Below are 70,641 nucleotides of genomic sequence, written 5' to 3'. Positions count from 1 at the left end.
GTGAAACCAGGACCCCCAGCTAATCAAGAGTTTCAGGAGTTCCTGTGTTCCCTGAGCAGTCTGTCTGCCTCCCCTTCCCCCGCAGGCAACGGTGATCGGTCTAAATGTGGGAGTGCAGACATTTGATAACGTTTTTTTCAGAGAAGCAAGCAACCCAGCAACACCAGCCGTTGGCTGGGGAGGAAACTTTACTTCCCCCAAGGGCCTGCTCTTGGATGATGGATGGGGAGAAGGAGGAGGAGGGCTTCGGGGACAACCAGTCCCGTGGGTCTGAAGGCTTGAAGATGTCCCTCATGGAAACCGTACCTCCTAGGCCGGAGAAAACTCATCCCAGACCACCTCAATGAGTCCCATGATGACCACTTCTTCCAAAGCTAAGAATAAAACCTGTTAAATATTTACCTGACCTTACCTTCTGAGTCGTTTCTCTCGTTGCCACTGCGATTTGTTATGCTGTTCTGCTCGCTGCATAACCCAGCCTGGCCTCAGACTCCTTAACAATCAGGGCCTCGGCACCTGCGTTCTGGGGCTAAGCGTGTGCAGCATCATGTCCGGGTGTTATTTTTGCGTTTGATTCAAAAAAACAGTTGCTTTTTAAAAGAAAACACAATATCCCCTGTTTAAATAATCTGGGACACGCACGGGTCATAATTAAAGAAGAGGTTAATCATGATACTAAAAGTATAAAGTTAATCTTGTAGCTGATGGGGTGGCTCAGTGGACAAAGGACCTGCCACCAAGCCAAAACAGACTCCTGAAAGTCTGCTCCCTCACCTAACATGTGTGCCACAACACACACACACACACACACACACACACACACACACACTTTTTTAAATGTTAATAGTCTGGCTGAAGAGATGGTTAATAGTAAATGCTACTCTTATACAGGCCCGAGTTTAGCTCCCTGTACTTTTGTTGAACAATTCACAACCTCCCAGGTTCCTATACTCTCTTCTGACCTGTGAGGACACACACACACACACACACACACACACACACACACACACACACACACACACACACACACACACGATTAAAAAATAAATATTTTAAAGTTAATCTCAGGGCTGGAGAGATGGCTCAGTGGTTAAGAGCACTGGACACAACTGAGAACGGGACCCCCGTTGAAGGAATCAGAGAAAGAACTGGAAGAGCTTGAAGGGGCTCGATACCCCATATGAACAGCAATGCCAACCAACCAGAGTTTCCAGGGACTAAGCCACTACCCAAAGACTATACATGGACTGACTCAGGGCTCCAACCTCATAGGTAGCAATGAATATCCTAGTAAGAGCACCAGTGGAAGGGGAAGCCCTGGGTCCTGCCAAGACTGAACCCCCAGTGAACGTGATTGTTGGGGGGAGGGCGGCAATGGGGGGAGGATGGGGAGGGGAACACCCATAAAGAAGGGGAGGGGGGGTTAGGGGGATGTTGGCCCGAAACCGGGAAAGGGAATAACACTCGAAATGTAAATAAGAAATACTAAAGTTAATAAAAAAAAAAAAATTAAAAAAAAAAAAAGCACTGGACACTTTTCCAGAGGACCTGGTTTCGATTCCCAGGACCCACATGGTGACTAACAATCATCCATAACTCCAGTTCCTGGGGACCTGATGCCCTCCTCTGATCTCTGTGGGCAATAGGCACTCCTGTGGTGCACAGACAAAACATCTCCACAGATCAGATAATATTAACATTTTTAAGTTAATCTTGTGAGTGACTCGATGCTCTGCCCTGGGCGAGGGAAGTGGGCAGGCAAAGATGAGTGTGGAAATTGCAGGTGGAAGCTGGGAGCTAAGGAGCAGGAGAGGGGCTATAGGGGCAGGCCTGCCTCGTGGGTCTGGAGTCCCAAGGGCTTCTTTTGTGGCTAAACTGGGGAGTTAGGAGGATCAGAATTGAGTCCCCACACCTCCTCCCTTTGAAGCCAGGGAGAAAGAGCTGGAAAACATCTCCCTAACGTCTGCCATCAAAGTAAAGGGAAGGAATTTGAGAGGCCTCAAGGGGAAAACACCACTTGACCTGGTGACACACATATATATGTCATCCCAGGACACAAGAGGGGGAGGCGGTGGGACCGGAAGCTTAAGATCGGCCTTAGAAACACAGAAGGTTTGAGGTTACATGAGAATGAGACTCTACCACAAAGCAGGGAGGGGGAACTTCGGGATGAGACTGGCTAGGAACCATTTCCACTTGGTTGTGTGACCCTAGAGAAGGGGACCAACCCTCTGGGGCTTAGCTCCTTCACTTGGGCAAAGTGCACAGTGACAATGCCTGTGTGTGTGGACTGAGAGACAGGCAGGTTTATCAGGCACACTTCCTGGTCTCCCATGGGCCTTCTAGATGGACAAACCATTGCCTTTCATTTCCCACAGGATCTTGAGGTATACAAACCCATTGACATCAGCCTTCTCTGAGTGGTTAATAAGATTAGTCCCACTAGAAATGAGTGATTCTAGCAGTCACCACCTACTAATTAATTGCTCATCAAAGTCTTCGTGTTTTACTAATAAAGCAATGACCTACCTATAGCCTGGGAGCCCTAAGTAACTAATTTGGCCCTCGGTCTGGAGGCAGAGTAGGATCTGGGTCTATACAAGAGGCTCCTGCCCTGGGCTGCAGAGGTGGCTCAGCGGTTCTTCCAGAGGTCCTGAGTTCAATTCCCAGCAACCACATGGTGGCTCACAACCGTCTGTAACAGGATCTGATGCCCCTTCTGGTGAGTCTGAAGACAGCTACAGTGTACTCATATACATAAAATAAATAAATCTAAAAAAAAAAAACAAAAAAACAAAAAACAAAACAAAACAAAAAAAACCCTCCTGCCCCGAAGACAAGGCCCTCTAGTTCCATGAACGGCTCTAGCCATGAGTCTGTTAGAGGGATGGACTAGGCTACTTTCGCCTTGCTAAGCACAGATCGTGGGTAAACGACCTTCAGGAGCCCCATGGCAACCAGGGGTGGGAAGGGACGGGATACTGACAATGCGAGACCCAGGTAGCTGGAAGACCACTGTTCCAAATACCGACACTCAATACGTCTTCCTTTCCATCTCCGGATGGGGAATGGAGACCGGGGCCAGACTCACAGGAGGTTACACTTTTGTCTGGAGGGACTCTTGAGAATTATCCACGCTTCCGCAGTGACATTTCACTGAGCAGAAACTGAGCCTAGAAAGGGCAGAGGCTAGTGAGGCCCTGTCAGAAGCCAGATCCCAGAGAGGTGGCTGTGCCTGCCAGAGACGTCCCAGTTTCCACGGGGCACCAAGTCCCAAGGTGCCAGGTCCACACCCTGGGAAAAGCTCCAACCAACTGGCAACATCTATAAAACGTGCGGTGGGTGTGGCAGAGCTGAGACCGGATCTCTTCAAGCCTGTGTTCGGGGACAGCAGCTCCACATTGTCCACTGCCCATGCCGCGGCATCTGTAAGGTTCTAGGGTCACCCGGGCAGCCACGATCCCACTAACCTCCCCGAACAGACCCTGGACTTGGTCCCTAGGGGTCAGACGGAGTGTACAGCTCTGCTCCAGTAGGGGGAGGTTTCCCTAAGGAAAAGTGTTACAGCTCTACGCCGAGAAGTATCCTGGCAATTGGGAGCCAGGGAAAACCACAAAGTCACACTGCACAGCAAACCTCACACAAGAGACTTATTGGGAGGAAAATACTCAGGAGGGTGGCAGCCTCCGGTGGGGTGAGAAGCAGCATGGAGCTGAGTAAACCAGCAGGCCTTATAGAGGATCTCTTGGGGGCGGGGCTTTCTAGGGTGGCCTGATCTTAGGGCAAGCTTAGGGATTGGTGGGATTTCCTGCTCAAGGATTGGTGGGATTCTGTGGCTTCTTGGGGCAAGTTCAAGGATTGGTGGAATTTCATACTACAGGATTGGTAGAATTCTGTTTCTTAGCCCTGGTCTTGGGCTTCATGTCAAGTTAGGGTCAGGGGTATCACTGGTCCTTTTACCCTACAGAAGCCTTTCCTCTTGGTTGATCAGTGGGGAAACAGAGGCCCTAGACAGCACAGTTTAGGCCACAGCTGCACAGCATCGACGGAAGCGGAATTGAAAACTTGAACTCTTGCTTCCCTGGATGTCTGGTGGGTGGCCTTAGCTTATCCACGGCCCCTCTCTGGATCTCAGCTTCTGATCTTTCAGAGGATGCTTGCAAGATGAAAATGGCCCTAGTGATGGTAACGGCCCCTGGCTCCAGCTGACCTCAAAGGCACAAAGACATCTACTACTGTTTTTAATTCGCTGATGGATGAGTGCTCTGTCTGCCTGTACACCTGTGTGCCAGAAGAGGGCGTCAGATCCCATTACAGATGGTTGTGAGCCACCATGTGGTTGCTGGGAATTGACCTCAGGACCTCTGGAAGAGCAGACAGTAAGTACCTTTACCCGCTGACCCTTCTGTCCAGCTCCCATAACATCTTTTAAAAGCAGGTTTTGTAACACTAAGCCCACAGCAGCACCCCCTTAACGACGAACCACTTCATGAATTCTCTTGTTTTCTGAGCCAGTTCCTGCTATGATGGTTACTGGGAATTGAACTCAGGACCTCTGGAAGAGCAGTCAGTGCTCTCAACCACTGAGCCATCTCTCCAGCCCTCCAGTTTATGTATTTACATTTCAAATGTTATCCCCTTTCCCAGTTCCCTGGTTTCCCATATCCCCTCCCCTTGCTTCTATGAGGATGCTCCCCCAACTCACTACTCTTAATTGCTAAACCATGGGAGAGGAGGGGTCTCAGAGCAATTGACTGAAGAAGTAAACAGGAGTGGTCACCGAGCTGTGTGATCCACCGTCCTGCCTCCCCGGGATCCTCCTCCTTCACACCAGCCATGCACACTCGTGCCCACGCTAACTCACTTCTAGGCACACCACCCCAGAAGGCACAGCATGCTTGCGGCCCATGGATGGGTGGCTCAGTGTAGGTAGACAACAGCGTTACAGCAACATGATTTATGGGATGCAACCCAAGATGACAACATAATGAATATATCCTTTTGGAGTCTCAAGCTCCAGGAATGTAAAACTAAGTGTAAGATTTCCATTTCTGGACATGGAGGGCCTCCTCCTTCTGCTGGACTTAGAACTGAGGAGCTCGAAGGGGGTTGTTGGAACTCAACAAAGCCACTGAAGCCACCTCAGTGCCAAGGACACCCGTGGATACACACATGTTCTTAGGTCCCAGCACTTTCTATTTGAGCAAGACAGAAGTCAAGCCCAGGGCCAGCAAGGGAGGGAAGTCATTAAACAGACCCTCAACGTGAGGGCACTCTAAGAGCCACAAAGGCCAAAATGTCTATCATCTGGGACTTTAGACAGAAAAGGTTGCAGTAAAAAACTAGAAACCAAGCTGACATTTCAAATTCGAAAGGCAAATGAAATGACAAAACCCACACAAACAACTTTTAGAGGCTGAGAGGAAGGAAAGAATGACTAAGATTCATAACATGGTGTAAGGTTAATTTCAAATATTTATGTCAGGCGTGTATTATATTTATGTCTATATGAAATATAAGTGGACCAAATGCTCCAGTTGAAGAAAACTTATTTCTGTTTGGACGGAGACAATTACAAAAAGAGAATGTTCTAAAATGCAAAAGGAGACAAAGGTTTACAGCCAGAAGATAAAAATACTAGTAAAAAAAAAAAAAAAAGAAAGAAAGAAAGAAAGCCGGACTGGAGAAATGGCGCAGTGTTTAAGAGCACTTGAAGCCCTTCCAGAGAGCTTGTGTTGGGTTCCCAGCACCCATATGGGAAGGTTCATAACCACCCATAACTCCAGCTCCAGGGGATGAATGCCTTCCTCTGGCTTCTGTGACCACACACACACACACACACACACACACACACACACAGACACACACACACACACAGACACAGACACACACACACACACAGACACACACACATACACACACCCACCACACTCACACACATACACACACACACACCACACCACACACACACACACACATACACACACATACAGACACATACACACAGACACACACACAGATAAAAAGTAAATAAATCAATCTTTAGAATGATATAGTTATTTCTATTAGGAGGTAGAGATAACAATAAAAACTTTACTAAATATTAGATTTCTACTCCTATCATGAGGATGAAAGGTATAAAGCAAAAGTTAATAATATGGCAAAATCAATACATACGATAGATTTTAAGACACCTTTTCAATTCGTTAGAAAGAATACAGAACGTGGTATAGAAGAACTGAAGGACTAAATTAAATCGATGACCTAAATCAATGAGCTGGATTGAATGAACAACACAATCAGGAGATGGGATTTGAACACACATATTTTCAAGCACTCCCCACACACTTATAAACACGGCTCATAAGCCATGGTTATAAGTCAATCTCAATAGATTTCCAAGGACTTCCGTTGTCCATACTGTTCCTCTGGCATGACGTCATCAAGGTAGAACTCAGTTAGAAATAATCAGGGGCCCGGTGAGATGGTTCAGCAGGAAAAGGTGCTGGCTGCTAAGTGTGGCTCGACCAGAGTCAGGTCCCTGAAACCCACACGGTGGGAAAGAGAACCCAATTCTCAGAAGTTGTCCCCGGCCTCCACACAGATTGCGGTACAAGTTCCCACGTCCATTCACAAACACACGTGCACACAAAGTCATTAAATGAAATGCCATTAAAAACTTTGGAAGAGGACCTGAGAGGTCCTGCACACTGAAGAACTTGTGACCGGATTCACAGACTTTCCCACAATGCAAAGTCAAGTGCAGGCAATTTCACTGGCAGGTCCCGCACAACATTCCCAGGAGAACTGACAGCTCCAAGTTGCTCCAAACCCTGTGGAGACTCTAAATCTTTTTCTGGGGTAAATATAGCCTACACCCGGCAACAAACAAGGAAAAAATACCGTGTACCTTTTCTCGAGTGCTTTATGTCTCTGTCTCCCCCACCCCTTGTTCTTAACAAAATATTAGCAAACTAACTCTAGTTCCAATGAAAAGACAACGTCTAACTGAGTTCCATTCAACCAAGGCAAGATAGGAGAATGATGGGCGGTGGCAGAACAAATCCTTCAGCGATCCACTTTGAAGTGGAAAGCTTAAGTAATCACTACAATATAGCCAAAGAGCGTGGGTCGAATGACATTTATTCATGCCTTTTCCTTTTGAGGCTTTGTTGAGCCTGGATCTTACTATGCAGTTCAGGCTGGTCTTGAACCCATAATTCCAACTTAGCTTAATTAGAAATATCCACTATCACCACCTTTAATCCCTCAGGAGGCAGGGGCAGTTCAATCTCTGAGTTCAAGGCCGGCCTAGTCTGTAGATCAAGGTCCAGGGCAGCCGGAGCTACACAGAGAAACCCTGTCTCAAAAAGCAAAACAAGGGGTTGGGGATTTAGCTCAGTGGTCCCCAGCTCCGAAAAAAAAAGAACCAAAAAAAAAAAAAAAAAGCAAAACAAAACAAAATTATTCACTGTCATACCCAACCCATTCAAGATTTTTAACAAATTAGGAAATCAGAAACAGAAGGGAACTTCCTAAATCTGATACATTAAATGAAAGAAGAAGAAGAAAACCCCCAAAATACCTCATCAAACATACCTTCAGGTGAAACCGGCAAGAACTTTCCCTTGAGATCGGCAGTGAGATAAGGAAGCTGCTGTCACTACAGCGGCAGGGGTCCTAGGAGCAGAGCTGTGGCTGGGAGGTAAAGTGCACTGCTCAGCATGGGCAAGGCCCAGGGTTTGACACTCGGCACTAACACCAACACACATGCACACGTGCACACATGCATACATACACACACATGCACACATGCACATACACATACATACACACACATGCACACATGCACATACACATACATACACACATATGCACACATATATACACACACATTTATGCACACATACACACATGTACAAACACATGCACGCATACACACATGGTGCTGTTCTGAGGTCTAAGCTGTACAGTAAGGAAAGGAAAACAAAACAATAAAAAAACTGAGAAGATTTAAAAAAAGAAAGAAAGAAAAAGAAAAAAAAACCCCGAAAAGATAAAATCAGCTTCATCACTCATCAGGATATTCTGAGTACACAAAAAACCCCAAAAGAACCCACATGTAGAGCATTGGTCAGGTTTTTTAGTGTGGCGTGTGTGTGTGTGTGTGTGTCTGTGTCTGTATTTACACACGTACGCATATACATATGTATGTGTGTGTGTGTGTGTGTGTGTGTGTGTGTGTGTGTGTATGCATGTATAGTGGCTACTCTTGGTTATGAACTTGATAAAGCTGGCAAGAGAGGACCTCAAAAGAAGAAACTCTCTAAACAGGGCTGGGGTTTTAGCCAAATAGTAGGACTCAAAGCCCTGAGTTCAATCCCCAGTATAGTAGGGAGAAAGGGATGGGGGGAGAGAGGGAAGAAAGGAGGGAGGAAGGGAAGGTGGGAGGGAGAGAGGGAAGGAGGGAAGGAGGGAAGGAGGGAGGATTCTTTTTTTTTTTTTTTTTCCGGAACTGGGGACCAAACCCAGGGCCTTGAGCTTGCTAGGCAAGTGCTCTACCACTGAGCTAAATCCCCAGCCCCAGGAGGGAGAATTCTTAAGCAAACAAAGCCATACTTCATGGTTTAGGAATGTAGACACAGGTAGGAAAGTTAATATAAAACCAAGGGGATTTTTCTAAAGTCTGGAACAACGTTCCACTCTGCTGCAGGAGCATTGTGGAAAGAGCACAGAGCTTGCGGGGCAGTACCTCTTTCTTCACAAGGGTGCTGACCTGTGGATGGCTGATCATTTTTGTTAAACAATATACATACCCTGCACATTCCCTACAAACTTCCAGCACTCCAGAGACAAAGGCAGGCGGATCTCTGTGAGTTCGAGGCTAGCCCGATCTACATAGTGAGCTCCAGGACAGCCAAGTCTACCTACTGAGATCCTGTCTCAAAATAAACAAACAAATAAAGAAGCAAATAAATAAATGAAAACAAATAAATAGAGGGTGGTAGGGCATGCCTTTCATTTAATATATCATGTAGTCCTAACATTTGGGAGGATGAGTTCAAAGCCGGCCTCAGCTACATAGCAAGTTTCAAGCGGTCTGTGCTGGCACGTGGGGACCATAAACCCAACCTTCCACTGAAGCCCAGACAGTGAGGAACCCCGATGGCATCTTTTAAGCACGGAGGTCACAGGACACTTGGACTGCTTTGTGACAGCATGGCATGAGAGGCAAGCCAAGGTCAGAGGCTGTCTGGATAGAGAGAGCTCTCAACCCAGTCATTTCCACCCGAGGACAAGTCACACAAGGAACTTAGGAAACAAAGGTTGACCAAAGGTGTATCTTTTTAACATCCCTACAGATCCACTTTTTATTTTTTATTTCTCTTTTTAAGCTTTTAATTTAAAATAATATGTGCATGTATGTCTAATGAAGAACTCATATGCCACATGAATGCAGGATCCCACAGAAGCCAGAAGAGGGCGCCAGAGGCCCTGGAGCGGCCCAATGAGGCTATGAGGAACTATATGAGGAACTAAAACTCTCAGATCTTCTGGGAGAACAGCAAGTGGCTTTAACCACAGAGCCATCTCTCCATCTCCTAGAGAGTCCCTTTCTAAATGATTCATTACTGATTGCTGTGTTTAAACAAGATATTTGCTCACACTCAAAGTTTTGTTCCTACAAAAGAGGCGGAAACTGCGGGCCATTTAGGGTTCTTTACCTCCTGTTTCCTCCCTCCCTGTCCTATCAGCCAAGCCCTTCCATTCTAGCTGTAATGGGTCCTGTGATGGGAGTGGCTGTCACACCAGAGAGGTGTTGACATTCACCCTGACAAAAATGGCTCTCCAGGGAGCAAGCAGAGCCCAGACTGAGGCAGCTCTGGTCACCAGTCTTAATTTAAACCTTTTTTTGCAAGTTTCGAGAGATTCAGTTACGCATCTATGTTTTCCCATAGACTGCCTGATCTTGGCTGTCTGGAAGGCGCCCAGCAGAAGCATCCACAGAAGCAGTCTTTCTCCCTGTGGCTGATGTCAGGGGGTGGGGTGGGGGGTGGGGGGTGGGTGTCTGTATTTTGCCATTACTTTAAATTTTTCTCTATTAATGGTGCACGTGATCAGAGCTTCCAGGGACTAAGCCACTACTCAAAGACTATACATGGACTGACCCTGGACTCCAACCGAGTAGGTAGCAATGAATGGCCTAGTAAGGGTACCAGTGAAAGGGGGAGACCTTGGTCCGGCCAATACTGAACCCCCAGTGAACGTGATTGTTGGGGGGAGGGCGGTAATGGGGGGAGGAATGGGAGGGGAACACCCATATAGAAGGGGAGGGTGAGGGGCTAGGGGGATGTTGGCCCAGGAACAGGGAAAGGGAATAACAATTGAAATGTAAATAAAAAATACCCAAGTTAATAAAGATGGAGGGAAAAAATAGTGTGGGTGTTGCATGCATTATGTGTGTGCAAGTGGAGGTTGAGTCAGTCCCTACCTTCTCCCTTATGCCCATTCCAAGGGCCAGACCTCCACAGCAACCATTCTTACCTGCTGAGCTGTCCCAACAGCCCCATATCCATCTGAACTGCTAAAGAAGTCCAAGGGAGAATCCGGCAGCCTGGGACAAGGGGAGAATTGGGGACCTTTTGTGTCTGAAAGGCCAGGCTTTATGGCTCCTTGTAGAGCAGGTCCTTGTTGCTACCGTTTGCCAACGAGAGTCACAAGTGCACCCACAGTCCTCCAGGGCCAGTTCTCCACCTAACCTGACATGGGTTGCTGCTTGAGCATCTCCGTGCCTGGCCCGGTGCTTGAGCATCTCCGTGCCTGGCCCGGTGCTCGTCTGTGGTATTTGTTTGGCTCCGGCTTCGAGTAGTTGGGATTCCTGATGTAGCCCTGGCAGGTCTGTGCAGTGCCGTGACTGCCATGCAGCGCGTGGCCAAGCGTCCTCTGCCAGAGCCTGTGCCCACAAGGACTGTGGCCGAGTTCCAGGGTGCCGCTCCCACATCCGTCCTCGCCGGACCCCACAAGGCACAGCTTGGGCTGGGGTTCTCAGTGTCCGTAGTTCAGCGATGCTTGTAGGAGGGTTGTGGCATCACAGGGCTTACGTGTGAGGCTGAGTAAGAGGCAAACGCGGGCTCTGCTCCTCGCCCTCTGGTTTCGTGTTGGCGGTTGTGCCTGCTTGTCATTGCCTCCGTGTTAAAGTGCCAGAAATGATCTCTCTTCCCCCGACCCCCCAACCCATCACTTAGCACGGCGACTTCAACTTTTATGTCTGTCTCGGCCAGCAGCACAGCCTCACGGGAGCTAAATCTGAGTTCAAGTCCGCTTCCCACCCTGTGTTCGGCTGTAGCGAGCCCAGGGAGCAAGGATCAGTGGTTGCGACTGTGCACCACTAACCTGCTTTGTCCAAGTCGCCCCACACTCCCGGACGCAGGGCCTAAGCCTTTGCCTAGCCTCCCTCTTTCGGGAGTGTGGCTCAGCGACCTATCATGGAGGTGTCAGAGTGGTGTGGTGACAAAGAGGGTTGAGGACACAGTGTGTCGGGGCGAGTCAGGCTCTGTAGGGGGACAAACCTAAAACCAGGTGAACCACCTCACTGGCGTCCCAGGGACTGGGTGAAGAGGGACTTTCCACTGGAGGCTAACCCTGTGCCTGTCACATGTCCTCCTTTGGGCAGAAAAATCATCGTGAAGTTCTCTGAGGGGAAACCGCTCTGGAGCAAGAGACGGGACTAAAGCTTGCTCTGGGTGGAGACCGTTCTGGCTGGCCAGTGGGCTCCTGAAGTTCTCTGGATGGGAAGAAAGGATCTCAAGAGAAGAGAGTAGGATGAAGTGAGCAAAGGAGAATTAATATATAGATGAGAGAGAGGGGAGGGAGAGGGGGGGGGGGGGGAGGGGAGGGGAGGGGGAAGGACCGGGAGGGGGAAGGGGAGGGAGAGGAGGGGAAGGGAGGGGAGGGGAAGGGAGAGAAGAACGAGTGCATCTTAGGGTAAGATCATTGTTTACCCTGAAGAAAAAGAACATCATGCACGACACCTGTTCTCCCCTCTCTCCTGGGACCCTGTTTTAGTCAGGGTTTCTACTGCACCACGACCAAAAAAGCAAGTTTGGAAGGAAAGGGTCCATTTACCTTACACTTCCACATCACTGTTTACAACCATTCTTGGAAGGAGGTCAGGACAGGAACTCAAACAGAGCAGGATCCTGGAAGCAGGAGTTGATGCAGAGGCCATGGAGGGTGCTGCTACTGGCTTGTTTCCATAGCTTGCTCAGCCTGCTTTCTTATAGAACCCAGGCCCACAAGCCCACGACTGGCACCACCCACAATGGACTTGGCCCTCCCCATCGATCACTAAGAAAATGCCTTTCAGCCGGACCCTATGAAGGCATCTTCTCAATTGAGGTTCCTTCCTATCAGATAGCTCCAGTTCGTGCCAGGCTGGCAGAGACCAGCCTGACCCCTCTTCAACTTGACACACAAACGCATCACTATTAGGCCACACCTTCCCTTTCTTATTCATCCCCAAGATCTCATATTTAAACTTAAATAGCATTAAAAGTTCCAGTCTTTACAAATTCAAACACATTAAAATTTTAGTCTACTTAAAATATCCAATCTCTCTAAAAATCCAAAATCTCTTTTAAAAGCTCAAAATCTTTCAGCTATGGAATTTTTTTTAATTTATATTTCAAATGTTATCCCCTTTCCCAGTTTCCAGTCCATAAATTCCCTATCCCATCCCCCCTTCTTTTATGAGGGTGTTCCCCCACCTATTCACACACCCCTTCCCACCTCCCCACTCTGACATTCCCTTACACAGGGAGGTTGAGCCTTGGACCAAGGGCTTCTCCTCCCATTGATAGTGGGATCCTTTAAAAATCAAAATTAAATTAAATACCTTCTTCAAGGGGGAAGAACCAGGGCACAGTCGCATCTGAACCAAGAAAAACCAAACTCCAACAATATAAATGACTCAGTGTCCAGTTATCTGGGATTCACTCACGACCTCTTGGGCTCCTCCAAGGGCTTGGGTCATTTCTCCAGCTTCACCCTCTACAGACACACAGCTCGTCTTCTAGGCTCCAGCTGGTTCCACTCCACTGCCGCTGCTGTTCTTGGCACTGTCATTCCATCTCCAAAAAGCTGGGGTCTTCTGCTGCAACCGGACTGCACTTTTACCAAGAGCCTGTTAGGCTCTCTTCATGGTGCCAGGCCTCAACTTCTCTGCACAATCCCTTCATTCCTGGCCCATCAACTGCCACTGAGGCTGTACCTTCACCAGTGGTGGCTTCTGGTCTCTCACAGGGCCAAGCCTTGGCTGCTCTCCATGACCCCTTTAAGCCTTCAAAACCAGTACCACCCGGGTGACTCTTACACTATCTCTGTCAGTGTCAGAGTAGTGTACCTCAGCTGTCAACTTGAGGTACAACTTTCTGGGACACAGCTTCTGTGTGCTGACCCTGAGGAAACACTTCCCAGATTTCACCTCAATGGTGCTGGTCTCTTCTTAATCGCAGCTGACTCTTCAGCCCCAGCGAATCACAATGACAGAATCTCAATTCGAAATAGCAAATGACCCTGACTGAGCCTTTATCTTCCCTCTGAAACTTCACAAGCCAGGCCTCCGTTCTTCACATTGCCCCCAGTACTCTTTTTTTTTTTTTTAAAACGATTTATTTATTTATTTTATGTATGTGTGAGTACACTGTCACTGTCTTCAGACACACCAGAAGAGGGCATCAGATCCCATTACAGATGGTTGTGAGCCACCATGTGGTTGGTGGGGAATTGAACTCAGGACCTCTGGAAGAGCAGTCAGTGCTCTTAACCGCTGAGCCATCTCTCCAGCCCGCCCCCAGTACTCTTATCTCCCAAGCTCCCACAGAACATCCCACTGAGCTCTCGACAATCAACAATGGCTTTTCTAGCCCAAAGTTACAACGTCTTACTCCCCCAAACATGGTCAGGTCTGTCACAGCGATGCCCCCACTGTATTGCTCTCAGCTTGTGTTAGGGGTTTCTGTTGCTGTGATGAAACACCATGACCGAAAGGCAAGCTGGGGAGGAAAGGGTTTATTTGACTTATATCTCTTCATCATTGAAGAAGTCAGGACAGGAACTCAAACAGGACAGGATCCTGCAGGTTTGACCTGATGCAGAGGCCACGAAGGGTGCTGCTTATTGGCCTGCTTTCTTATAAAACCCAGGACCACCAGTCACAAAGGACTGGGTCCTCCCCCAATCAGCAGTAGTTAAGAAAATGCCTGCCTGACAGGGTGGTGGCAGCAGCACTCGGATCTCTGTGAGTTCGAGGCCAGTCTGATCTACAGAGCAAGTTCCAGGAGAGCCAGGGCTACACAGAGAAACCCTGTCTCAAAAAAAACCAACCAACTAACCAAAAAGGAAAATGCCGTACAGCTGGATCTTACGGAGGCATTTTCTCAGTTGAGCTTCCCCCTTTTAGATAACTCTCGTGTGTGGGTCAAGTTGACTGACATAGCATCGGCCAGCACAGACCCCATCAGTTTCACGGGCCAACCTACACACCTCGAGGCACTCAAAACCTTGGTCCTGCCTGCCATCTCCCCTCAAAGTCAGCCTGGTGGGGGATGGGAGGCACTTAGCATCTTCTGACCGCTTACAGTCAGTCAGGGTCTATTACTCCTCCCCGGAAGCCCTCTACTGGTTCCACTCACGGCTGGGATTCGCTCCCGGACACGGAAAAAGGATGACCTTAGACGAAGACCTTCAGTTTCTCCCACTGCCCAGGTTGTGCCATCTGACCTCTCCTCATTCTGATTTCCAGGTCTCCTTCTACCATGGGTCCCCTATGGCCTAGCAGAGGTCCCCTCTGTATGAGAGACGGCAGTTAGACAGGCGTGTGATGGATCAGTGAATGAGTACAAAACTCCACACGACGGACAGAAAGATGACACACATCAGGGTGGACAGACAGACGGAGGGGAGGGAGAGAGGACAGATGATAATAAGTGGGAGACAATGGATGGGTAGACAAATGGGCAACTGAACAAAGTGGTAGATAGCAGTCATGGCTGGATAGACAGATAAGTGAATGGACAAGTGTCAGAACAAATGGAGAGACACTGCTCTTTTTTAAACAGAGATTAGGTCAAGTCAGAACCCCAGGGGCAACCTGGTTAGAGATCCCCTACCAGGCAGACAGCAGTGCTGTGCCATGCGGCTTTTGCCCTAAGCGGCGCCTGGTACACAAAGGTAGAGATGTCCAATACTGACCCCTGGTGGTCAGTGTGGGAATGACCACTCCAGAACCCGGCTTGGCAGCCCTGGTCGGTAGCCCAGGAGCTGCAGAGCAGATGCTCCACCCAAGGGCAGGCAGGTTCTGAGACTGTGCTGCAGCTGCAGGGTACCCCTGTTCCCTCACACCCCAAAGGACACGCGCTAAGAGCTGTCATAGGACGCCTGAAGAGCTGCCAGGGATGTCAGAGACCAGTGCCCAGCAGTCTAGATGACAAATCCAACATCTTTCTCTCTCTGGTCTTTCACACCATCCCAACACATCAACCAGGATGCAGATATGAAGGCAGATCCCGGAGAGGTAACAGAGGCTTGCCGAACCAAGGCAAGCCCAGATTTGAGTCCAGCCTGCCTGTACCTTTCTGAACCCTGCCGTGTTATTGAGAAGAATCTTCCGGTTATCCTGGTGTGAGCACGCGTCAGCAAACCCCGTGGAAATCACTGTCCTGGGGGCTCACTCACACACTCCCTGTTCCGATAGGGAAGCAGAGTCTGGCTTGGATCTCAGCTTCGACAAGAAACTGTGTGACCTCGGGTAAGCCGCTGTACCTCTCTGTGAGCTTCGGTTTCCGCCTGTGAGTTACTTGATATCTCACACATCTATCTTGAAAGAGCAAATGAGCTGATAAAATATTTATAGGCAATCTGATACATAAAATGATTTTCTTTGAGGGGAGAGCGTGGAGCACAAAGGAAGAAGATGTTGAATTCTCAAAAGCAGAGATGTCTGGGGCTGGAAAAAATGACTCGGCAGTTAAGAGTAATGGCTGCTCTTCCAGGGGACCTGAGTTGATTCCCATTGCGCATGTCAGACAGTGCGTGGCGCCTGTAACTCCAGCTGCGAAGGATCTGATGCCCTCTTCTGGCCGCCACAGGCAACTGCACCCACACGCACATGCCCACACATACTCACAAAATGTAAAATAATCCTTAAAAAACAAAAAACAAACAAACAAAAAAAAAACCAGCATTTCTGTATTCCATACTATTTTTTTTATCATTTTTTAAAATCTCAGCGAAGATCTGGGGGTCCTAGTATTTACACACCATACACAAGGATCCTGAGCACCGTGAGGACCAAAGAAAAGAGGGAGTAGAAGGGTGGGGCAGGAAGGAAGAAAAAGCAGCAGCCTCCACCTCCACCAGCAATTAGACCACAAATTCCCAGGATTCCCTCCGCCACCCAGAATGCTGTGCTGCCGCCTTACTTTGCTTGGATAGCTCACTTTGCATAAACTTATTTCTTCTTGGTTTAAAGGGTATTGTATTGGGCTGTGTTGATCTTAGACTGCAGTTAAGTGGACCCGTGCTGATCAGCATTCACATGTCTAATACTTCACTGTATGGCAGGCGCTGCTTGTCTAGCCACGCCCACGTTCATGGGCAGGTGGGCTGTGTTTGACTTTCTGCAATCATAAACTGCTCTTAGGGTCAGTCTTGGGTAGCTGGGGTGAGCTAATGAGGGCTAATTTTTTTTCTCTTTCTTTTTTTCAGAGCTGAGGACCGAACCCAGAGCCTTGCGCTTTCTAGGCAAGCGCTCTACCACTGAGCTAAATCCCCAACCCCAATGAGGGCAAATTTGCTTCTCCCACCGCAAGCCCTCTGGGTTTTGTTTTGTTCTTTGTTTGTTTGTTTTGCCCCTTTGTTCGTTTGAGGAGTTTTGAAACAGGACCTTACCTAGATGTAGCCCTGGCTATCCTGGAGCTCACTCTGTAGACCAGGCTGGCCTAGAGCTCAAAGAGATACACCTGCCACTGCCTCCCAAGTGCTGGGATCAAAGGCGTGTGCCACCACACCTGGCTTCACTTTTTCTCTTTCTCTGTTTGCCTTTAGAAACAAACAAAGCCGGGTTGGGGATTTTAGCTCAGTGGTAGAGCACTTGCCTAGCAAGCACAGGGCCCTGGTTTCCGTCCTCAGCTCCGGGAAAAAAACAAAAACAAAAACAAAAACAAAGCTTTGGGCTGGAGAGATGGCTGTTCTTGCAGAGGATCAGGGTTCAACTCCTGGCACCCACATGGTAGTTAACTCCAATTCCAGGGAATCTAAGACCCTTTTTTGGCTGCCACAAGCACCAAGCACCAAGCTTGTGTTATTAACTGAGTATTTTCTTTTCCTATACCACTTTTCCCTCCTCCCAAATGAAATGTGTATACTTGAGTTTTATTTCCTTAACTGTTGCCCTTGAAGTCTTTGCCATGTACATTTGAAGATTTATTTATTTTTTATTTTATGTGCATTAGTGTTTTGGCTGCATGCATGTCTGTGTGAGGCTGTCAGGTCGCCTGAAACTGGAACCACAGGCAGTTGTGAGCTGCCATGCGGGTGCTGGGAATTGAACCCAGGTCCTCTGGAAGCACAGCGGGCGCTCCTAACCACTGAGCCATCTCCCCAGCCCCTAGACATGTACATTTAAATAACCAACATCTAGTTGTATTAGCCCACGTTCCATGGTTATAATGAAATACAGGAGTCTGGATATTTTACATAAGAGATTCATTTAGTTCATAGTTTGGGGGCTGAAAATCCAGAACTGGGTGGTCGCGTTGATTTAGCCTCTGGGGAGAGCTCCACAGTAATGACAGGAGAGTGCACCAAAGAGATCACATGAAAAGACAGAATGGAATAGATGAGAATCAGACAGTAATCTATCTGTGTGTCCTGGCACTCGGAGGAGAAAGCAGGAGGATCGGAAGTTCAAAGCCATTCTATGCTACATAGTGAGTTTGAGCATCATTGTGAGACGACGACAATAGCAAGCTAATCCATTCTTTTGGGAATCAACTAGGGCTCCATGGACGCCGTTATGAATCCCTGGCAAGGCCAGGTCTCCATGTGACCTTCCACTAGCCCTCTCTCTATCAGCATCCATCCTGGGGGCCAGGCTTCTACCAGGTGAGCTTTGGCAGGGCACACAAATCCTACAGAAACCAGAGCATTAATATAAAGTGTTCCCTACCTTGGTATCCCTAACACAGAGGCTTCTGGCCATTATTGTAGCACTGTCTTTCCCTTCTTGACTTACATTCTGTTCTCTGGCATTTCACATCTGTCTGTCTTTAACGAACGAAGGCCCAGTTTCACCCACGTGGTACACCCACTGTTTCCACGCTCACCTATCCTTGTGTCTCAGAGCAAACTAATGGAATCACTTTCTCTGTTGAAGTGCACTCTGAAATCTCTTTAGATTGCTCTCAGCTTTCATTTACCTTTCAATGTTAAAAGGAACATATTTTTCCTTTGTGCCTTAGTTTATGAAAGGGCTGTTTGCTGCAGGCGATCCTAGCTGACATTTCTTTGTTCGCCTCCCTTTGGGGACCCTACTGCAGTCTCCCAGCCCATCACTGTGGCTAGGGATGGAGAAGCTCACGTTGCACACTGTCCTTTCTCCGTGACTGTTCTCACTTCTCTCCATCTGAAGTTTCCCTCAGAGGTGCAAAGTGCAGCTTCATTTTCTCCGTGTCCTCCTTGAGAAGCACCACGCTCCCTGGGTCTGTGTTTAGAAAACCCGTGACTGTGTCTGCCTCATTCGTTTTAGTTTCTTCGCCTGGGATTTCGTCGTGAGACTTCTCTGATTCTGCTCCCCGTGCCTCTGTTTCTCTTCCCATACTCCATGTCATGTCTCCTGTTGCCTTATAAGCAGCTCCTAGCCCTCCCCTTCATTTGGCTGTGGATTGTTTGTTGAATTTTAGATTTTAGAATGTTCCATTTTGATGCTGTTGCCCCTCCCCCTCCCATTTTCTCCCTCTTCTCCCTCCTCTTCTCCACCCTACCTCTTTCCCCCCTCCCCTCCCCTCTCCCTCCTCTCCACCCCACCTTTCTCCTTTCTCCCCTCCTCCTCTCCCTCTTCTCCCCTCCTCTTTTCCACCCCATCTCTCTTTCCCTCCTCCCTCCCCCTCCTCTCCCTTTCTCCACCCCACTTCTCTCTCCCTCCTCCCTCCTCTCTCTCCCTCCTCCCCTCCTCTCCTCCTCCCCCCCCCTCCCTCCTCCCCTCCCCTCCCTCCTTTTCTCCACCCCACCTCTCTCCCCCTCCTCCCCTCCCTCCTCCTCTTCCACCCCACCTCTTTCCCTTCTCTCCCTCCTCTTCTCCACCCCACCTCTTTCCCTCCTCCCCTCCTCCTCTCCCTCTTTCCCCCCTCCTCCTCTTCTCCACCCCCTCCTCCCCCCCTCCTCTCCCTCCTTTTCTCCACCCCACCTCTCTCCCTCCTCCTTTCCCTCCTCCTCTTCTGCACCCCACCTTTCTCTTTCTCTCTTCCTTTCCACCCCAACCTAACCATCTTACTTATATACACATCATGTCATTGCAGCTTTTATTCTTTTAAGCATCTCCTGCGGCCTCTTGGTGTCTGTTCTGTTGTCTCCTTTTGCTCTCTGTGGCCCGTCCCTCACAGTGGCTCACACGCTTGTGATTTGGGAAGATGGATATGGAACCCTTTTGCTTGATCTTACCCACAGAGCAAATCCTCCCAACCTAACCAAGGGGCCTTTTCCTCCAGGTCAAGACTCCTACCCTCTTTACAGACGGCTTCCTGACCTCAGCCCCCTGGCAGCGTAATCTCAGAGGAGACTCTCCTTCCCATCCTCCCTACCCCTAGCTCCCCTAAAGTCCACATGGAAAACTTGTTTTAGGAAACTCCGCCCCACCCAGTTCAGGCCAGCTCACTGACCCTCTCCTGTACCCTCAAAGCTTCTGTCTGACAAAACGAGGGTTGCAGCCCTCCCCCCTCTCACCTTCTTATGTTTCTTCACAGTCCGTGGTACCAGCTGTCGTATTTTATACCCGTTTGCTAAACTGCTTCTTGTAGGACGCCCCCGCACTAGGATGCGATGACTTGTTCATTTATATATCCTTCGAAAACTAGTGCAATGCCCAAAATATAAGTGTTAAACCATTATGTGATGGGTGATTGAGCAAACGAGCAGCAGCACCTGTCTCCGGAACGAGCTCCGTCTGGCAGCTGAGCCAGACGGGGACAGTTAGCTGAGAGACGGAGAAATGGCTTCTGCCGTGGGGGAGGGGAGTGGGAGAGCGCTCCATCCAGACTGGAGGTCAGGGACTTCTCTGTCCAGGCTGGAGGGGGTGGTGGGTGTACCAAGCTGAGACGCTAAGGATGTGGAGCCATCATTCCACGAATTAAAGACATCAGGGACAGGGGGTGGGAGGTTCCAGAAAAAGACCAGCCCAAAGATGAGAAGGATGCTATCCAGAGAAACGAAAGTCGTTTGGTGTGGCAAGATCCAGGAAGGAGAACGAGGCTGGAGAGAGGTCACAGGTCAGGCCCCTATGCTCCCAAGATCCACTGGTAGTTGGCAGTGAGGGAGGAGGAGGAGGAGGAGGAGGAGGAGGAGGAGGAGGAGGAGGAGGAGAAGGAGGAGGTGGTGGTGGTGGTGGGATGCTTTAAGCTATGGACAGAATGTGCGGAGGCCGGGGAAAGGACAGGGTGCTGGGGAGGCAAAGAAGCCAGAAGGAGGCTCTGTCCAGAGTGGGGCTGGTTCTGAGCCAGGGCTGATGATACAGTGGGGCCCATTGGGGTTCCTGCTGGCAACAGGAAGAACATTCTGAGTGGGTTGAGAGAGTGGGCTCGTTTGATGGGCAGGGGGGCCGCTCAGTTGGTAATGGCTGGGGTGATTTGAAAGATGAAAAGCCCGCATCCCGGGCTCCTGAGCCAATACTTTTTAATTAGGGTTGGATTTAGCAAACATAAAAATAGATATATGGGACATGAGGCTCAATCTGAATTTCAGATAACCGAGTAACTTTTCTGAGTGAGCGCGTCTTCAAAAGTGCAATTCCTTTGCATTATCTGGAATTCTCTTTTTCAATACACCCCAGGGCCTTCCTGATCCTACACCTACCAAATGCCCCCTCAGAGCCTTTCTCTGAGCAGTGTCCCCAAACCCCATCCCCAGACTTCCTCCCTTCCTCCCAGTTTAGAAGCCCATGAGCTGGGTCACCCATGCTGGGAAGACTAGTTAACCTGGCAGCCCATACCTCTCTGGGTTGCCCCAACTCCACACCCAAACTGGGGTATTTACCTGAAATGCTACCCCAGAGCCTGGCGCTCCCCCACCCCACCCCTGGTGGAGCTCAGAGCCACAGGCTTAGGCTGCCTCTATGGCCACATCCTCCATTAGGTGGTTCTAGGTGATTCTAGGCTTACTCGCTTTGAGAGGCCAGGCCCTGGGCTTGAGCAAGGCCCTGCTACACCTGAGCCTTCCCCATCTACCCAGAGGTCCCAATTCCCATGATCCCTCGGTACCCTCATTAGCATGGAGACCCAGACCAAAGGTCTCCACACTGGACTAACCCTGGGGATCAATCCGGTGGAGGATGCTGCCTGAAACCAGAGTGGGAATGAGGCCTTTGCTGTGGTACAAATGGGGGAAGATTCATGAAGGGTGTGATAAATGGACCAACAGAGGACTCAGGAACTGGGGGGTGGGGTGGGGTGGAGACTCGGGCTAGCCTGAGGCTGCACTGTGTAGGGAACATCATTGGTACAATAGGGACCAGAAGGGTTGAGCAAGGTCCTCCTCCAAGAAAAGTGGGAGAGGGGGGCTGCAAAACAGGAATGGAAGGATATGCCTAAGGAGGTGCTGTGAGGGGGTCAGACAGCACCAGGCCTGGGACCTTGAATGACTTCCCTCATTGAAGCTGTTAGCAATAACGGGGCTGAGGAGATGGTTTAGGACATAAGAGCCTTGTGCACAAGTGTGAGGCCCTGAGCTCAGACCCCAGCACCTATGTAAAAAGCCAAGTATGGTCCCAGGAGCCTCCAGTTACTGGGTGATTGTTGGGGGTGCTGGCTGTCAGCCTGGCTCTGCTTTGGGTGAGAAACCCTGTCTCGAGGGAATAAGATAAAAAGCCATAGAACAGGACACCCAGCATCCTTCTCTGGCTCCGGTACTCATGTGCAAGGGTGCACAGGCGCACATACACCACACACACATGCACACCCAAATAATAACGCAGATACAAATCCACTGACAGCAGTAACCATCTGTCGAGACCTCGCTGTGGTAGGACTTGAGTGGATCCTTTCTTTTACTGAATATTCCGAAACCTTACTACTGTCGTCCCTGCTGTAGATGGGGAAATAAGGCACGGAGAGGCCGGACAACTTGGCCACAGCCATAGAGCTAGAATCTGAGCCCAGGCAACCTGGCCCAGAGCCTGGACCATTCTCTCCAGCCAGTAAAGAGCTAAGACATAATTACCCAGAAAGGCAGAGCATCCTCTGCAGAGGGTGGCATCCAGCTCTGATTCCCTTACTGTTCAAGTACATGTGTCTAACGGCTGGCGTGGGACCCAACCTGGTGCCAGGAAGGCCTGGGCACAAAGCCCCCAAAAGGGACCTTGGTCAGATGCATAGGGAAGGAGACAATGGATGTGTGATCCGGGAGTCCCTACTCGCCTACTGTGTGAGGGGTTGTCCTCCCACAGATAACATCTGCATTTCCAGGGGCAGTTTTGGCACCAATGCCTTGGCGTACAGGCCAACAGCGCCCCCTGCTGTCCATCCTGGAGACAGCGCTGACTTAACGAGCATTGTTTCTCACCTGGTCTGACAGGCAGCGCAGATGTTTGCCCACTGTGGGCAGAGAGTTTGTAAATGGTGAACACCCCCCGCCCCCCATGTATACCCAATAGTCTAGCATCTAGATCCCTCAAGCCCAGCTGGCTCAGCTTCAGGGAAAGAGACAAAAGCCTGGCCTTGACTGCTGGTCTATACCATCTGTGGTGGTTAAAACAAGGAGGAAGGGCTGGGTTCCCTGACCCTTGGAAAGATAGAAAGTTGAGGTCATCAACACCTGGGACTGGTAAAAGAAAGAGTGGCTCCAAGCACAGGCCACAATCCTGTAAGTGCGGAGCAGGGTGCAAAGTGTGGTCCAGCCTAGTGTAGATTCCTGACTTCCGAGTTAGAGCTCGGTCCATAGCCTGGCCAATGGAGTCGCATCCAGACACGAAGGACCAAGATGAAGAGTCACACACTGCCGTCAGCCCCAGGTAGTTCTGGGAGATGGAAAGGGTCCCCCAAGGGTACAGTAGACTCTGTTGTCCCGCCACCAGCCTACCACCTTCCCTGGATGAGCCAAGGCCAAGGGCTGCTGGAAATAGTGAAGGCTGAAACTACAGGGCAGGAGATGGGTTAGTGTGTCATCTGGGAGAAGCTGACTGCCTCCATCACTGCCTTGGCTTCCGCGTCCGAGTAACGCTTCTGTGAGCAGAACCACAGGAAGAGGAAGAAACCTGCAAGACAGGCTGGTTAGTGAGGAGGTCACTAGAACCCAACAACCTCTTACTGGGGGACAGAGGGACAGACCCAGAGGACACACTTCTGGGTAAATGTGCCCCTAGACCAGCTTAAACGAAGCTGTAGGCTCAATCATCACCCACCCTTGGGCCTCGGTGACTAGCCCCCTCCCAGCGTCTGTGGCCCTGGGAGTTCCTGCAGACTTACCATAGAGCGAGTTGAAGATGGTGAAGAGGAAGACCTGGGGCAGCAGGAACACGCCGAAGGAGAAGAAGGCCAGGGACCAGCTGGTGCCCAGTAGCACAGTGAGACCCAACACCATAACAATGTCCCGATAGACCCAGGGACTCAGTGCCTTCTCCCGTGCCCGTAGCCTGCACAAGATCCACAGAGCCCAGGCCAGCACCACCAGGTTAAAGAGAGATGTGAGGCCACCATAGCCCATGACCAGGATGCTGTGTACCATGGGACTGCGTACCCAGCACCTGTAGGAGGAGGGAGAAGGCCAGGATTAGCACGGCCCCAAGACCTGTGGGAAGACAAGCGCACCTGGAGCCTTGGGACCAGCTCTTGTCCCTGACTGGTCTTGATGTCCCAACGGTCATAACTTGCCTGACAGTTCATATGCCAAAGCTCCTCTGCCCAGCTTCCTGTCACCTCTACCCCCTTACTGAAGTGCCTCCTCTCAACCATGACGCCGTAAGCCTCAAATCTGACTCAACTGAATCTCCTCCCTCCTCCTCCTGCCTCACCTGAGCAACATTCTAGCAGATGGCTGGCCTGGGCTCTTGCTCTGGAAGCTTCCTCTTCCACCCTACCCCACTGTCCTGGCTGGTTTTGTGAGTCGACTTGACACAAGCTGGAGTTATCACAGAAAAGAAGCCTCAGTTGTGGAAATGCCGTCATGAGACCCAGCTGTAAGTGATCAATTAGTGATCAAGAGGAGAGGACTCAGCCCATTGTGGGTGGGGCCATCCCTGGGCTGGTGGTCCTGGGTTCTATAAGAAAGCAAGCGGAGCAAGCCAGGGGAAGCAAGCCAGTAAGTAACATCCCTCCATGGCCTCTACATCAGCTCCTGCTTCCTGCTCTGCTTGAGTTCCGGTCCTGACTTCCTTTGGTGATGGACAGCTTGGAAGTAAACTGAATAAACCCTTTCCTCCCCAACTTGCTTCTGGGTCATGATGTTTGTGCAGGAATAGGAACCCTGACTAAGACACCCACCATTGTCATCATCTTGCCACCACCTTTGTGCAATGGTGATCTTTGACCTTTGCCCCACCTAGACCTGAGCGGTGCATAGAGCGCCACCCATGGTAGATGCTCTGGCATGCAAGAATGGGGGAGCAGGCTAGCAGTAGGGAAAGCCCACAGAAGGCATTGAACTTGAGGTGCCTCCGGGCCCTGGCCTCTCTAGGACATCATCAAGGCAGGTGCTATTCTTTACTCAGGTCAGAGACCACACCCATGGCCAACATGGTCATCCCAGGCAATCCCAGGCATGCCAGGGGCAGGCACCTAACCATCTCCATTCTACAGTTAGGGAAACTGAGGTTTCTGCTTAGAAGCACACCCTGGTTAGGGGCAAGGGTAGGACTTGAAGCTCCTTGGTCTGGGCACTGAGTCTGAATTCCTGTCACAATCATGCATTTAGATCTCTCCAACTCCACCCTGGGGCCCTGACACTGCAGTCACAGTGTCCTTGGACATCATTTGGGAGAGTCATGCACACTGACTGGTAGCCAGCATTGAGCACCCTTTGCTTTTACTTCTACAGAACATTCTAGCATGAAGGCTTGAACCACTGCTCACTACACCAGCACTGCTGCGGCATGACCGGACTGTGTTTGAGGGGTGCTTTTTAAACTGTCATTTCAGTTTAAGAATGCAGACAGGTAAAAGGTGGGTAGATGGGTATGGAGATGATAGATAGATAGATAGATAGATAGATACATACATACATACATACATACATACATACATATACATACATGCATGCATACATGGATAGATAGAAAGAAAGATGGATGGATACATACATACATATATAGATAGATACTTAGGTAGATACATAGATGGATGGATAGGAAGAAAGATGGATGGATGGATGATAGGTAGGTAGGTAAGTACATAGATACATATATAGATAGATACTTATATACATAGATAGATTGATAAATAGAAAGAAATAAAGAAGGATGAATGGATGGATAGATTAGATACATACATATATAGATAGATACTTGGATACATATGTAGATAGATACATACATACATATATAGATAGATAGATACTTAGATACATAGATAGATGGATAGATAGTTAGATAGATGATGGATAGATAGATGGATGGATAGATGGATGGATGGATAGATGGATGGATGGATAGATGGATGGATGGATAGATAGATAGATAGATAGATAGATAGATAGATAGATAGATAGATAGATAGATGGATGGATGGATGGATGGATGGATAGATGGATGGATAGATGGATGATAGATGGATGGATAGATGGATGGATGGATGGATGGATGGATGGATGGATAGATGGATGGATAGATGGATGGATAGATGGTTAGATGATAGAGAGATAGAGAGATGGCCTGAAGGCCCTGTAGTCAGGTGCCAGCCAAGCTAAGCAGCTCTGGGGCCGGCACTAGATCAAACCACAGGATCAACCCATTTGATCATGTGATATATGTCCAAGTGTTGCCAGGAGGCCCTCCTAACTGGTCCCAGAGACTCAGCAAGTATTGGTACCCACTCTATGGCTTCCTAGTCAGTCAGCCCAGAGCAGGTCTCCATCCCTGCAGAGACCTCAGGGACACTGCAAGGCTGGGCAGAACCCACGGGAATCCCCCACCTAAACTATGGCTGCCTCTTTGACTCCCAGCCATGACTTCACCACAGAGGTACACATGGCCCTTCTACCTCACCAGGCACTCACATGGACACATTCTGGAAGTCGGTACCATTTTCCTGACTTTTGGAGAAAGAGATCACACAGGGTCCATACACTGAGCTCTTGATCATCAGAAGAAGCAGCACCAAGAGGGCTGGAAACCCTGAGGGGTGAGACAAAGACTCAGGAGATGATCCTTGGGCCTGGTGACAGGGGAGGGCTGCACACTGTGCCGAGCCTCAGCTCCAGGACTTTGGTGAGATTCCAGTCCTGAGCGGCAGCGGTGGTGGGGGTCACCTGGGAGGTGGTAAGGAGCTAGCAGGAGGTGGCATGGGTTGGGAAATGCGAAAGAAAATGGAGACAAAAGATGGGCCGGAGCGGTGACGGAGGGGTCTACAAGGGCGCTTCTGTGGTAAAGATGAGAACGGAGATGGTGATGGGGTGCAGTGAAGGTGAGGAAGGTGATGGGATGATTGAGATGGAGTAGGTGGAAACGGGAGTAAAGCAGGCACGGGTAGCAGAGGTGGGGACAGGGGACTGGGGGCAATGACAGTGTTGAGACTGGAATTGGTGAAGGCCACAATGATAGCAACGATCGTGTTGAAAGCAGAGGGAGGTAGAGCCATGACGGCAGGAGCCATGACGGTGTTGGGGGTGGAGGGGATGGTGGAGCTGATGTCATTGACGGAGATAGAGTTAGAGACGGCCACTATGAAAGGCAGGAGGACTTGGGGTCAGCACCCTGTACACTGGGAGTCCCAGAGGTCGACGAGATAGCTGTCCCTTACCCCAGCCCAGCACGCAGAGCTTGAGCAAGTACCGGCGGATGTGAACATTGTAGACACGCCCCAGGAGAAGATAGAGGTTGAAGCCTTCGACGCCCATCCAGGTAAGGCTGCTGAGCAACGCGTAGTGTAGGGTGGCAGCCAGCACCATGCAGACTGACCTGGGCACTGTGGGAGGGACCATCTGGGAGCTCAGAAGGAAGGTGACATTCAGGAGCAGAACAGAGCCATTCAGGTTCATGTGGATGCGTGTGGTGGAGTCACTTTGCTTCCTGTGGGTGGGACATCACCCAGACAGTGGCATGGCTTGGCTCACAGATGCACAATGATGGGGAAACTGAAGCAAGTTGGGGAGGAACCTAATGGCTGCCACGTTGTTAAGCTGACTTATGTCCGTGGCCCTTCCTTCCCTCTGAGTAACACCCACCTGCCCGGGGGCGTGAAGGCAGACACTAGGGCAAGAAGGAAGACACAGGCCAGCAATGGGGCAGGCTGGGCAAGGCAGAGGATTACCTGGAGTGGGCATTCAGTAATATGGTGAGCAGCGAGGCCACAATGGAGATGCTGCAACCCACCAGGGAGATGTACTCCAGAGGCGTCTGCAGCTCAGTGGGCACCGGATCTCCAGAGAGCTGCTACAGGGCAAAAGGGGCTGAGAGCCTGAAGCATAGAAGTGTCCAACTCTATCTGGGCTCTGCCAGAGGAGCCGCCCAGACCTCAGCTCCAAGTCCCTTCCCTACAGCCCGGCCCAGTCCTGCCTTGACTGAAGCTGTAGCCTGCATCATGACGTTTGCCACCTATAACTCTTCTCCCTGTTCCTCCCTCAAAGCACTCTTTTTTTTTTTTTTTCTTTCCTTTTCTTTTTTTCGGAGCTGGGGACCAAACCCAGGGCCTTGCGTTTGCTAGGCAAACGCTCTACCACTGAACTAAATCCCCAACACCCCTCAAAGCACTCTTGAGCCACTCCATGTACACGGTTGGGGAACCACTTCTCCCACTGTATGGACAGGTGTTCTGGGGCCTTCCTCCTGCAGCCCACAGTCATTGAACTGAAGCAAGAGCCTCCACCCGGAATCGATCCCAAGACTAAGGCCGCGTCAGGGAGGCTCTCGAATTCTATTGGTCTGGAGGCTCTTGAATTCTATTGGTCCGAGGGCAGCTAGGCATGAACTACAGATACTGGCAGTTGCATTATCATCCCACGGAGCATCCTAGCTGAGGGCCAAGCCAGGACGGAGCAAACACAGTGGAGGGATAGAGACGGAATCCTGTCTCAGTGTGATTTAGCCCCTGGATCGAGCCATGCCTAGAGCCTAAATAGGCTTTCAAAGGAACGCAAGTCCCTAAGTTTACTTGCGTGACTTAAGCCTGAGAGGCTCGGGCTCACGGACTGCTGTCTTTAGCCTTGCACCTGGCATATCAGGGGCCCCCGCAGCTCTCACCCCCCTTGCTCAAGGTGAATGCCCGCATACCATTAGCACAGCGAAGTAGGTGAGGTGGTTGCAATGGCAGAGAACCTGAGTGGGCGAGGGCTGCTCCGTGTAACAGCCCTCGGGGCTCCAGGCGCCCCAGCTGTGCTTGCCGGTTCCTTCCTTCCAGAAGACACAGGTTACCGTATACCCTTCCTGAAATGAAACCCGGGCGTCAGTCCAGGGGTGCTGGATAAGATCTCATATTGGGCCTGGGGCCAACATGAGTCAACTACACCACTGTCAACATTTTGCGGGGTCTGGCTGGGCTTTGACAATCCCAGATGCCGGCCCTGCCTTCACCACAAATTCTCACTATCCTGGATGAAGAGGCAATCTTCTCTGGGCCTCACTTTATTCATCTGCAAAATGGGCCATACACATCCAAGTCATGAGGTTGGCAGAAACACGAGAGACTATTCAATATCCTCGGGGGCAGTGCTGGCCCTGGTGGTACAGGTCTTCTGTAAACCGCTGTTTGCTGTCTCCTCCAAGACCCATTGTGAGAAACCCATTTGCAGCCAAGCCCTGTGGTTGGAGGTAAGGGGTGTGGTGCAGGCTGACCAAGGAAAGCAAAGAGAGACAGAGGAGCATTGGAGTAGGGGTACGTGGATTGAACGGAAGTGGAACAGGACACATCCCCAAGGGAAGGGCAGTGGCAAAGCTCAGAGGGTAGAAGGAAAGGTCCCTGTGACGTTGAAAATGCAAGCCTTCTTGCCTAGGCTTGGAGACAGACAATACCAGAAAATCACACTCTGGGCTTCTTCCCAGGAATGCAGGGAGGCCAGGGATCCAGAAGCAGCAGCATCAGGACTTGTGCCGTCCAGGTACCCTTTTCTGTTCTAGCATCAGCACCAGTGCTATCTCCACCCCATGTGACCCAGCCCAGCCAATCCGCACATCTCAGCTGGATACAGCCTGGTTCAGCCACAGACGCGAGTCTGGTTTGCACTGTTGGGGGAAAGAACCTTCCGAAAACAGAAGGGAAACCCAGTGCCTTCAGCCTGCATCTTACCAAAGAAATGAAAGCCAAGGCAGGAAAACATCGGTGAGGCTAGAGAAGACTGAACTCTAACTGTTATATCCATGCCTGGATCCAGCCATGCTTGAAGGTGGAACACCCCTGAACATTCATTGATAGGAACATATAATTCCCCTTTAGGGCTTAAGCAAGCTTAAGCTGGCTCTGTAGCCCTAGCAACTGAGACGCCCCTTCCCCCCTCCCACCAAAAAAAAAAAAAAGAAAGAAAAAGAAAAAAACCATGAAAAACTTCTTTCTTGTTTCTTTACAGAAATCTTCAAAGAACAGATTTAAAGTTGTTCTTTGTCTGGGGATGGCGCCACAGTTTTTGGTTTGGCCAAACCAGGGCTGACTGGGAGAGAAAGCATCAGAGCTGGGGTGGAGGCAGGCCCAACAGACAGTACCAGACTCCGATTGTGCCAGAAGCTGATGTTGACTGGCCTCTGAAGGTTGTTCACAGGCCAGTGATCCAGCTGGGCCCCCAGGACATAGTTATTGAGCAGTGAGGAGTTCCGGTCGTCCTGGAAGGGTGGTAGAAACGGGGCTAAGTAGGGGGGGGGAGTCAGAGAGGCCCTGTGTGAAATGAGAATTCTCGTCCCAGACTCTCCTCCCCATTGCTCTCTGTCTGTCTCCCAACTCAGCACAGACACGGACACCCTAAGGTTTTGGGTTTCACTTGTAGATTGCGACCCTACCTCCCTGTGAGATATATATATATATATATATATATATATATATATATATATATATATATTATTGTCAGTTTGACAAGACCTTGAGTCACCTAGAGTTGAGCTCCTGGGTAGGCCTGTGAGGGATTATGGAGGTTAGGTCAGGCTCTGGATAGGCCTGCCGTACTCTGGCAGGACTTCCACCATGATGAACTGCACCCTGAAATTATGGGCAAGGACAAGCTCTTCCTTCCTTAACTCCTTTTGTCTCTCCCTAAAGCAGGCAGGGTGAGCAGGGCCCAGAGAGGCAGTGACCACGGCTACACGCTCACAGTGAGCTGGTCCGCACCTCCTGCCAACCTGTGGTATAGAAGCCACTTGCTGACCTGAAAGAGGTGTGCGGTGAAGAAGTAGACGCAGATGAGTCTGAGCTCAGCAGGCCGGGAGGTCACACAGGCGTTCTTGGTCAGCTCAGCAGGAAACTGCATGGCATGTGGGGCCCAAGCCTGCCAATGGCAGCAGATGGGCTGAGTCCACAGGTCCAGTCCTAACCTCTTGAGGTTCCCTCCCCATTAAACCTTACCAACCTTACCTGAGCCTCCACCTTCTGACAGCACCTCCCTACCCCAGACCTCTCCACCCATTTTCATCCCCTAAGAAAAGAACCACCCCAGTGCACACCCCAGCACTGGGCAAGCATCCCTTCCGGTTTACACCAGAGTCCTGAAAGGACGCAGGTGACCCTAGCTGCTGCCAGCCCCCGGGGAAACTGCTTTCTGCCTCTAGGCAACGTGGAGAGGAAGACCCTGACCAGGAGAGGTCACAGAGTACCTCCTCTTTCTGATCTTCCCACAGCAAGGCAGATGAGGCCACTCCCGGCTGATCGGGGGCACGGCAAGGACAGGGAACTACAGGACTTTCCTAGCTGCCTCTGACCTGGGAGACATTTGTCAGGGTGGCACTGGACAGGGAGAGACCAGGAAAGCCACAGCTCAGCTTGAAGACCAGAGACTGGATGGAGTTCGTCTGCAAGGTCAAGTTGTGCCCATGGAAGCTGGCGTTGAGCAGCATCTGTTCCAGGTAGTGGATAAACCTGGAAATGAGGAGAAGGAGCTGGAGACAGCCTAGGGATGGCGTCTCCCTCCCAACCCTCCCACCATCACATCTCTGCTCCCCAACCCCTAACCCCTGTGTACCTAAGTCTTAGAGTCCCTACCTAGAAGATGCAGGGACCTTTTTGGTTTATAATGTTTCATCAAGGATCGTCAATAGACAAAAAAAACTGTTGGAAGACTGTATCAAGCCTTTCCTGCAACTCCAGATTTTGATAGCAGGCACACGGTGGGTACTCAGAATGCAGGTATGGCTAAGGGTATTGCTGACTCACCTCACTCTGGAAGACAAGGCCCGGCCTATGGGCCGCTCAAGGCGCTTCATCAAGTTCAGTATCTCTGGCAGGGTTTCTGTGGACAGTGGGACTCAGACCTTGACCCAGCTTCTCAGCCTTCCTCCCCCAGGGAGCCATCGCTTACCTACTAGGACAACTTGAGCAGCCAGAAGGCACAGGCAGAAGAAAAGGGCCTGGTGTTGATCCATGACCTCAGCCGGTATCCTCCTGACCTTGGAGAGGGGATAACCACAGTCACGACAGTGAAGATGCTACTTCTGCCTTCTAGACATTTCTGCATTTCCCCAGCATTTTCTTCTTCTTCTTCTTCTTCTTCTTCTTCTTCTTCTTCTTCTTCTTCTTCTTCTTCTTCTTCTTCTTCTTCTTCTTCTTCTTCTTCTTCTTCTTCTTCTTCTGCTTCATTGTTGTTTCTTCTTGTTGTTTGTTTATTGTTTATTGGTTTTGGTTTTGTTGTTGAGATAAGGTCTTTTGTAGCCTAGGCTGGCCTCAAACTTGCTATGTAACTGACGGAGCCCTTGAACTTCTCATCTTCCTGCTTCCTCCCAGCAAAGCGCTGAGGCTGCAGCAATTCACCCCAACACCCAACGGTACTGAGGCTCTAACCAGGGCCCCACGCATGCCGAGTAAGCACTCCACCAGCTGAACTACATCCTTAATCCGGGATGCTCCTCCAACTCCTGTATCTCACAGATAAGGAAAGTCAGGCTTAGGGGCCAAAGAGTCTTTGCTTGAAGGTAGCTGAAGCCAAGTGTCCCTAACCCCAGAAGACTTGGCCACTGAAATAATAGCCGCCCAGCCTGAGAGTCTCCCTGGGGGCATTCCCCAGCCTCACTGGGTTGGGGAGGGCACCACTAAGAGCAGGCAAGGCATACATACTATTGACCCATCCTGCATAAGAATCTTTGGCCTCCTTTCCTGAGTTTCTCTGTGTTGATAGATCTTGCTTAGCATGTTCAAGGCCCAGGTTCAAAAAGAAGGCCCCAGCGCCTCGATAAAAAGAGAAGGGAATAAATGAATGAATGAAGGGAGATAGCTCAGTGGGTAAGCCCTTGCCACATAACCGTAAGGACCAGAGTTTGGATCTCCAGAACCCATGTAAATGCTGGGTGATCAAAGTGACCGTCTCAGAATGCAGATAGAGGATCCCCCAGAGCAAGCTGGCTAGTGAGATTAACCTTATTGGTGAGCTCTGGGTTTGATTGAGAGTCCTTGCCTCATTGAATAAGGATGGGAGGGAAAATAGATGGATGGATGATAGATAGATAGATAGATAGATAGATAGATAGATAGATAGATAGACAGACAGACAGAGATAGATGATAGATGTAGATGAATAGATGATAGATAAATAGATAGATGTTAGATAGATAGATAGACAGAGAGATAGATGATAGCTGATAGATAGGTGATAGATAATAGATGTAAAAATAAATTTGGGGTTTGTTTGTTTGTTTTTTGAGACAGGGTCTCACTATGTAGCTCTGGCTGTCCTGGAACTCACAATATAGACCAATCTGGCCTCAAACTCATAGTGATCCCCCTGCCTCTGCCGCAGAAGTGCTGGGATCAAAGGCATGGCTATTTCTTGCCCTTGTAATGTTTTTAGCGATATGGCAACATTGTTCATTTAAGCAAAGACAGACTAACTAATCGATTTGATATAAAAATCTTGACCAAAGAATAGAATAATATGGAAGGAATTCCATGTATACGGCAAATGAACCTTAAGAATCTTGCTTGGTCCTTTTGCCAGGCAAGCAGGATCCAAGCAGGCATCCATGACTGGTGGTCAGATGTGCTTCTTTCTTCTTTGAACATAGCACAGCGTCAGACCTTAAATGTTTCCCACATTGTATTTCTGCGTTGTTACTTAATTCAGCAGAATGCAGCCACGAGCCCCAAAGGACAGAAGTTTGGAAAGGAAAACGGTTTAGCAAAAATAAGCAAAACAATCGTCCCCACACAGCAGACAGAGTCTGTTTATGCAATCATCTGTTAAGAATGTGCCTAACCTGATCAGTGGGACTTACTTCCCATTAAACAGCTTTGGGGAGCCAATTAAAGCTATTAAGGAAAGAATTTTCAAAAATAGGGCCAGCGAGATGGCTTAGGCGGTAATGGTGCTTTGTGCGTGATAAACATTATGACCAAAACATTTGGGTGGGGGAGCTCGGCGTGCAGCTTACATTCTCTCATGAAGAGAAGTCAGGGCAGGAACTGAAGCAGAAGCCGTGAAGGAACACGCTCACTGACTTAGTCCTCATCATGGCTTGCTCAGCCTGCTTTCTTATAGAACCCAGGACCACGGGTCCAGCGGTGGCACCGCCCACAGTGGGCTGGCCCCTCCCACATCGTCATTAATCAAGCCGCTCTGATGGGATCAATTTCTCAACAAATGTTTCCTCTTCCTAAGATGAGTTTAGCTTATGTCAAGTTGACAAATAAAAAACAAACATATATTAAAAAAAAAAAAAACAAAAAACAAAAAAAAAAAAAAAAAACGCCCACTCTGCACAGGCCTGACTACCCGAGTTCCTTCTTCAGAGCCCACGGAGAAAGGAGAGAACCCACTCCCAAAGGCTGGCCCTCTCCCTGTGTGCGGTGCAGAAGCATGACCACGCAGGAAAGTAAATAAATGTAAAAATAAATAAATAAGTACGCTGCACGTGTTTCCACTCGCCCAGGTGCGCGCACACTGGCGCACAACACAGCAATCAGTTAAAGCGCCGGCTGGTTTCATGCCAGTTTGATACAAGCTAGAGTCATTTGGGAAGAAGGACTCTCAGCTGAGAAAGTTTCCCTATCAGACTGTCCTGTGGTGCATTTTCTCTAATGACTGATATGAGACTCTCCAGCTCACTGTGGGAGGTGCCAGTTGGTAGCCCTGGGTGCTTTAAGAAAGCGGCAGGCCGGGGTTGGGGATTTAGCTCAGTGGTAGAGCGCTTGCCTAGCAAACGCAAGGCCCTGGGTTCGGTCCCCAGCTCCGGAAAAAGCAGCAGGCCGAGGGCTGGAGATAGCTGTTCAGCATACTGAGTGTTCTACAGAGAGCCTGGGTTCAATTCCCATCCCCACACATTTATGATCCCAGTACCAGGGTTTCTAATACCCTCTTCTGGCTTCCCTGGACATTAGGCACAGACATGGTAAATAGATTTACATAGGCAAACCAAACATCTATACACGTACTTTAAAGAGGGCGGGGAAGCTGAACAAGCCAGTAAGCAGCATTGCCCCATGGCCTCTGCTTCTGATCCTACTCCTAGGTTCCTTGAGCCCCAACCCCGATTTCTCTTCATGATAGACTATAAGATATAAGCCAAAATAAACCCTTTCTTCCTCAAGTTGCTTTTGGACATGGTGTTCTGTCACAACAATAGAAAAACCTAAGACAATAAATAAATTAAATTCTAAAGATTACGAAAATAAAAAGAGCTATGGGTCTAGCTCAGCGGTAGAGCATTTACCTAGCATGTATGAGGCGTTAGGTTCAACCCTTAGTAACACACAAAGAAACAGAGAAAGAGGGGAGGGAGAGAGGGAGAGGGGACAGGAGAGGAGAGGGAGGGAGGGAGAGAGGGAGAGGGGACAGGAGAGGAGAGGGAGGGAGGGAGGGAGGGAGGGAGGGAGGGAGGGAGAGAAAGTGAGCTAGCTTAGAGATAGAGAGATGTCCGCACAGTTCAGGGTGCTTGCCCTATAATCATGAGGACTGAAATCCGGATCCCACCTGCAACAAACCAATGTTCCCTACAAGCACCTGTAACCCCGTCACCAAATGGACAGAGTCCAGAGGATTGCTGCAGTCTGCTGGCTTCCGGCCTAGCCAAGGGATAAACCCAGGTTCAAGAGACAGGTAAAGAGGAACAGGTAAACAGTGGTGGTGGATACGCCACACTCTTTTGGCCTCTACGCACATGCGTGCAAAACACTCATAAAATGAAAATGACAAATAAATGTTTTAAGAGGATAGCTTAAGAATGTCTATTAATAGAGGAATGGCTAAATACGATAGGGTTCGATGACTCCTCTGTGTGTGTGTGTGTGTGTGTGTGTGTGTGAGAGAGAGAGAGAGAGAGAGAGAGAGAGAGAGAGAGAGCAAGCACTGGGGGGGGAGAGAGAGAGAGCAATCGAGCAAGCACTGGGGTGAGAGAGTAAGGTGTGTGTGTGTGTGTGTGTGAGAGAGAGAGAGAGAGAGAGAGAGAGAGAGAGAGAGAGAGAGAGAGAGAGAGAGAGCAAGCACTGGAGTGAGAGAGAGAGTAAGGTGTGTGTGTGTGTGTGTGTGTGTGAGAGAGAGAGAGAGAGAGAGAGAGAGAGAGAGAGAGAGAGTGCACTGGGGTGTAGCTCAGTGGTATAGTGCTTGCCTCATCCGCTCCATGGCAACACCACACACACTGAAACTAAACAAACAGCTAAGTATCTACCATATAAGCCTGAAGTAGCTGTGGATGGTTTATCTGAGAAATAAAAACCTACATCCACAAATAAATCTGTACACAGACATTCACATTAGCTTTACTAATAATATCCCAAAGTCGGAGGGCTGGCGAGATGGTGTCAGTGGATAAGGGTTCTTGCCACAAAAAACCTGGTGACCTGAGTTCAATGCCTGCAGCCCACGGTAAAGGTTGCAGAGAACCGAATCCATGAAGTTGGCCCTTTGACATCAGCATTACTTCAGTGGCACATGTGCATCACATTCACACGCACGCACCATACACGTACAATCAGTAACCAGAACAATAGCAAGAATAATGGCGATGGCCAAAATTGACATCAACCCAGTGTTCGATTGGTGAACGGTTAAACAAAGTGTAATACAACCATGCCACGAGATGCAACGCAGCAATTTAGACAAAAATTTTTTTTAATGTCTATACTTGCCAGGCGTGGTGGCACGTGCCATTAATCGTAGCACTTGGGAAACAGAGGTAGGTGGATCTCTATGAGTTCTGGGCCAGCCTGGTCTACTGAGTGAGTTCCAGGCCAGACAAGGATACACAGTGAGCCATGTCTCAAAAAAAGAAAAGAAAGAGAAAGACAGGAGAGAGAGAGGAAGACAGGGATGGGGGAAGGGACAGAGAGACAGAGACAGAGAGAGACAGTGACAGAAACAGAAACAGACACACACACACAGAAAGAAAGGGCCAACAACAAAAAAAACCCTATACACTTACATGGACCTCAAGGGAATTCTACTGAAAAAAACAAAACAAAACAAAACAAAACAAAACAAAACAAAACAAAAAAAACCAAAAGACTCAAAACTGTTAAGGGAGCGTGATGTGACCGGCAGAACATGCTTGAAATGAAAATTACAGAGACGCAGATGGGATCAGCGGTTGCCACAGGCAAGGAAGGGCTCCTGAAGCATCTAGGAGTGGGAGCAGGGAACTGCGTTGTGATCGAGGAATTTGTGCTGTAACTGTGCTGGCTGCTCCAGGAGTTGCCATGTGATTAAAATGCACAGAATTTAGTCTTCACCTACACTGCTCTGGTGTGTAAAGGAACACGTAGTGAGCTGATGACCTCGGTGAACCACACCAAAGTATATTTCTTGAGCTTGGGACTACACTATAGGTGTGTAAGGCATCACTATGGGAGAAAATTGGGTGAAGAACACACAGAACTTTTTTTTTTTTTTTTTTTTTTTTTTTTTTTTTTCGGAGCTGGGGACCGAACCCAGGGCCTTGGCGCTTGCTAGGCAAGCGCTCTACCCCTGAGCTAAATCCCCAACCCCAGAACTTTTCTGTATGGGTGTTTTGTTTTGTTTTGTTTTGTTTTGTTTTGTTTTGTTTTGTTTTGTTTTTGCAAGCATTCGTGAATTTGAAACTTTTCCCAGCTTAGAAAAAGGAAAACCAGGGATGTAGCCCAGTGGTAACTGCTTAGCAAGCAACAGGCCTTGGGTTTAATTGCCAGCATTAAGAGAGTACAGTGAATTATCCTTTTTAAAGTTAAAAATGAGTGCAACATAGCATTTTGAGTGACAGAGATTCTGAAAGTCACACACAGGGGCCGAGGTGTGTGACTCAGTGGCAGGCCACTTGCCTCGTACATGCAAGGCCCTGGGTTTGATCTCCAGCACTAGAAGATTAAAAAAAAAATGTTTTAATGTTGTAAAAACTGGGGGGCTGGAGAGACAACTCAAGCAACTATGAACACTGGCTGGTGTTCTAGAGGACCTGGGTTAGATTCCCCACATACACATGGCAACACATAACCATCTGGGACCACTCTGGTCCCAAGGGATCCAACATCCTCTTCTGACCTCTCTGGATACAAGGCTCACAAGTGATACACAGACAGATAGGCAGGCAAAACGTTCTTACATATAAAATAAAACTTAAGGTCAAAAAACTATGTAATCCCACCCTTGCGAAAACAGGTCACATCTCTTACATGTGCAAAAGCAAGGTACACATCTGGTACCGTCTGTTTCTAAGGCTTGCCCATATGCTACACTTGCACACGTCCCTGTTTTTTTACGTTTTGGACAGCTTAGACATCTTTCAAATATAAACAGTAAGTAAAGAAATAAATAAAAAAAGCTATAAAATGCCAAGCAGTCTTCCATTCTGGAAGTCTAGCTGCTCAGTCCTGGGTCAGTGACCTGCAGGATACTCCCTTCCTTGGACTCTGTTGCAGCTAGCTTCTAATGTTCCTCGTGCACGCACAAAGAAGAGAAATGTCTGCTGTTTAATACACAAAGTGGAGCCTGGGCCATTCTGTTCTGCCTTGAAAACACGCCTGGGAGACCCTGCTGTCACTGTGTCCAGGGACGACACCTCTTCAACTACATGTGCTAATGTTATCTTAGGTATGAGTTAGAATTAACAGTCCTCTGTTAATAGCATTTAACAGAGCAAGGAGTCTAATGTCCTCTGGCCAGTTCTGGTCTTTTGTTCTTACCAACAATGCAGCCAAGCTGGAATGCCATTCAGTGGTATAGAGCCTGTGGATCATGACCAGACCCTGGGTTCCATCCCCAGGACTGCAAGCAACAAGAAACAATATCGTTGTGCGAACAGCGTTCTCTGTTGGTACACCGGGGTACAGCATATCTGTCATTCACTCCTATCCTTTTCTGAGAAGTTTCCCTAGCAGGAAAACCAGTCCCTGACTATTACAGGAGCACAAATAGTTTCTAGTTTGACATTATTTTTTTTTAGCACCACATGATCTTTTATTTGTGATGGTAGGAGCATCATTTTTAATCTTTTGATTTGGTTTGGTTTGGGTTTCAAGGCAGGGTCACAAGGCTTAACCTGAGCTAGCCTCAAACTCACCGTGTAACCGAGGCTTGTCTCAGACTCCGTGTCTTCCTGCCTTCACTCCCCAAGTTCTGAGGTTAACAGGCCCATGCTCTCTACACCTAGGTTTATTTATGTCGCACTGGGGATCAAACCTAGGGTTTTGTGCTTGCTAAACGGAGCACGCTACAAACTGAGCTACATTGATAGCCCATCTCTTCTCCTAATCCTGTGTGGATTAACATGGAAGCCAATCTTAGCAGAGGAATAGAATTGAAGAACTAGTGCATGATCCACTTACCTTCCTGGGGTCTCAGAGAAGGGAAGTGGGGCAAAGTTTGGGGAGACCAAGGAAGCCTTCAGAGGGACAACATGAACTGTTTCTATTGAGACAGCCTGGGCTAGGATCATAGAGGACGTGGTGACACAGAAAACCTCAGCTGATGGAACTCTAAGTGGAAACACTGAAACCCAGTGGGCAGAAGAATCTGACCTCCAGGGTCAGGGCCCTAAAACCCGATTCCAGGCCTTAGCCATGCTGCTCCCAAGCAGATACACAGAGAGAGGCAGCCTGACTCCATATAGAACTAGAAAAATCAAGACCAGAGCAGAAGTTCGCCCAATCCCACCCCAACGTCCTAGAGAGAAGCTGTGGCTTCCACATTACTCTCATGGGCAAATCTCTACCTTTGCTTTCGCTTGTAACCTCTGGTACCCGCCCTATCTCTACTGATCGGGACCCAGGCATCAGCACCCTGTCAACCCCAGGCCATCAGGTTTCTATCCCTGCAGTTCTTCACTTGAAACGCCCTGGGAAACGGGGATGCCTTTCCTGACTTTCCAGGTGGTTCCACGAAAGCCAAGGGTTGGCTTGGGGTTCAACAGCAGCCCTGGAGCCAAGCTAGGACCCAAACCTGGGCTTCAAATTCCAAACCAGCACCAGCAGCAACTTCCCTATGGTGCCTGGAGAGCTAGTGGTGGTAGGCAAGTAAGACTATTTTAGGTCAACAGGGAGACTCAGAGACATGTGGACAAGAAAGGGGCTTTAGAAAGCTATGGGTTTTCTTTTTTAAAGATTTATTTATTTTCACCCGTGTGCCAGAAGAGGGCCTCAGATTCCATTACAGATGCTGTGAGCCACCATGTGGTTGCTGGGAATTGAACTCAGGACGTCTGGAAGAGTAGTCAGTGCTCTTAACAGCTGAGCCATCTCTCAAGTCCCAGCTATGGGTTTAATAATCAGCTCCACTATCCAGTGCCCAGGCTGTGCTGGCCTCACCGACCCTCCAATTTCCTCTATGTAAGATTAGGCCAGAAAGACCCATTTCCCAGGGAGAAGAACCCAACCATTTTTAGGATCCTTTCCTGTGGGAACCAGCCCCTGCCCTAGGTCTAGTCCTTTAACTAAAGGCCTTGGACAGGAATACATCATTAGTACATGAGCCCCTGCTTTCTACCCAGCATAGATCATGTACCCCAGCCACACCAAGGCCTGCCCAGGACAATGCTCCCGTTTAGACATGGCTCCACAAACAGCTAGCCCTGCTCACCACGGGCTGGGGCTCTGCCTCTGGCTTCCTCTAGTTGCCCCTGGCTGGAATGAGGAATAGACCAGTCACAGTCCAGAAAAAAATACTACTGGATTCATTTCATTTTCTATATGAGAAACTGGGGTTCAGGAGAGCTAGGTCCCCGAAACAGAATCATGCCTTAACTTCACTTCTGAAAGCAGGGGTTTCTTTGGAGTTGGAAGGAGCTGGGTCCCTAGCTCTTCACTCCTGGGATGCCACAAGGCCTGTACACCTGGGAAGGGGCCTGTGGGGTCTGTGGATGGGGACCAATGGGTGGGAGAATGGAGGGGTCCAGGGCACTAACCTGTAAGCTATAGCAGTCACGTCCTCACCGCTGCCTCGAGTCGGTCCTCTAGCTTCTGTAGGGAGAAAAGGAAGTTGCCAAGCGTCGAAAGCTACGGCTTCTCTGTTCACCTCAGCCCACTTGCTACCTAGCTTTTCTGGCCTCACTTCACCCTGTGCTCATGCATTACTTCTTCTTTTGTGGTAGCAGCCTCTGTTTCCTCTGAGCTGCTGGCTAGAGCAAGATCTCCTTGATCTCACTCTGGCGGTGGGGGTGGGGTGGGAGGATGCTGGGGTCAACCTCCCTAGAAGTGCCAGGAAGGGCAGCATGGTACTGTGGAGATGGGCCAGCTCTGCACCCTTGGGCAAGCTATGGCTCCCCCCTGAGTCTCATTTATAGAAAGGGGAAACTATATCTATATTTTTAATATATATATACATATATACTTATATATTAAAGAATATATATATTCTTCATTTATATCAGCAATGACACCAGCAAGTGTCATAGATACTGAACTGATAGACTAGAGAGGACAAGGACCCAGTTCCAGTTGGTCCAGGACAACTCTCAGGAAGTACGGCAGGAGGAAAAGTAGACCAGTCTCTTTCTTTAGCCAGCAGTCCCACAAGCCTATCCTCCAATACAACCGTGCTTTCTACAGAACCCTAAAGAGAACGAGGAAGTGATTCAGAGAGAGGGAGCCTACCCAAATTCCCTGCGGGGAAACCATAACTTAAGAACATGGGCTTCTGCTCCTGGGGTGGTGGGGTGGCAGGGGGTGGGGTGGGGCAGGAATAGAGAAACTGGGAAAGGAAGAAAGCATTGGTCCCAGCAGTCTCCTGCCCTCTACCACCCAAGCCAGCGTCTTCAGAGCCAGTTCAGCACAGCTCACAGAGGGTGCCGGGGGCTCAGAGAGGAAGGGGGCCCCACCCCAGATGCCATCAACAGTTTTGCAGGGCAATTGTGTCTCAACTCCTTGGCCAGACTCCCACTGGGTGACTTAGATAAGCACTTGCCCTTTTAGCATGTTGGCTTTTTTTTTTTTCCTGGCTATTGTCTTGTGTGGTGCTTGGCCTCAACCCCAGGGCCTTGTGCTTGTGTAGTAAGCATCTGCACGCTGAGCCACAGCCCTAGCTCCCGCACACCCTTGTTGTAGTTTACTCTGACCATTATAACCAGACATTCACCTCCTGACCTTTCATAGCAGGGGTCTCCTGGCTGCCTGGACTGAACCACATGCTCTGAGGTGAGCAGCTGCACTAAAGGCCCAGGTAGAGCTCTGCTCCCCAGGCCCCTACAGCCTCTCTGTTTCCTACCTCATTGTTCTGCCTCCGAGATTGGGATGGTGGTCACCCCTGCACATAACACCTTAGAACTCACCTTCAGACAGTCTTATGCTCAGAAGACAGATCCGTACCTTCTTTTTTTTTTTTTTTTTTTTTTTTTTTAAAGATTTATTTTATTTATTATATATAAGTACACTGTAGCTGTCTTCAGATACACCAGAAGAGGGCATCGGATCTCTTTACAGATGGTTGTGAGCCACCATGTGGTTGCTGGGAATTGAACTCATGACCTCTGGAAGAGCAGTCGGGTGCTCTTAACCGCTGAGCCATCTCTCCAGCCCCGATCCGTACCTTCTTTAGTCCCTCGGAGGAGATGAGGTCATTGCCATCCCTTGACGAGGGTCTCTCCGCCTGGGGTCGGGGGAGGGGCTGAGAATGACTGGACATTGGAACAGGAAGGAGAGTAACACCCTTCAAATCTTCCCAGTCTTGCTAGCAATCAGAAGCCTCCAGTTAGAGACAGAACATCCTTAGCCTCTATCTCAGTTCTGATCTGTCGTGTTGCTGATCTACGCCAGTTCCCCTTCCTAAAGCGATCTGGCAGTCGCCATACTGACCCAGCACTTGGTGGGGACACTCATTCAGCACGGCACACCACAGGCCAGAAGTTCTGGGCTCCAGCAATCCTTCTGGCGTGGCCGGAACTACCTCTGTGCCTGGCAGGCTTTAGTCTCTTTCCAACTCAGACCTCTGTTCCTCTTCTTCCTGCCCTGCTCCACTCCCTCCACCCCCATCCCCCCATTCTTTATTCTTATTAAAAACAAAGTTACCCGTGAGCACCATTGGCAGGCACAGTCCTTGGAGCCCAGCATTCAGGATTCCTCAGGAGGTCCTTCAGCTCAAGGCTGGCCTCAGCTACATAGTGAAATCTTGTTTCAAAACACAAACAACAACAACAACAATAACAACAACAACAACAAAAAACTTAAAAAAGTTTTATTGTGGTAACACATGCATATCTCACAAAATTTACTATTTTATCCAGTTATAGGTATCGAACCCTGCAACATGAAGTACACACACTGTCGCATAACCATGACTATTGTCTGTCACCAAGCTTAGATTTTCCCAAACATAGCACCCCACTCACCGGACCCAAAGGCCTGGCAACCACTCCTCCTATTTGTCTCTATCAATGAAACTACTGTAGCGAACTCCTATAACCAGGATCACATAGGGTGTGTCCTTCTGACCGGCTGATTCCACAATGCACACTCTCAAGATTCAGTCATGTTATACATAGGTCAGAAAGTCTTCCCTAAGGCCCTGTGCCTATAATCCCAGCAACTGGGAAGCCAGGGCAGGAGCACCAAGGGTTCAAGATTATCCTTAGCTACAGACCAAGTCTGAGGTCAACCGCAGTACATGAGAGACTCTACCTCAGACAAACAGCAGAAGCTGTTTTCTGCACTTGGGAGAGAAATGCGGTAGGATCAAATGTGCCAAGCCGGTCTGTGCTACATCACCTTGTCTCAAGAGGAAGGGGGGGAATGTCCTTTTTAAATGTTTAAAATCATTCCACTGTGTGTATATAGCACCTTGTTTAAAATTATTCCACTGTGTGTATATATATGCACCACGTTTTTCCTCCCGCTCACCCGTTGATGAGCAGGGGTTCCCGCTACCTCCTGAATTCAGTTCATAGCCCCAATATGCATGGGTGTGCAAGCAATCTTTTATGACAAAGTTTCTAGCTAAATTTTATTTTGTTTTGCTGAGATAGGGTCTTAACTCTGTAATCCTTGGCTGGTCTGAACTTACCGTGTAAACTGAACTGGTCCCGATCTCAGAGACTCGCCTGCCTCTGCCCCCAGAGTGTCGGGATTAAAGATGTGGGCCACCACACCACCACATCTACTTAATTTTAAATAGTGTTGCTTTATTTGAATGCTATTCGTTTTATAATTTTTTTCTATTTACAGCACCTTCTACCCAGATCTCCTATTTACTCTAATAATACGAAGCATTCCCTTAAAATATACTTACATTCTAAAAGAGAAAAAAAATGCCAGTGTGGTCTGGAGAGATGGCTCAATGGTTAGGAGAACCTGGGGGAACGCATGGCAGCTCACACTTGTCTGTGACTCCAAGACGTGACACCCTCACACAGACATACTACAATGTGGGCCAAACACCAGTGCACGTAAAATAAATGAAAAAAGCAATCTGAAATGCCAATGCGTTGATGGTAATGATAACAGCAAGAATATAGAAGTGACATACGAACACAGGCCACGCTCGATCTCCAGCGTCTCGAGTCTGAAGACAAAACTCCTAGCCCTGTCCGCAGATGAGGGGGGCTAAAACCAGATTAGCATTTCACTAGAGGTGCCTGGAGAAGGGACAGTGCTCAAACTTGAGAGATACAGGCTCTGTGACTTCCCAGAGTGAATTTAAGCCAACCAGTGGGTTTCTGATATCCTCTGGGCTCGCCATGGCATGGTGGTAGTGATGTCCAGTACACAGACATAGCTGTGCAGCTAGGTAATTTAAGGGATCAGTCTAGCCTATGGCCAGCATGAACTGAGTTCCAAGAGTGAGTGGCTCCCCTTATCCACCCTATGAAAAGTGTGTACACACACACACACACACACACACACACACACACACACACACACAGAGGGCTCAGTTGCAATGAAGTATAGCCAGAGGCTAAGCACACCATCAGCCTGACCACCATCACCTTCCCACCCTTTACCAGCTCCAAACACTAGGCAAAGAGCTCTTAGATCTTGGTTCAGAGCTGTCACTGCTGAGAAATCCCTTCTCCCGTGGGACATCTTACTGCTGTGAGGTCCCATTCGAGCCCAAAGCCAGTCTAAACTTTCATTTCCCCAGCTCGAAAAAGGAAGCCTTTTTTTTTTTTTTTTTTTTGTCTTGTCATTTGTCATGCGTTCTTGATGTGTGAATCTCACACATCCCACCTATGCGTGGAGCGGAGGACAGCCGCTGAGCATCTGCAGGCTAGCAATCTGCAGATGCTAACCAAAGTACAAGCATTCCCGCCCAAACTGGTCTTGTGCAGATTATAGCAACTGTCACGCGCCCGCCACACACTACCTGCCCAGCACATGAACTGACAAGTGAAACTACAAAACTTGCAAAATCTGTGGGATTTCACGAAGTCGGTGGAGGCGAGGCAGAGAAGGCAGCAGGAGACCACAGAGAAAGACGTCTGTGGGGGAAGTGAATGACATCAGAAAGATGTCCTGAGTTCTCAGAACACTCAGTGCAGGGCAGGGTGGGGGCGGGGGGATGCCGAAGAGGTGGGTTAGGGGTTAAGAGCACTTGGTGCTATTTCAGAGGGCCCCAGTTTGGTTCCCAGCACCTACATGGTGGCTCACGGCTATCAATAACTCTAGTTTCAAGGGATCTGGGCCCCTCTTCTGTCCTTGGAGGCCACCAGATACACACATGATCCCCTTAAAGGGGAGTTTTCAGAGTGATCCTTGTTTTTGAGGAAGCCCTAGGTTTTTTTGGTTGCCTGTTTGTTTTATTTTCTTTAGTCAGGGTTTTTCTACTATAGCCATTGCTTTCTGGGAACTCACCACGAGGTAGACCAGACTGGCCTCAAACTCAGAGATCTGCCTGCCTCTGCCTCCCAAATGTTGGGATTAAAGGTGTGTGCCACCATAGCCATCAAACCCCGGTATTTTTGTAAAACGAAAACAGTCTCTTAACAGCAAGGATGCTACCACTCAATTTTGTGAGAAATCTTCAACACTCAGTATGTGTTTCACTCTTCCCAAACAACTATGCACATGACCATAATTAGAATTAAAACATTCTTAACCAGGAAGTATATGATCCATTTATCTTCATAATCTTCATCTTTTTTGGACAATAGCTCAACCCAGCCTACCTGCCCACACGTTTCTGTGACTGTTGGTCCAGGATGTGATGGGGGGATACCATCCTGATCTTCTTCCCAGACATGACTACAGACACCCTACCCAAGGAAAGAGCTAGCACCTCAAGGGATGTGCACAAGAAGGTCGGAGGGCTCTGCCAAGCACCATTGCACACCAGAGGGGAAAACTCCACAGTGGGAATAGGTCCCCATCACGCTCCTTTATAGGCCTGAAGTCGCTTTGGTTATAAAACTAAGGGAAACTGAGGCCCAGTGAGGACATGGCCCAAGCCCAGTCTGTAGTCAGCGCGGGCACTGGGAAGAATGCAGTTAACCAAGTGAAGACTTGGTGAAGCTCTCCACGTGGGTCCGTAGTGCCCACTCCTGTCGCCGGGCTCCTAGCCCGTGGTTGGCGGGAAAGTCGAGGTTGCGGATCCTGCCTGGACGACCCCATGCTTGGGTGGGCTAGCGGGGGTCCGGTAGCCTGGCCCCAGGCCGCAGCAGACCGCGCCCCACGCGGGGCCCCCGCCCGCTCCCCTTCCCCTCCCCCGGCAGGAGGAGGAGACTCGGCGGCCCTCCCCCGGCCTCCCGACCGCCGCCGCAGCCAGCCCCGCGCCCTCTCCACCCAGAGCAACAGCTCGGACGTCCGGAATCCCGGCTCTGGCCCTAGGTGAGTGAGGGCGGCGGGGCGGGAGGTCATCGCGGCCCGGGACTCGCTGAAGTCCTGGAGCCTCTCACGCGAGGGAAAAACTTTGCAGCGAGGGACAGGAGCCCGGGCGGCGCCCGCCGCACCCCAAACTTGAGCTCAACTTTTTAGTCCCCACTTGGGGTCCTCCAGCCGGTCTCCATCCGGGTGGAAGTCGGGTCCCGTGGCGGGACAGTGGGGGAGGGGTCGCCGGTGGAATGCCGGCAAGGCCAGGAAGGGGGGTGGCAGGCGGGGGCGGGATGTGGAACTCTCCCGGGGGACCCAACGTGGTCACCATGGCGAGTGCCGGACGGACGGGTGGCACTGGCCAATCAGAGAAGGGCTTTACGCCTAGACCCGTTGCGCTGCCAATGGAAACCAAGCGGTGGGGTGGGCGGGACCACGCCTTGCAGGACCGGACCCCCGCACCCCCTCCAGCCGCTAGGGGGAGCGGGGCTGGTGGCCCTTGAAGGGGCTACCAAGTGGGGACTAAGGCTGCTCTGGGCCCTGGAAAGCTGAAAACTTAATTTCGGAAAGGAATGCGGGCAAGTGGGGCAAGGGCTTGATGCTAAGAGAAAGGAGGGGCCTCAGCAGCCCATTGCCCTGGTAGTACTGAGGAGTAGCAGCGCTCTTGCCCATCCCGCGACTTAAGCTTGTGTAAGTGAACGTCCCTTATTCCGCCCGGATCCTGAGCTTTTTTGTAGAAGTATGATGGGTTCTTATTGACACCGAGTCTGCCCACCTGCTGGAGATATTAAGAATCTTCTTGGTGCCTCTCAGTGCGATACGTAGGGAAACTGATGTCCAAAAAGGCCAGAGATCTGCACATACCACGAGGTGTGTAATAGCAAAGCTAGGCTTCATGTCTATTTTATATGAATGCGCGATTCCAAGAGTTGCTGAGAGTCCTGGGACTGGAATGGTTGCCCATGAAGGCTTCCACTTTCCCTAATCCAAAACACGTTTGTTTTGGCGGGCCTAGTATCTGAAGATCTCCCTAGTAGGCGCTCCCAGGGGCACGGTGCTCTTCAGGTAGTCATGACCTAGCCACAAGCTCTGTTCTAGCATAGAAACCCTGCTTTCCTCCCTCTCCAACTCCTCCGTTTCTTTCCTGGATCCAGCAGCTGTAAGCTGGGCTCTCTCAGTATCCATGGTCAGAGGGACAGACAGCCCACAGTCTGCGGGCTGACCAGCCTTGGGCCCTGCACTTATCCAATCAGGCAGTCCCCTTGCGGTTTCCCGCTGGGCTGTAATCCCTAACCACAGCTAGGCCTGTGGCCCTGGGCTTACCCCAGAGTCCACCTGAAAGTTTCTAAGAGGATATGGGAGGATTCTGAGCTCTGGAGGTCCTGGGTTCCCCATTCCCTCAGCTGATCCTCATCCAGGTCTTAGTGTTGCTCATTCTTCTCCGTGGATACTGAGAGAACCAACCAAATATCAAGGGCAGAATACAAAGTTGCTCTCTTCTCCCTCTCCCCAATCAGAGCAAGAGCACCTGACTCTGACTTTGACTGCAGATGGGCTTAGATACCTACCTGTATCAGCGCTGGCTGAAAACCGAATTCTAACTTTTAGGGTGACACAACTCTCCCAAACTCTGGTCACAGGAGGACTCCCTAATAGGAGCTTTATCCGTCTTCCATGGGCTCAGGAAACGTTCACACAGCACCCGCTCCTGCTCAGCCCTGTTCACATAGCTAACGAGACCAAGAAGCCTTTGAAAGCTTCATACAATTCCCTAAAGCGGAGGTTCTCAGCCCTGCTAAAGCCGCAAACCTTTAATACACTTTCTCGTGCTGTGGTGACCCCCAACTACAAAATTATTTTTGTTGTTATTCCATAGTAATTTTGCTACTGTTATGAATCATAATGTAAATATCTGATATGCAGGATATCTGATTTATGACACCCCCCCCCCAAGGGACTGTGACCCACAGGTTGAGAACTGCTGCCCCTGAAGGAGGTGGTCCTAGTGTTTAGGAAAACAAGCACAAAGTATTCAGAGATTAGAAAACTCTTCTGGAGCGAGGGGTTGTTGCAGGTCCGTCTTGCAGGGTGTGTAGGAGTTTACAGATGTAGAAGGAAAGAGGGAGCCATTCCCAATGAGTGTGTGAACAAAAGATGTTGGTCACTTCCTATGGGCAGCACTGAATCTGTGACCTGTAATGAGTGCCCAGTCAAAGCCTCCTTGTTTCCGGGAGCAGAGTGACATAGTTATGGCAGGGGTTCAGGAGCTTTGAGACCTGCCACTCTGTTGCTCAGCCAGGGTACAGCTCTACATCCCCCGTCCCACCAGCCAAATTTAAGCAAGTGCTGTACTCGGGGCCCACCCTATAAGCTGTAAGCAACACACATTCCCTATGAGTGGAAGGCTGTGCTATAAGAGAGGCCACTGGCCGGGTATGGCTGGCTGTGGAGTGGGACAGAGCATCTCAGGCATTTCCTAGTAGTGGTTCCTGAGTTAGAAGGGGGATGGGGGGAGACTGGCTTTAGGAAGGACGAAGACAGAAAGGAACTCTCTGGGTCTGTGGAGGCTGCTTCCACCCTGAGCTGCTCGTGGAGTGCAATGGCTGTGTTGTGGAAAATCGAAAGCCCACCCCCTATAATGTCACCAAATAAAGAAGGCACTGAACCTGGGGTGGGGGCGGGACAAGTGATTGGCAGCTGGGGCCCCTCTCTATAGCATGAGGCATAAGTCAGGCCTGTGTGGACCTGGGTTAGCAAAGCTTCTTGAGTGTTTCCAAGGCTGTCATGTGAGGAGGGTGGGAATGGGGAGGTGTGGCTAGGCAGAGGCCAGCTGCACTGGGGTCTGCACAGGTGTGCGTGTGGGGGGAGGGGTGGACGCGCCTCACCTCTTCCCCCATGCATGTGCGTACCTGTCCTGAGCCCGAGGAGAAAGGCAGAAGGTGTTCACGGCCTTCCTGTTACTGCTTCCCACCTTTTCCCCCACCCTGCAACCCAAGACTGGCCAGGGCTGACTTTGGAGGCCCCAACCTGGAAACCATTAGGGGCCTGGATAATGTCTGCCCTGCTCCTGTTTCATGGGCTTAGATTTTCTAGAAGGAGCTGGTTGGAGTCCTCTCTAAGCCAAGCAGAGCCCTTTGCCAGGCCTGGCAGCTCCAAGCCGGTGGAGATGGCAGCAGCCCCCACTGCCACACTTCTACTGTAGGGCTGTGGAAAGGCCTGCCTTCAGGACTGGTACTTGGGCTTCCTGCCAGCCCCTACTCTTCTCTCCCCCTGCAGATGCTAGTACTGTTTCTTTTATGGCTGTTCTGATGGAATTGGGCCAGGAAAATGGGGAAGGAGAGGAGCAGCGTGTGTTCAGAGCTCTCTTATGTTTAGGGGCCCATCCGTGTGGTGGTACATGTATTCAAGTGTTATCTCTGTTTGTATAGCTATGTGCCCACAGGTCCATCTCTGTATGTGTCACTTATCCCTGTTTCGTGTGGATGAGATTGCTTGTATGTTCCCAGATGTGTCTCTGTGTGCAGAAATGTCTAGATGTTTGTGGGCGCCAAGGCTACCAGCTCATCACACGGGCCGAGACACTGAGTCAGCGAGGACACACTGCCTGTTAGGAACTAGAGCCCTGGTCTGTGTGGCTGTCTGGTGACTGTCTACACAAGCATCCTTGGGGTTGAGATATGTATGGTACTGTAAGTAGTGAGGGTGGCACGGGCTTGGGGGCATAGCTTAGTGGTGGAGGGCTCATTGGTGGCTTTGCGTGGAGGGGACGGGGAGGCCGAGAGACTCGGGGTCGCATTGATGTTATTGAATACTCACATGTCCCAAACATGGACTTCTGAAATATAGAGCGTCTGCTGTGTGCCTGCCAAACATCCTGGCCCACAGAACTGTCAATTGTTAATTAAGCAACAAGGGTCCAGGGGAATCTGATGAAGGAATTCTGGGCTTCCTTACCCTGCCCCCATTGTACAGGTGGAGAGACTGAAGCCCCTGGAAAGGCCCAGTGGCACTACAAAGCAGCCTTGCAGGGATGAGTTGAGGGGAGTTCGAGCCGGGGGGCAGAAGGCCCCTACTGGACTCCTTGGGGTCACCCTGGAACACTGTTCCCTCCTCCTGCTTCCGCCACTACTGCCCCCTTCATGCCCTGAGCATGCACAGGGCTGATTCGGGTGACTGATGGTGGTGGGCACAGCCCAATAATGATCCTGTTCTTCCGCAGGTCTGAAGAGACATTCCAGAGTATCCTAGAGAGCAGTGGGTGAAGGCTTTCGTCACTCGCAGTGGTATCATGTAGGTGTCTGTCCCACGCGTCGTCCTTGAGCCTAGCCGCAAGTTCGCACCCAGGGCCAGCCCAGCCTCACTATGAGCCAAGGCCCGAGCCCCCGGCTGGCTGAGTCCCCGCAGCTGTCCAAGAGCAGCCTGCTTACCATCCTGGGCAGCCCGTCCCCCGAGCGTATGGGCCCGGCCGACTCGCTGCCACCCACGCCGCCTAGCGGCACTCCATCACCCGGACCACCACCCACACTACCCTTGACTGCGCCCGCTCTGCTGGCCGACGGCGACTGGGAGAGCCGCGAGGAGCTGCGGCTGCGGGAGCTGGAGGAGGCGCGCGCGCGAGCCTTGCAGATGGAGAAAACAATGCGCTGGTGGTCGGACTGCACGGCGAACTGGCGCGAGAAGTGGAGCAAGGTGCGCGCTGAGCGCAACCGTGCGCGGGAAGAGGTTCGCCAGCTGCGCCAGCGCCTGGACACGCTCACCAAGGAGTTGGCGGGCGCGCGCCGCGAGCGACAGGAGGCTCAGGGCGAATGCGAGGCGCGCGGCCGCGAACTGGCCCGGCTGCGGGGAGCGCGCGGTGCTGTAGACAAGACACATGAAGGCCCGGAGGCGGAACGCGAGCACGAGCCAGTGCGCGACATCGGGGCGGAGAGGTCGCCTGGCAGCCAGGTGCGCCCTGCAACAGGGCTTGGAAGAAGGCTGAGTTTTGGGCCAGTGTCACACAAGGGCCCAAATGGGAAGGAAGAGTGAAAAGGGCTAGTAAGAATCTGGTTTCCAGTGAGGTGTAGATCAGTCTCACTTCCACGTAGTGGTGGTGGTGGTGGTAGGAGCTAAGGCAGATAAAAATCACCTTGCTTTGGAGATCCACAAGTTCTACCTCCCCCCCCCCACACACACACACTTTAGAAGTCATCAAAATCAAAGAATCTTCCACACCAAGCACAGGGGAGATTCGTGGACTTGGCTTAGATTCGAAATAGAGCTGACTTCTCATGCTTTTCGTCCTGAAGGGATGTGGTCCCTGAGTCAGGCCTTTGGGATGGTTGGCAGAAAGACTCCCCTCCCCCCAAAAAAGTTAAACTGGGATTGGGAGGAGGCATATATATTAGCTGTGGGAAGTGCAAGAATCCATAATCCATGGTCATGACAGAAGCCCAGAGGCTGGGGGCCTGCTGAGCCTGGGCAGTGGTGGTAGTTGTCCCCATCACTCAGGGCCTGCAGACACATTGTCTCCTACAGCAGACCTGAGACACAAGGAGGTTCAGAACTAAGCTCCTCTGTGTTGGCTCCTCCAGCTGCGGGGTTTGTACCCTAGTGGTAAATCTTGCACAGAAGTTGGGCAGGATGAACTGGTACGAGGGCAGGCCATGCAGGCAAGGTCTCAGCTTTGAAGACTAGAAGTCTCCCTAGAAGACTAGATCCCAGCAATGGGACTCTCAGCTGCTCCCCTCCTTTCCGGCCTAGCCCTCTCCCTATGGCCTGGTATCTGGAGACATTTTTCTAACCTATCTACCAAGGCCTCCTGCTCTCTTTGTCCTCTTGTTTGGTGGTCATCACAGCCCCAGAGTCCCCAGGGGCAATTCAGAGTCCCAGGTCTGTAGTCTGAGTTTACACACCAGCTCAGGTAATTCCATCTGTCCCAGGTGGCAGCCAGAGTGCCCCACAGGACCATGTGAGGCCAGGAGGATGGGAGGTCAGTCCTCCACAAGTCCTCAGAGCCACCAGTGTCCCTGTGTCCATGTTTCCTCCTGAATTGGAATCCTAAGCCTTGGTAGAATTCCTGCTTCACCAGTTCCAACTAGTGTACCCAGTGTTTGCATACTCGGGGTGATGGGGACCCTCGCTAGGGACGTTCCAGGATACAGGAAACCCTGGTAGTTGGCAATGTTCTTCCAGGATGGAGTGGGGGGGGCAGAGAAGGAGAATGAAGCAAACTGCAAAAGATAAAACCAGGGCTAGGAGACACTGTGTCTCCTGTCTCAGGTCAGTTAGCAAGCTCATTCCAGAATAGGGCTTCAGATAGCCATGAGGATGGTGGCCAGAGCAGGGCCTTGGACCAGGCGCAATCCCTTACTTTGGTCCCCACAGGAGCTGGACCTGGTAGAGAGCCTGCTGAAGAGCAGACCAGAGGAGCCTGAAGGCTGCTGGGATGCCTGCAGTGTGGCAGCTGGGGGCCCTCGGGTCAGCTCTGGACGCCAGGATCGCAACCGCCTGCCCTGGGAGGACACAGCCGGCACAGAGGAGGATGCCTCCAAGTTGACTGCCCTTCGGCTACGGCTAGATGAATCCCAGAAGGTTCTCCTCAAGGAGCGAGAGTGAGTTCTGGGATGTGGGGGCTGGAGCAGGGCACCCCCGGAATCCTGAGGCATGGTCCCAGGTTTTACTTACCTCAGGGTGATGTTTTTTGTTGTTTTGGACCTTTTGGCCATTTTTCTCCCCTCCCCTACTGCAGCCCCCACTTCAGGACTGAACCCAGGGCTTTGTGCTTGCCAAGGAAGTGCTCTGTCTACCGTTGAGCTAAATTTAAACCCCAAAATCTAAGATTTTAGAACAGTGAGCCCACTACAATCTTAATTTTTTAATTTTGTGTGTGTGCATGATGAGTGTGTGTGTGTGTGTATGTGTCTATCCATCCTTCTGTGTGTGTATATGTTTATCCATCCTTCCGTGTGTGTGTGTGTGTTTATCCATCCTTCCATGTGTGTGTGTTTATCCATCCTTCTGTGTGTGTGTATGTGTCTATCCATCCTTCTGTCTTGTGTGTGTGTGTGTCTGTTCACCCATCCTTTTATCTGTGTATGTATGTGCATATGTCTATATGTGTGTGTCTGGTGCCCATGGGTATTGGAAGAGGGTACTGGATGTCCTAGAACTGGAATTACAGATGTTTGTACACTGCCATCTTGGATGATGGGAGCCAACCCTGGGTCTACCGTAAGAACAGCAAGTACTTTCACCTCTGAGCTGTCTCCCAGTCCCCGTCCTTTGTTTTTAAAGTAGGGCCTCAGTACATGAACCCATGCTGACCTTGAGCTCAAGCGTCGGTGGCCTCAAGCTCACTTCTGGTGGTAAAAAGGGTAGCAGGCTCCGAGAAAGCAGGGATGATGAGGGAGTTAGGAAGTTTAAGGTTAGAGGAGTTGTATTTGGCACAGCAAAGTAACAATTTGTGAGCAAGTGGGTCTGGAGGCCCAAACCAGTTTGAGCTGGAGGTGAAAAGGCAGGGGTCATGAACAGGTGGCCTTGAAAGCTAGGAATATGAGAATCAGAGGCGTGGATGGGCAAGGAGAAGGTTATGGGGTAGAGTCCTGGTTCTGTCAAGTCCAGAGGCCGGCGAGAGGAAGGAGGCAGTGAAGAGGAAGGGGAGCCATTTTCAGGGAAAAGGAACCAAGAGAGACTGTGTAACAGGAGAGTGGATGGCTGGACTAAGTGGGCACTTAGTTGACGGATGGATGGATTTAGAACATGGAGGTCGTCAGGGACTCTGAAGGTGATTTGCGAGTCTGCCCTGATGATGTTTATGAGTATTCTACAGCTCTGGTCTAGGAAATAAGTGTATAGATTATAAACTCGGTTCACACATATGATTTTACTGTAAAATACAATCACACAAGGACTTGGGAAGACGGGATTAGCACAGTGGTAGAGTGCTTGTCTATCATGAATAAAGTCTCTGTTCCATGGGACTGGGAAGGAAAGGGAGGAAGGAAGAAAGCGTACCTCTGATGACAGTTGGACTCAGGCTTCTATGGGTGTCATTACCTTGTTGGCCAGGGAAAGCCAAAGGGACCAGTAGCCAGCAGAAGCCGGGGAGAGGATGACATGGGTTCTTCCTGACTGGGTTCCCCGGCCCACACCTCATCTCCGACTTCTAGCCACAGAACATCTGGGCGAACACAGTCTGTTGTTTAAACAACAACAGCAAAGTCAAGCCAATATACTTCCTGAAATAGGAAGTCAGGACAAAAGAAGTCTAACAAAGTCTGTGCTTGTCTGTCCCCACTCCCCAGGGATAAGCTGGCTCTGAGCAAGAACATCGAGAAGCTGGAGGGGGAGCTTAGCCAATGGAAGATCAAATACGAGGAGTTGAGCAAAACCAAGCAGGAGATGCTCAAGCAAGTAAGCCTGGGGGTGGGGTGGGGGGCTTCCTGGTGGTGGTGGCTGCACTCTGGGGAGTTCCAGCCTTGGGGACAACTTAGGATGGGATTCATTCACTCACTCAGCCGCAGTTCCAGGTCGGTTACCGGGACCTGGATCAGGTACCAGCCATAGTTCCAGGACAGGCGGGTAATGGTAGCCCAGCAGGTAAGCTCTGTGAGCCATGAAGGCATCAAGACAGCATGAAGGGGATGGGGTGGAGGTCAAGGAGGGCTTCTATAAGACGACATGTGAGCAGGGTCTGGTGGGCCACACCTGCAATCCCAGCCCTTGGGAGGCGGAGACAGGAGGATTGCTTTGAGTTCAAGGCCGACTTGGATACAGAGTGACACCCTGACTCAACATCCCTCCTCCATTCCCTCCCTACATGAAGGGGATGGATGAAGCCATTCTTGAGCATAGAGGGGATTTGGGTGCTCACAGCAGCAGCTCTGGAGTAGGCAGACACCTGGCGTGTGCTGGACACTGAGAAGGTCGTGTGGCTGGAGAATCCTGTCAGAGGGAGGATCGAGGGGCTAAATTTCAGAGGGTTTGTGACCAGAGGTGTTAGCTGTGACATTGAGTGTGTATCTGAAACCGAAGCCTCTTCGGCAGTCAAAGGAGCTGTAACCTCACGGTCCCTGTCTCAGCCACGAGGTGCACAAAGCAGGCTACCTCTTCTGCCTCTTGTACAGATTGGGTATGGCCACCAGGGGGCGCAGCCATCCTGGGAAAGCCTTGCTGGATCCTCTGGGTTCACAGAGGTCAAAAGACCAGAGACTTGACTTGGGAAAATTGCCCAGACAGGATCTTTCCTGGTAATCTCTTCAAGCTCATAAACGAGTCCCAGAACCCCTGCCTGTCTACTTGAATCTCCCTTCTTCTTTTGGGGTCCGGGAACCTGGCCCCACTCTATTCAGACTGCAAACTGTTACAGAAGGGCACTGACAGAGCGCAGACGTGCAGCTGTGCAGAAAATGCTCTCCTGCCTGGCTTCCTTCCACAGTATTGTCTGAGAGGCTCACTGTGTGCTTGTGTGGACCAGCAGCTTGGGAGAAGTGCCCACAGCAGTTCTGATGTCCATACATCCGCACTGGCGTTGAGAGCCATGGGGAAGGCAGACACGCTCTCTTGGGTGCGCAGTCGTGTGGGCAGTGAGAAGAGGCCAGGTGGATGGGAGGAGCTCACGGGAGAAAGATGTCGCAGGACTTTGTGAGAAGATAGGAGTTGGGTGCTCTCTCAAGGCGCCAAGAACCCTCAGCCCTCTCTGAGTCCTTCATTACCTCGGCTGGTGCTCACCTCTAGTATTAGCTCTGGGATCTATTCTGGTGGCCCTCATGACCAGGTTGGGTGATGTTCTCGCAGCTCAGCATCCTAAAGGAGACGCACCAGGATGAACTGGGCCGCATGTCGGAAGACCTGGAAGATGAGCTGGGTGCACGCTCTAGCATGGATCGCAAGATGGCCGAACTGAGGGGTGAGGTCAGTGGCGGGCAGCATGGAGGGGCAGTGCTCAGGGGTTTAACTGATCGGTTAAGTAGGGAAAGGAGAAAAGTCCCAGCTGGGCTGTGAGGGGCCATCCACACCCCAGGGGCTTAGCCTGCAGGAGGCACCCCCTTTCCCACACAAAACCCAGAAGCGCCCCCACATCCTGCACACCGTGGAAAAAAAAATAATAAAAGCCCAGCATAATTATAGCTGCTGCAGCTGGATCTGCTTCCTGGTGCCATTTTTGGCTTCAGGAGAAGGGGGGGGTGGTGGTTCATCTAGTTTGTCTCTCCACTCCTGTCCCCCTGGAGTCTCACTGCCTCCCCTCGCTGGCTGTTGCAGATGGAAAGGCTCCAGGCGGAGAATGCAGCCGAGTGGGGCCGCAGAGAGCGGCTGGAGACGGAGAAGCTGGGCTTGGAACGGGAGAACAAGAAGCTGCGTGCGCAGGTTGGAGACCTGGAGGAGGCCCTGGCCCGCAGACGACGACAGAACGCCAGTGCCCTGGACTGTGACCTGAGGGCCAGCCAGGCCGCCCTTTTCGAGAAGAACAAGGTGGGACGGGCGTCCAGCTGATCAGCCCACTATTTGTATGGCCTGCATATAGATAATTGCAGTATAAGCTGAGCCTCCTTGATCCCCAAGTCAGACATCAAACCCCCAACTTTGAGCATCAACCCCATGCCTTAAAAGAGCAGGAAATTTCACGCCTACGTGTGGTAGGTACCAATCAAAATGTGAGGGCAGAAAAAAATGCTGAAGAAAATTGCCCTCAAGCCCTGGTGACATATGCATTAAACTGGTGGGTTCTATGTTTAGACCCAGGGCCTGTCCCCGAGAGACCTCATGATGTATGTGTAAGTACCCCAAAAGCCCCAAAACTCTGGAATCTAGGCAGAAGATAGAGGTCCGTAGAGTACCTGTCAATGGCGTCCTGTGTCTCACCCCAAGCACCACAGAACACAGTGTGATGTCTCACACCTATAGTCCCAGCACTCGGGGAGTAGAGGCAGGGGGATCATAAGCTTAAAGTCACCCTTGGCTACAGAGAGAACTCAATGAAGACTTTTTAATTATTATTATAAATAATACTTGAGCCTAGGCACTTCAGATATATTAAACTCCTATAAGATGAAGCAGTTGATAATTACAGCAGCTCGGAATGCTGAACACCTACTGTGTGCTCCTGGCAGCAACGAGCAGACAGGTGTGTCTACCTATTCCGTGAGTGATGGTTTAAAGGGAGAGAGTGCTGTCTCCATCATATGGTCAGACCCCGTCAGTCCTGAAAAGGCTTCCCGTTGGGGGGAGCGGGGCAGCGGCTTTGAGCCGAGGTCTGCAGGAGAAGCAGAAGTTAACTGGTGGTAAACTGACCTTCCAGAGGGTCAGTGAGAAGAGGGAAGTCACAGAAGAAGTGAGAAATGAGGGCTCTGTCTAGGTAGGTGGGGGGCAGGGGGAAACTGGCAGAGGTAGCAGGAGTCGTGGCTGTGGTGTGAGAGAGCAGCCAGCAAAGGTGAGGTGGGAAACTGCCAGGTGGAAGGCTGTGGTAGGACAGAGGGTGGGAGGCCATTGACATTCCCAAAGCTGTAAGGGATGATAGTCTCTGCTGGGACTGGTGGAGGGGACAGGACCGGTGAGCCCTTCAGTGAGAACTGAGACACCCCAGAGTAGGGCGGCCATCTCTTTTCCTGGCTGTCCCGCTCTGACCTCTGCTTTCTCCCATGCCACACTCCCCAGGCTAGCTCATCCCCAGAGCCAGAAGTTTAACACCACATGCTTGTCACGAAGACTGTAGACCTCATTGCTTCCCCAGATCCTGACCTGCAGCTCCACAGCCCCGTGCACATCCTCCTCACTCAGTAGAGTTACCCACGAGGGTGGAGCCTCTGATCCACACGCCCAGCCTTCTCACCTCACTAGGTGGCACTGCCAGCCCCCAAGTTGATCACTAAGTCTTAACACTCAGAACGTCCCAGGAGGTGGGGGATTCCTTCAGAGGAGACACGAGGCCCCATGGGTCTCCCTGGGCGAGCACGCAGCCTGAGCCTCCTCACCCCTGCAGGAGCTGGCAGACCTGAAGCACGTGCACAGCAAGCTCAAGAAGCAGTTCCAGGAGAAGGTGGCCGAGCTGGCACACGCCAATCGGCGCGTGGAGCAGCACGAGACGGAGGTAAAGAAGCTGCGGCTGCGGGTGGAAGAGCTCAAGAAAGAACTGGCCCAGGCCGAGGATGAGGCAAGTAGCAACAGGCCTGAGAGGAACGGACCATATACCTACCTGTGCTCCTGTGTGCACCTATGCTCCTGTGTGCACCTGTGCTCCTGTGTGCACCTATGCTCCTGTGTGCACCTGTGCTCCTGTGTGCACCTGTGCTCCTTTGTGCTCCTGTGTGCACCTGTGCTCCTGTGTGCACCTGTGCTCCTGTGTGCTGGGGGCCTGGCACCTGAGACAGGAAGTGATGGCAGCTGGAGAGAAAGGAAAGTGGATGGGCTGAATGGATGAGCCAGTGAGGTGAATGGTGGTGTAGATGGTTAGGTAGAAGGCAGGAAGATTCCCCCCATGCACAGGGGACTAGATGGACAGAGGGCTGGAGAGCGGAGTGGAGGTAGAGCAAGTGTCCAGTGGATGATAGGTACGCAGACAGACCGATGACTGTGTGGGTCAGTGGGCAGGGGAGGAAGGGCCTCTGAGGAGAAGCAGGTGAGGATGGTTGAAAGGCTATGTGACCAGACATTGCTGGGTGCTGGGTAGATTGGTGCTGCTAGATCTGGAAGGCTGGTGGCCTGCGGGGATAGAAAGCGGAACGGAAGTGGTCCTACGCCAAGTGCTCAGGAGCAAGAGCTGGATCAGACACAGTTCCGGAACAGGGGAAGTAGCTGAGCCAGGCAGCTCTCCCCGAGCTGATCCTCACGTTCTCTGTCTGCTCGCCCCAGCTGGACGAGGCCCACAACCAGGCACGGAAGCTGCAACGGTCGCTGGACGAGCAGACAGAGCAGAGCGAGAACCTACAGGTGCAGCTGGAACATCTGCAGTCCAGGTAGGCGGGGGCGCTCTGCTGGGGGAGCCTCCTAAGTGCACGGGGCAAGGGCCAGAACCCTCAAGAGAGCTGGAGGGGAAGACCGAGAAGGAAGAACTCTTGGGGCGAGAATCCTGTCCCCTCCAAACAGGAAGGGCCAGGGCCAGGAAGCTGGTGGGGAGTGGCTGCAGGAAGACAGCCCAGCTGTGGGCTCTGGAATTGTCTCCTTCGGGTGGGCGGGCTGATGGTGGTGTGAGTATGTGGAGGGCTGCCAAGGAGGCCCGGCTCTGGGCCACTCGCCAAGGAGGCCGGGCTCTGGACCGGACCAGTGATGTTGGGAGTCCTTGGCGAGAAACAGTACCATCACCCCAGTTCTTGGGGATGGGTAACCCCAGGGACAACAGGAATATGAAAGGTTGAAGGGAAGGAAATGGCAGAGTGGGCAGGCCAAGTGCCTCAGCTATGGCTGTAACCCTCAGCCCCTGAAGGAAGTAGAGAGGGGCTTAGACCCACCCACCCGGCAGACTGCCAGTTCTGCTGCTCCCCATCCCACTGTCTCAGCTCTGAACCCTGCCTCCGCCATACACTTTTCACTTCCAAGACTATCTGGACGTGGCAAAGCACTTCAGGCAGAGCCCTCCAGAGTCATAGCTGGGAAGCACCAAGAGCTTATGGGTGGCTACACTTCGCCTTCCTACCTGTGGGCAAAGGGACCCGGAGCCTAAAGCCAGACGCTTTGGGTAGGTGGAAAGGTTGGGTGACCTTAGGACACTGAACCCTCCTGGGTCCGCTCCCCCATCTGTAAGATGGAGCTCAATCGCCGTGAAAGTGAAGAGAGCTTACTGAGTTTTTCAAAAGCACCTGAACCAACAGACGCGGCGACATCATTTGCACTTGACTGGGGATCTAGCACGATATTCCAAGACCTGGATTTGATCCCCAGCGCCACATAAATTCAAGAGATAGAGGCAGATCAGAAGTTCAAGGACGTCCTCAGCTACAGAAGGGAATTGGAGGCTAGCCTGGGCTTTATGAGAATTGTTAGGACAGCACCTGGGCCAACAAATGCTGTTTGGTCTGATTGGCCACACCCATTGCCTTTCCTGGGAGGGGACTAAAGTCTGGTCTAGATACTGTGTCAAGAGCCTGCTTTGAAGCAAAGGGGGTGGGGGTGGGGGATGGGGAGGTCTTTTCTCTCGGGACTTAGAAAACAAGGGAAAGCCCTTGCATGACGACCCAATAGTGGGTGGCCTGGTGGGATCTCCTGGCCATCAGCACTGGGTTTACTGAGCATCTACTTCGTGCTGCTGTGTGCTGAGAGCTTGTGGTTAGGATGGGCCCCGTGGTTGTGTCACATAATCAATGGGTCTCAGATTCCCCTTCGCCTAAGTGACACCTGAAATTTATACAGGGCCCAGGCACAGACCTGAGTCAGGATTATTGCATACCCAGCTCCACACGGTCCAACCCTGTAAATATTCCCCCCAACCCCCCACCCCGTCCCCTCAGCAGGCCACTCAGCTGAGCCTGGGGCTTTCCAGAACCCTCAGCCACATTCCTGGGGAGCCATAAACTCCCAAAATGGGCAGCCTGGCTCTGCTCAGCCTCGCCAGCACCTCTGTCGGGGGCGGGCAGGGCCACCCAGGATTGCTGCCTCACTTTAGTTTGTAACTTTTCCTGCTTTAATGTTCCGGGACGGGGCACTAAATCACCGCGCAGTAATGGAGCCGCACTCTCGCCCCTCCCTACCACGTTAATAATTCATGCCTTCCCGTAAGAGGCATGGGGCTACTGCCTTGTTGGGGGCAGCGTGTTTCCTCCAACCCTTCCTTCTCACATGATCGAGGAACCAAACCCATCTCAGTCAGTTCTCCCGAGTCTGCCGTCTACATCAGAGCTGGCACCGCAGCTCAGAGCCCAAGCCCAGTGTCCCCTGTCCGAGTGACTTTGAGCAAGTCCTTGAACACCCTCATGCTTCCATTTCCTTGTACGTAAATTGAGGTGACGATGGTGTCTCCCCATCCGAGCACAGGTACCTCAGAGTACATTGCAGCTCAGAAGGGCCTAGCCACTGCCGGCACAGACGCAATATGGTTCCTGCTCTGACCTGTCACCCCACCCCTCAGGCTCCGCAGGCAGCAGCAAAATGCCCCCCTTTTCGGGAAGATTCGGAGTACCCGGTTTGGCACCGAGGAAGCCGGAGATGGAGCGAGCGACCTCGATGAGGACGAGGACCTGCAAATCCAGGTGGCCTAGGACATCCAGGGCGGAACAGGACTGGCCCACAGATGCCCAGCTGAGCATCCACTCAAACCAGACGGCCTTCTTCACTGTCTGTACTTGCTTGGGTTCCATCCCCCCCACACCCCGCTTTGAACCACTTCCTCCTCTCCCAGGAGGGCAGCGGTTTCACCCACTCATGCCCCAGTGAAGGGGGAGCCTGTCGGATATGTATATTTTATATATGCCCAGGGTTGCTTGAACCCATCCAAACAACCCAGCACCCAGATCTTAAGACCCCACCTGCATAGGACTTCATGCAGAGATGGGACCATGGTGAGGGAGGCTTGGTGGTCTGGAAGGGGCTGTTCATATTAAGACACTATGAACTCAGACTTTTGTAATAAATGGACTTCAATCTCTCAGGGCCGAGTCCTGAAAGTGCAGGAGACTCTGGGAGGAGGCAAGGTGGGTCAGCATCAGCCTGCTCCTAACGTTGAACTAGAGTCCAGGATTGTCAAGGGAATGAGTGAATACCAGTGCAGCCTGAAGGATCTGTTTCCAGTTTGTCGGGAAACAAGGCAATATCGTAGACGTCTTCTTTGGACGAGACGAGACTTCAGTTCATGGGCTCAGATCTCTGCTGTACCCTTGACTAACTGTGCAACCTCAGGGACATCCCTCACCTTCTCTGAACCTCGGGGTTTCTCCATCTGGTAGTTAGTACTCTGTGGCTCACTGGATAAAAACACTTGGAATGCAAGCCGGACAACCTGGGGTTGGATCCTCGGAGCCCAAGTAAAGGTGGACGGAGAGTAAGAACTCCATAAAGTCCTCCAACCTCCCCAGTTGCACACATACTAGTAATAATAATTGATTTTGTAAACACAAAACTGTGTTACGCTCCCTGGTGGTCTACCATGGGCAGCACCATTTGCCAGCAGGATTAGGAGATGGGTGGAAATTTACTCAACAGGGGACAGAAAACCCTCTTCTTTGGTTGTTTATTTGAGGTAGGGTCTTTTGTGGCTCTGGCTAGCCTGAACCTGCACCAGACTAGCCTTGAACTCAGTCCTCCTCCCCGAAGCCTCCAAGTACCAGGATTACAGGCTTGCCCCGTCACACCCAGATGACAATTACAGTTTTGACATCTAATTTCCGAACTCAATTAGCAGATTTATATAGGATCTGAGGGAGATGGCTGTTGGAGACCCAGCACACACACTTAAATTGATTAAAGGTAGCCAGACAGGAGTGATGCCTGCCTTTAATCCCAGCACTCTGGACGCAGAGGCAGGCAGATCTCTGAGTTCGAGGTGAATTCCAGCCAGGGCTATACCAAAAACCCTGTCTTGAACCTCCCACCCCCATTTTTTTTTCTAAAGTCCAGGGGAATTCAGGGATCTTGCTCTCCTGACAGGCTCTGTAGATGTGAGGATTGTTCCAGCACGCAGGAGGTAGCCCGAGGTGTGCTAGGGGCTCAGCCTAGCACAGAGAAGTTAAACCGAGTTCACAGAAAGGTTCCCTGTTTGGAGAGGAGAGGTGCAGTAAAGACTACCTCTGTGTGATCTGGTCAGGAAGGTCCCTGGAGGCTACACCACTGAGATCCAGAGAAGCCGTGAGTCCTGGGGTCTAAGGAAGGGTGCTGAGGGGCCCAGCGGGGAGCCAGAGCCCAGAGCAGAGTCCTCAAGAGGCTTAACTGATGGTTCGGGTGGGGTGTCAGAGACTCCAGGCCCCTCCTGGGCTCCCAGGTAAAGGAAGTAAGGAAAAAGAGGCCGTCCTCACCCCCACCCTGTACAGGAAAACTGTCCCCAGGAGTCAGCCCAGCAGGAAAAGACCCTCTTCTGCCAGGGATTTTTCTCCTTCCTCTCTCAAACAGGAAATGGGCTGAGAAAAGATTCAGAGTGCTGCCCTTTGACCCCTAGGAGCTAGAAGCCAGGTCCTCACTGACAGCCGTCATTCCGGGACACAGAGCAGAACCTAGCTCCCCCAGACTCCCTGGCACCTCTAGAGAGATAGTGTGGAGCAGGGGCCTCCTCACAGTGTATATCTCTCCACCAGGCTGCTGGGAGAGCGTCGGTGCACAGAGGATCTGGTCAGGGAAGGAGAAGCCTCAGGAGTAAGGCTTCTGGAATGCAGGGGCTGTGGAGTGTGGGGGCTGGGCCCTGCTCACGGCCTCTCCGGGGGTCACTGCGACTTTCAGTGAAAGTCATCCAGGGGTCATGGCACGGCAGAAGCATTAGTACCTTAAGGAAAATCTTTAATGTGCTGCTAATATTAGTCATGGGAAGTTTGCCCATCCAAATGTGGGTTTCCCTCTCCCGAGCCGTCAGCACCTTTGACCACACAGTCCCTGCTCCTGTGTGGCTACCGCTGCTCTCAGGAGGTAAGAGGCTATCTGTACCTCAGTCCCCACCAGCCCCTGCAGCCTTATCTCATGCCGACCTAGGGAGGCATTTGAGGCAGGATCCCTTTTGAACGGTACAAGGGGCCTTTTTGAACAGTAGAAGGCAGCCAGTGTGAGGTACAGCCATGCCACAGACACTTGTCACTTAAAGGGGCTTGGGTCGCTGGAAGGGTGACCGCCAAAAGTTTCACAGGCAGCTCTTCCCAGTCTTCCCTGCCAGCCAGAGTCTGCCCTTGCTCTCTAACCAAGACTTCATCAGGCATTCTCACCGGAACAGCCCCAGATTTATATGACATATGTATGGCCCATCCCACCCTCCCACTGGCTAGGTGTCTTCTAGTAAGCTTTAGTTTCTCTGTACAAAGGGGGACACACCCATGGGCTGGCCAAGTCCACCTCCTATGAGACCACTGCCCATGTTCTTTCTGCCTTCCTCCAGGGCTCTGCACAGCCACCCAAGACCCTAGTGCCTAGCCCACCTAGGAGGCTGACAGACAGACATTCCAGCCAACCGTTCTGAAGCACAGGGTGGAGCCCGGAGGCAGAGGCAATGCCTGTGCACTCCCGGGAGCCAGCTGCAGCTCAGCCTGCTGCAACCCTGCCGCCATCAGCAGAAGACTGCCGACCTTATCTAGTAATTGCAGGGTTGTGAGGTACCAGCTGCCTCCCTGGCCCCAGGGAGGTGGCTCTCAAGGGAGCAGGGGCTCCCTGAACAGGCCTTCCAGCCCGCCTCCAGTTCATAGCCACCGCTGCACTCGGTGATCTCTGTGGCGTAAACAGAAGCTGCTGGTTCCCAGGGACAGGTTTCCTTCCCCACTCAAGAACTAGCCATGGCTGTCCACCACACCATCCACACATCTGGGGACCAGCTCTCTCCTTGAGCACATCCTCTAAGTGTTCTTAGCACCTTGACACTTAGCCACAGTCTAGACAGCCCTTCTGCTGGGGATCCCTCTTTCTCCCTCCCCCGCTGACTTCCCAAAGACCATCACTGAACTTGCCTTGTGGCCAGAGTACCCTTGACACAGATCAGTCTGGATACTGGATTCCAGAATGAACCACGAAGGCTTCGGAACAACTTACCTGTTCCTCGCTGGACTGGACTTCAACCTCTGAGGAAGTCCCGCCTGCAGGACTCCTGGTCAGTCCCAGCAGAGGAGAGGCAGGCTTTGGAATCATGCTCCTTCCCACCTGTGCTGTTGAATCTTACCCTTCACACGCGCCTGGAAGGTGGGTAAGATGGGAAAACGGAGACCATAGAGGGGACAGTGACAGGTCAGGACTGGGATCCAGGTGTCTCTGAAGCCTGATTCTGAGTAGCTGTTGGTTAACTTGTTGATGAAAGGAGTCAAGGATGGGGAAGGGAGAGGGCTGAGCTAAGGATGCTAACACAGCCATCACCAGGTCCTCTGCAGAGTCCTTTCTCATCCCAAGCCTCACTCTGTCCTCTCACTTAGGAACTTAGGAAGCTGAGGTCTAGCAAGGTTATCCCTAATCCTGCAGCTTCATCCTGAGAATCACAGATCCTTCCAGTAGCTCCTGATCTTTGGTTCCTACTCCTACATTCAATTAACTCAAGGGGTTGAGCTCAGTAGTAGAGCACTTGCTTGGCTTGTGCAAGGCCCTGGCTTCCACCCTCAGCACCACGAAGAAGGGAGAGACTGTCTTAGTCAGGGGGAGCTATATATGGGGGTTCACACCTATATTGCTGTTGGCATTTAGTCTAGGCTCCGCCCCACAGTTACCTGGTAACAGCCAGATGTGCCTGACTCACTATAAAAGGGGCTGCTTGCCCCCTCCTCTCTCTCTTGCTCTCTCACTCCTGCTCCCTTTCTCCATTCCCCTCCTCTCTCTCTTTCCACTTGGGCCTCTACTCCTCTTCTCTCTCTCTCCTGTATTTCCTCTCCTGTCTCTCTCTCTCTCTCTGCCTTTCTCTGTCTCTACTCCCTCAAGTCCCCTCCCATGCCATGAATAAACTTTATTCTATACTATTGGTCGTCGTCTGTGGCTGGTCCTCAGGGGGAAGGGATGCCTCCATATTGGCCAGCAGAGGCACCCCCTTCCCCCACACCTGACTACACACCTACCAAACATATTCCTTCTCTCCTTCTCTTCTTATAAAACACAACAACTGCCGTGCTGAATGAAACACGGTCACCAAAGCAAGTTGGGGAGAAAAGCAAGTGTATTTGGCTTACACTTCCACATCACCGTTCGAAGTCAGGACAGGAACTCAAGCAGGGCAAGAACATGGAAGCAGGAGCTGATGTAGAGGGCATAGACCGGTGCTGTCTACTAGCCTGGTTCCCATGGCTAGCTCAACCTGCTTTCTTACAGAACCCAGGACTGCCAGCCCTGGACTGTCCCCACCCACAGTGGACTGGGCCCTCCAACATTGATCACTAATTAAGAAAATGCCTTAAAGCTGGATCTTACGGAGACATTTCCTCAACTGAGGCTCCTTCCCCTGGTGCTTGGGTCAAGTTGACATAAAAGCAGTCAGGAAGGGATATTGAGCAAGCAAGGTGTGGGGGTTCCAGCCTGTAATCCCTGTACACCAGAGCTAGGGCCGAGAGGTCATGCTGAAAATTCAAGACCAGCCTGAGCTACAAAATCAGACCCTGTATTTAAACAAACAAACAAACAAACAAACAAAACAGGCAGACACATTAAAAATAAAAACAAAAACAAACAGGTAAGACATATTTTAAGCCTTGGGTGGCAGAGGATCTAATGACCTCCAGCCAGACTAGTTGAACTAATGAGCTCTTAATGCAGTGAGAGACCCTGTCTCAAAAAATTAGATGGAGCCTGGCAGTGGTGGGGCACACCCTTAATGCCAGCATTCAGGAGGCAGAGGAAGGCGGATCTCCAGGTTCAAAAACAGCCTGGTTGGGGTTGGGGATTTAGCTCAGTGGTAGAGCGCTTGCCTAGCAAGTACAAGGTCCTGGGTTCGGTCCCCAGCTCCGAAAAAAGAAAAGAAAAGAAAAAAAAAAAAAAAGGCAGGGTAAAAAAAAAAAAAGGCAGAGAGAACAATAAAAAAAAAAACAAAAGCTACACAGAAAAACTCTGTCTCAAAAAAAAAAACAAACAAAAAAGATGGAGTGATTGATGCTGACACCTGATGTTGACCTTCAGTCCCCATGTACATGACCTTGCACACACATGCACACACACACGCACTCACACACACACATATGCACACACACACAGGCACGCATGCACACATGCACACACACACACATGCACTCACACGCACACACACACACTCACAGAGGCATGCACACACACATGCACGCATACATGCACTCACACACATACACACACACACACTCACACATGCACTCACTGAGCACACGCACACACACACACATGCACACACACAGAGGCACACACACACATGCACTCACACATGCACACACACACTTGCACAAACACACACACACACACACAGAGGCATGCACAGGTTGAGGGCAGTGGGGAATAAACTAGGAAGAGAGTGACCAAGTAGACGAGGATTGCCTACACTACTAAGCAAGAAGTACCATGTCTGAGCCTCAGTTTCCACACTGGAGATAGCCTATGGGAAGTGAGAGAACACACGTGTTAAGCCTTCAGCCTCTCAACCATTGTCCCCTTTGTGTGGGAAGCCAGTTGTCCAGAAAGGGAACATGCAAGTGTCCATACTGGGATCGGAGTCCCGACCAGGAGCAAAGACAGACCACCCCACCCGGCCCTTCTCGGTCTCTCCTTATCGGTGCAATCTCAGACTCCCACCCTGATGGTTACTAAGGTGTCTGGAGGCTAGCTCCATGGGGAAGGATGGGGTGATGAGCTTTGACTATCCGGGGCCCCTTTTGCCAGTTAGAGCCCTGGAGTTTGGGGGTGTAGTTATCTTCTTGGGAACTTGGCTGGTGGGAACCCTACATCACACAGAGTTTATCTGATCCCAAAGTCCCTGAGGGGTAAACTGAAGAGGCTGCCAAGAGAAGACAGGCAGAAGAGAGGAGGAGGTGCTGGGTGGGGCAGCCTGTCTCGGTCATCTGCCACACCCCGACTGCCCAGGGGGACAATCAAAGCGGTTCTGCAACCACGCAGGTAAGGAACTCAAGTCGAGGCCTTTAGCAGCCTCCTGGGGTGTCAGCAGCTCAGGAGCAGAACTGGAACTGGCGTCTCAAAGCAGGTGTGTACACGTCACTGTCCCAGAGGCTCATGGGACACTCGAGTGTACCACATACCCCTTCTTGGGCCTGCAGAGCAAGGAAGTTCATGGTATCCCTTTTCAGGTTTCCTGCTCCACCCAACCCCTCGTTCACTGTTCCAGCCTCAGCCTCCTTTCTGTGACCTGCGACACTCCACACCCCTTCCTGCCTAAGAGCCACCAAGTATGGTATTCTTTCTGCACTGGACCTTTCCTTGCTCTCATGCTTCTAGTCTCCACTCAAATGCCACTTCCCAAGGACACGGAGGTAACAAGTGTTTCCCTGCCTCCTCCAGCCACCCAGACGCCCGCTACTGTCTTCTCTGGCTCCTCCCCTCTGTTTCTTCGATAATGATTTTCCAACTGGCTTCCACCTTCTGTGACTGTCGACCTGGTCACCTGGCTTGTGCTGACCTCCTGATCCCTCACTCACCTGCGATCCCTCCTCTTGGGCTCACCAGCCCAGCCGGACTCACTGCACAGGGTGAATGGGTTGGTAAGTAAGCGAACGAACGAGCTATTGAACAAATGAGCCAGCACTTGCGTTCTCCTTGCCCCCCCACCCCCCTGCTCTGTCAAGGCAGCGGGAGTCAAAGTCAGAAGCAAGCAGGCTAATGGCCTGGGCCAAGTTTTTTTAGAGGAAACTCAAAGATGCAGGGCTATTAAAAATTGATATTTCAATGAGATAATCTCTCTCCTAGGCTTTTAATTGATTGTCTAAAAAGCCTTCCTCTGCTGTTGTACCTCTTTATTCGCAGGGACCATTAATTTTTTTATGGATGAGCACACCCTGGTAAAGTGGAAGGGCTGCCACACGGTGATGCAGAAACACCAGCCAAGGCGCCAGGGGTGCACAGCCGGCGGCCATGATGCCAGCTTTAGCTCTGGATGCTAGCTGACCGGGGCTGACTCCCTAAAAGGTGGTGGGAGGTCCCCGTGAGCCCAGCACACTGCTCTCATACGTTTCTGACAGACCTAGCCAAGCTTCAAGAAGGCAGAAGCAGAAGGCCCCATGGGATAGGTTGAATGGAGACCCTGGATCTTCACACACACACACACACACACACACACACACACACACACACACACACACACACACACACACACACACACCCCACCCCAATGATGGCCAGGGCCATACCCACTCCTGGCACCTGTTCCCTTCCCCTGGCCGGTGCGCTGAGAGGTAAGAGAGGAGAGTAAGGGGATAGCAGAGCATTGACTTCTGCCCATACCCCCTCCCCGGACCTCTATCTCCCACAGGCCCAGTGGGTAACACTGTTCTAGTACCAAGGGTGGGTGGGCTCTGTGGACTGACATTCACTGGGACTAAGCCTTGGTGAACACCAATGTACAGAACAACTTTGGGTTGATGCTCTGCTGGTTCTGCAGAGAGCCTCTAATCCATCAGGCAAACAACCAATCAATTAAACAAACAATCCCCCCACCACAGCCCTCTAAGACCCCATCTATACTGGCTGGTTTTGTGTGTCAACTTGACACAAGCTGGAGTTATCACAGAGAAAGGAGCCTCCCTTGAGGAAATGCCTCCATGAGACCCAGCTGTAAGGCATTTTCTCAATCAGTGATCAAGGATGGGAGGGCCCAGCCCATTGTGGGTGGTGCCAGGCCTGGGCCTGGTGGTCTTGGGTTCTATAATAGAGCAAGCTGAGCAAGCCAGGGGAAGCAAGCCAGTAAGCAGCATCCCTCCATGGCCTCTGCATCAGCTCCTGCCTCCAGGTTCCTGCCCTGTGTGAGTTCCTGTCCTGACTTCCTTTGGTGATGAAAAGCAATGTGGAAGTGTAAGCTGAATAAACCCTTTCCTCCCCAACTGGCTTCTTGGTTTTGTGCAGGAAGAGAGACCCTAAGACACCATGGAACTGTTAAGTGGTGGGGACAGACCTTTCCAGGTGCTCCCAAATCCCCATGTTCATAAGACTCACTTGTGAACTGAACACACATTTTACCGTCCAAGTCCAACCCTCGGCCAAGGCACGTGTGAAATGCGGAGTGGGAGTGTGAACGAATTTAAATGGCCCGGGCACATCACAGTGGCCTTTGGATCAGTTTGGGTTTGGGTTCTTTATCATCCAAGAATCTGTATTAAAGGTGCAAGGGCTTTGACCTGAGGCACTGGAAAGGTTCCCTTCATTGGCCATTCCCCTCCTTAGA

At 51.0% G+C, this 70,641-nt stretch overlaps 2 protein-coding genes across 2 annotated transcripts; one reads left to right on the top strand and one right to left on the bottom strand.

The window, feature by feature from the left end:
- Window positions 1-22,253: 22,253 nt before the first annotated feature.
- On the bottom strand, window positions 22,254-41,095 carry Adgrg5 (adhesion G protein-coupled receptor G5). The gene is made up of 12 exons (XM_032887685.1): window positions 40,904-41,095; window positions 31,909-31,996; window positions 31,764-31,839; window positions 31,313-31,469; window positions 30,763-30,882; window positions 30,110-30,226; window positions 28,688-28,840; window positions 27,729-27,850; window positions 27,219-27,487; window positions 26,476-26,593; window positions 23,733-24,010; window positions 22,254-23,521 (listed from the first exon to the last, which is right to left on the bottom strand). The coding sequence occupies exons 2-12, from the start codon at window positions 31,970-31,972 to the stop codon at window positions 23,421-23,423; spliced, it is 1,575 nt and encodes a 524-aa protein (XP_032743576.1). The 5' UTR covers window positions 31,973-31,996; window positions 40,904-41,095; the 3' UTR covers window positions 22,254-23,420.
- Window positions 41,096-46,672: 5,577 nt separating this feature from the next.
- On the top strand, window positions 46,673-62,286 carry Ccdc102a (coiled-coil domain containing 102A). The gene is made up of 9 exons (XM_032888055.1): window positions 46,673-46,751; window positions 50,953-51,677; window positions 53,097-53,323; window positions 55,016-55,124; window positions 56,508-56,624; window positions 56,973-57,182; window positions 58,690-58,860; window positions 59,559-59,662; window positions 61,768-62,286. Exons 2-9 carry the CDS (start codon window positions 51,096-51,098, stop codon window positions 61,895-61,897), a joined length of 1,650 nt encoding a protein of 549 aa, XP_032743946.1. The 5' UTR covers window positions 46,673-46,751; window positions 50,953-51,095; the 3' UTR covers window positions 61,898-62,286.
- Window positions 62,287-70,641: the final 8,355 nt, after the last annotated feature.

The sequence above is a fragment of the Rattus rattus genome, chromosome 17, assembly GCF_011064425.1.
Source record: "Rattus rattus isolate New Zealand chromosome 17, Rrattus_CSIRO_v1, whole genome shotgun sequence".
Lineage (NCBI taxonomy): Eukaryota > Metazoa > Chordata > Mammalia > Rodentia > Muridae > Rattus > Rattus rattus.
Note: the sequence above shows the minus strand (reverse complement) of the source record. Positions and strands in the feature narration are given on the sequence as shown.

Bases quoted from the DNA above. Each gene is read 5' to 3' on its own strand.
- Adgrg5 (XM_032887685.1), bottom strand. From the start codon at position 31,972: ATGGATCAACACCAGGCCCTTTTCTTCTGCCTGTGCCTTCTGGCTGCT. The intron at 31,470-31,763 runs GTGAGTCAGCAA...CCTCATTTCCAG, and splicing joins GCCTTGTCTTCCAGAGTGAG to GTTTATCCACTACCTGGAAC. The intron at 24,011-26,475 runs GTGAGTGCCTGG...CTCCTCCTACAG, and splicing joins GACTTCCAGAATGTGTCCAT to GTGCTGGGTACGCAGTCCCA.
- Ccdc102a (XM_032888055.1), top strand. From the start codon at position 51,096: ATGAGCCAAGGCCCGAGCCCCCGGCTGGCTGAGTCCCCGCAGCTGTCC. The intron at 56,625-56,972 runs GTCAGTGGCGGG...TGGCTGTTGCAG, and splicing joins TGGCCGAACTGAGGGGTGAG to ATGGAAAGGCTCCAGGCGGA. The intron at 57,183-58,689 runs GTGGGACGGGCG...TCACCCCTGCAG, and splicing joins CCCTTTTCGAGAAGAACAAG to GAGCTGGCAGACCTGAAGCA.